Source organism: Halyomorpha halys, unplaced genomic scaffold (assembly GCF_000696795.3).
Source record: "Halyomorpha halys isolate HHAL.00 unplaced genomic scaffold, Hhal_1.1 Scaffold1714.1, whole genome shotgun sequence".
In the NCBI taxonomy this organism is placed as follows: Eukaryota; Metazoa; Arthropoda; class Insecta; order Hemiptera; family Pentatomidae; genus Halyomorpha; species Halyomorpha halys.
This window is the reverse complement of record NW_027110497.1, coordinates 7,407-79,495: the sequence shown is the minus strand read 5'-3', so window position 1 is coordinate 79,495 and position 72,089 is coordinate 7,407. Positions and strand designations below refer to the sequence as shown.

The following is a 72,089-nucleotide window of genomic DNA, read 5'->3' as shown; positions in this document are numbered from 1 at the left end:
ATCGTCTCTTGTTTCTTAGGTGATTATCATAATGGATTTCTTCGAAGACGAAAATAAAAGAAAACACTCAGACGAAACAGTCAGCATTAGTTTACATTATAGTGGTGCGATTGGGATAACGGTTTAGAAGCATCTTAGCAAAGACTTTTTTTTATCATAGGTGTATACATTCTTTGGATTAAATGATTAATTTATGATACAAGATGGTTAAAATTATTGCTATTTATTAATTTTTTTTTTGGTAATTCATAGTGAAGTCTGTCGAACTGACGGACCCCCTAAACCTAGAGTTAATACTCAGGAATATTACCCAAGGAATAGGGTGTACATTCATTCTAACACTCATCACAATTAAGTACTTAAAGAGTATCAAACATCTCTTTTCTTTAGTAAGAATCATAATTAGTTTATGATGTAGCAGCTTTAAATGTATTTGATAATATGAGAAGTAGCGTCCACAAAAATAATGTTTTCGAATCATCTTGCACGTATCTTGAATGTTGCACTTTTTTCAAATAATTTTATAAAATAATAAATATAATATAATATAAAAATAAATAAAATATATCATAATTTTTATTTAAAATACATTAACGTGTAAAAAACTGATATGGAAATTAAACATTGAAAAAATCTGACTTTAACTAAATTTAGATACCCCACTTACACCTATTATCTACTCGCTCTATCTTAATTGGTTAAAGAAGTAAATGACCATCAGTATTTTGAGTGCATATTCGTATTAATCAACCACATCCATGATGTTTCCTTAAATAATACATCATCAGGAGAGTTCCTGATGATCAAGAACATCATCTTGTTCTATCTGGGTCAGGCAGCCATCCCTCGTTCGTATCCTCCTCCACCACATCGGCCTAACGGTGCGGGAACGGCTTGGTTCCGGACTATTTGTTTCCGAGATCAATAAGCAGATATCTGTTCATATATCCCTCCGCCCTTCTCTCCCGCTACTGAACCTCCAAAAGTTCAGCTTCCATCGGCACCCGTTCGTGGCTTGTTCGTCGTGGCGCAGATAGCATTTAGAAGATACCCCTGCAATTTGTGGAGGCTCTAAGATGAACGCAGCTAATATCAGCTCTTCTATTGAAATCAGCTGTCTGGGGCTTCCAATATCTGATAAGGCTACGGGCCTGATTGAATGTGCTATCTTAATTAGCTGTGTTTCCTATTAAGATTTCATTTAATAACGGTTCAAATAGCGCGTACCTGTGATTGTTTAGTAAATAGGGAATACATTTTAATTAAACGCCAGTGTTAATAATCCCATGTTTTAGGAACCCTTACTAATTACCTTTAATATTAAATTTTAATCACCCATTTTGTCATCATATAAAGATATGTAACATAATCATCTCTGTACCTTTTTCCAAGATACGACTTTTCCTAATCATGAACGTTTCTTACACGCTCGTTTTCGTAATCATCGATACGAACGAAAGCGTAAATACATATTTATATCTTAAGCAAGAATATATATTTATATCCCGGACGCAATACCACTCTAGTTTCAGATTCTTAAGTAATTTACCTGCTACTAAAATGTATCAGTGAAATTAATTATTTTGCACGAGTTTTATTTAAAACGGTTCAATGACTGACGGTCATGATAATTGACATGTCATCATAATTGTTAATTATGCAATTTCTCATCGTGATATGATGATAATAATTTGATATGGTGAAAATGACAATTATGTTTGAGGAAAATACTATAAGAACCAAAATCAAAACGATAACAAATCTTCGGTATACACTTCAGTCAACGCTCAGTATTCTAGATAATTCATTTTTTTATCTTATGAAAGAATTTTAAACAATTGTTATTAGTTATCATTTTCTTGATATCCAAAATTTGTATTAGTCTTTATTGCCTTAATTTCCGAATTAAAATGTATAACTATTAAAAAATGTGAACTTATGGCGAGATTTTATAGTAAAGTTTTGAGTGATACAGAAATTCAAAAAGTTTATTCACAGCCTTTTTTTTATTCTGTAAAACTAAATGGAGATCTGCTGGCAATTCATACATAGATTTAAGGGAGTCGCATGCTTGGCATTTAGTTAAGATGTGTTTTACGGTAAGTCGTGTTTCGCGAGTCAGGCATACAGGTGGAACATCACGGGCCATAAGGTAACCGTGGGTCAGGCGCGTATGACCTATTGGAAGGCGCGTCAAAATCACCTCCTCTCTGCACACATTTCTAGTGTATGGTATCCAAAGGGAAACATCACTTCTAATTTCCCGTAATTTTTGTTAGTAACATTTGCCAACATTTAATGCCATTTCAATTTAATTCTCTGCTTAATGAGGGCAATGAAGTCATCGACAGGCCCTCCGCTATATGGAATTCCTTCAGAAATCGCCACCTTTGCTGCCCGATCAGCCAGTTCGTTACCGGATATTCCGCAGTGCCCAGGGGCCCAAGGAAATAACACAAAATACCGTTTCTGTTGGCGTACTTTAATGAATAATTGATCTTTTGATTTAGCGGGTTTGTTAAGAAAATATTTTTTTAACTGAGTAGGGCTCACAATAAATCTGTAGAGATGACCATTTTTTTTTGTAGGATGAAAAAAATTTAAGCTCTTGTAGATTGCAACCATTTCAGCTATATAGCTGTAATAGCTATATAGCTACTACATATCGGCGACAGAGAGAATATTGTCGATCATTGCACACAGTTGAGGCACCAACACGTAGATTTCTTGGAGCCGTCAGTATAAATGAATTCAGCGTCACCAAATTTGTCTTGCATCCTGAGAAATTCATATTTATACTGATACGGCGGGGTTTTACTTTTAAGTAGCCTTGAAAGTGAAAGACAAAGTTTGGGGGAGGTAAGCATATGAATAATAGTAAGCGATGGACATTTTGAGTGTTTACGTACAGGGATAGTATACTGATATTGTTCGTATAAATACCACTCATCCCAAGCCCATCTAGTAGAAAAGTAGGGAGAGGTTAATAAATAGTGGTACTTTTTAGTAGAAATAGGAAAATGGTGGAATTCTTCTGGTAGAAGATGGCGGAACCCTTGCATTATGATTTGTTAAAATAAAGTGATTTGTCTTTACAGCAAAAGTTTAAAAATACTAGGACATCTAAACAACAACACCTTTACAATGATTGAAATTACTGAATTGAATGCGAATTTCAAATCTGCATTGAGTTGACGTGGAATGACCCATTAATTATTTCGAAGAACCCCTGTTGGAAACTACTCTATTAGTATAATCATGTTATGGTTATGATTTCAACATTTTTAGACGCATTCAATAACTGTATCGGTACTTAAAACTATTACGAACTGGATGATTTAAAGGTATTCAAAAGCAACGAATAATTTGTATTTCAATATAAATTAAATAATGCATATTTTTTCTTCTTGTCCAATCATTATATTACCTCATTCATTTAATTGTTAATAATAATAAAACAAAATTTGAAAAGATCATTGAGAAACTCCTTGATCCCGCTGGCCCTACTCAATAAATGTCCGACACCACTGTTTGGATACAGTTGCATAGAACGCATCCAGTTATTTTAATGATAGCCTGGAATAGAGGATCCAGGAGATGGTTATATATTATCTTGCCACTGTACATCCGAACCGCAATCAATGGCTTCGACCTTCCGCTCCTGAGGAATTGCCTTCTGCTCTGCTTGTGTATTTTCAAACTCTATATCCAGAAGGCCTGCAATTTACAATGAACAAGACGAACCACCCAGATACTTACATATACTTTACATACATTTATATATAAATATATATATCAATATTTTTTATTATTATATATTATATTATTTATTAGTACATTCGACTACATATGCTTATGAAATACTAACACTTTCTTTCTTTCAGGGGCATTCCAGTAAATAACTGGTGCTCAAGCTAAATATATAATGTATTACTGGGGTGTATAACAAGTGGTAAAAACTACGGGTCTCAGTCCAGGGCCTAAGGGGAGAGATATCGAATTTTCTAATTAATGTTTGCTGCATTTATTTTTTTTTATTGATTATGGTGCTCCAATCCACCATGGTGGTGGCCTGGCTCAGTGGACAACGCGCTGTGTTACTAACTTCTATTACCTGAGTTCAAATCTAGACTTGTTAGATAATTTATTCTGTTAATACCCAACACTAGCCGTGAGTTAACCCTGTGGTTTCGGGAGTCCTCCGGGGTCCACCCAGCCTTAATGGAAGAATGATCTGTCAGTAGAACGTGATCTTAAACAAATCACCAGTTTCTGTAATCGACTTTCAAAAATAGTGTAAAAAAAAGTACTCTTCCAAATACTGAACTCTTTACTCCATGAGTTGAAGCTGTTCAGACTATAGATTACCGGTAATTGGAGTATAAAACTAGATCAATTTATTTTACTATAACTTTAAATAGTAGACGAAATAATTAAAATTGAGTATTTTTATGATTCAAGTTTTCTAGGAAAAATTGTAGAAATCTCAAAAGAAATATTCAAGATGTGCGTATAAATTAAATAAATTTGGAAACTTTGAATTATAGAACCTTTCAATATATTATTATTCAGTAGAAGTTTAATGCATTTAATTAGAATAATGTAATTGTATTATCCTGAAGATTATATAAATCCCTAAAACGTCGAAGTGTCGAATTTATTTTGATTAATATTAAAAAAATATTATACGGTTATTGCAACTAAATAACTTATAATATAATAATAAGTTAAGGTGTGCATATAAATAAATTAAATGTCTTGTAATGTTATTTGATTTAATTGATCAATGAATATTGTTATGCAGTTTAATAATTATATTTTTCAAGAATTAATAGATAGTGTAATAAAGCTTATTTTTCATTCAATATTCGGTTATAATCCACTGAAGATATTCATAGATTTCAACGTGCTTACATATTTCATAAATTGTTCATATATTGTGTCAATATTCCAGTTCAAACCCAAGAGATATCCATCGCGTAAATCAAATTTTATTATTTTAATGTAGATTATGACTATATATGTTCGAAAAAATATCTCAAAATTCAACTCTATCTCTTCTGTGTACAGTGCCAAGATAAATTAAGTGACCCAAATTAAATAAATTGTTTTTAGATTAATTTTTATTAATATGTTCTTGTTTGAGAGTGGTTTAGTTTATTTAAAAACAAATGTATTCCTTTTTTCTCAACTTTATTCTTTTCAAAACCTTCCAACGTTTCGACCCTCAAGTCATTTTCAAGGATACCTTTACTTTGTTGTCATTTTCTCTTTTAAAATTCTTAAAAATGCCGGCTAATTGCCTTTGTCCTATCTATAACTTCTTCTATATAACTCTTTCTTAATTTTAAAACTTGTATTAACCACTTCTCTTGTTTCTTTCATTTACATTTGCAAACTTTAAACAGAAATTGTTGAAGGTAGGTATCCTTGAAAATGACCTGAGGGTCGAAACGTTGGAAGGTTTCGAACAGAATAAAGTTGAGAAAAAAGAATCAAATTTTTTTAAAAATAAATTGTTTTTGTCAATTAATGATTGAAATTCCAATTAATAATAACGAAGTAAAATTAAAAATAAAGAGATTAGCAGGTACAAGGAATACATATATGAATGTTTGTACATATAAATTTTTTTTTTCATTCTATCATAACATCAGCGTATTCCTAGAATTTTATATGTAGTATACTGTATATTTTAAACTATTTAATATTGGCTTTTAATTGAGTATTCCCTACAAGAAATGATTTCTTCAAATTTTTTTTTGTCTGTTAATTTGCAGATTACCTTCTAGAAGAATACTGCAAAAAGGAAAATAAGTAAAAAGGAAAATAAATAAAAATAGTCGACACGTTTCGATTAATCGAGGTGAGGATAATCGACGTGATATATAAAAATATTCATTAGTAATTTACTAGAAGAAGCGGGAGCAGGCTGTGAAATAGTGATATAATTGGTGTAGGGGGCGGGCCCTCTACGTGAGTCTATTTAGCTTCGACTGGTTCCTGGGCAGGGTATTACCAAGGAGTAGCTGCCTGTGCTCCAACACTTCAGGGCACCTCCGTCGGGGGAACCAGCTACCAGATCGTGATGTCGGGGGATGGAGGTGAAGATGATCTCAACTTAATGAAAGGGTAATAGAGTATAGTCTTGGATTAACTTTTGACAAAAGAATGATGAGGAACCAAAACGTCAAGTTGAAAATGAATATTCATCATCAGAAATAAAGTTTAATATACTTATTCTCAATAGATGTTATGATCATACGCAAAATTTTTTTTTTTAAATTTCGCTAATTAAAGCGAGTTAAAGTGGCTATATTCTTCCTTTAAATGTAACTATTTTCTAGCGATACTTACAATTCAATTATCGTACAAGTCAAAAGTAAATGCGGTCTCACTGTTTTTGGCCAATATATTAGACAGCGAACAACAGAAAAATTGTCTTTGCTCTGACAGAGAAACAGATGTACAAGTAGTACATACTATATACGTTATTTTGGCCAAGGAGCAATGTAACGCATAGATCCGTTGAAAAAAGCAAATCGAAAATACAATGATAGAACAATACTTCCCTTGCCTGGACTGTTGCGTGTAAACGGGTACAACGGAGAGAAGGTTCCTCACAATTGATTCCTAATGAAATATATTACAATTTCAGAGATATGTATTCGTATATAAGAGTGAAAACTGAAGATGGTTATCAGGGAGATGAAAGTAGCATTCTCTTTAGGGCTACATCTACCTTTCTGTGCGCTCCCTTCAAGTGAATGTTAATTAATTAAGTGTCGCAAACGAACTTTGGAGGAACACTGGCTTGCAGAACTGTGTTGAACATGGATATAGTAGTGGAAGTATGTAGCTGCTGTACTTGTACGTTCGTCTGTTACTTGTATCGGTGAAATGGTATCATGTTGTCTTCTGCCCCATTGAGCTCTACTTCCCCGGGCTCAAATCCATTCAGTTACTCTTCGGATCCCATTGGGTACTCCCATTGCGGGGTCATTGACGCCCGTCTTAAACGCCTTTCGTTTAGCAGCTGATGGTGAGATCACGAATCGCCTGTAGGTGTAGCCCGGCCTAATAGTTATACTTTATAGCAGGCCCAATAGCTGTTCTTATTATTGGCTGCATCTCCATTATCCGTAGGCGGTACTGCTCACCATTTTTTTATTAACTGCTATTATAGTTTGTTCAATTGATATCTAGTAAGTTCACTGGCCTGAATCAGATCTGGGATCAGTTCGACTGATACGTTCCAGTTATACTATCGTTCCTTCTGGTTTCGATGAGGAAAACCGAGGTAGTGAATATAATAAGGAACTAATGCTAAATTTTTTTTATATATATATCTTTATTGAAATTTACAACTATACTTAATAATACATTCAGTAAATTAGATGTAAGTTTATAGTGAAGTGATCCAGGTGTGTAGAGAAACTACTAATTGGTAGCACTCTAATACGTTTTTGCATTAGCATGTCTTGTGGCCATCTTCTTTTCAGGCACCTTTGAGGATTTTCAGGAATGGAAGAAGAAGCAAGATTAGAAACTAGTGAGTTTGAGTGGTTAGGAAGTTTATAATGGAAGGATTGATATCTGGTTCAAGCTAGATTGGTTCCTTATGGAACATTAAGGTATATAATTTTATTTGTGACATAGTAAGGAGAATTGAAGATTTTACGAAGGATTTTGGATTATAATGATTGGATACAAGAGGAATTTGAAGGTTTGGTGGAGCTCCAAAGCTTAACTCCGTGTATTCAGATTGGTCTTATTACAGTCTATGTTGATCAGTCTTTTGTAATAAATTGGATGTTTAAGCCGTTTGCCTAGTAAGTGCTGTGATAGTCTAAATCCACGTGCAGTTTCCAGTCTTTTCAGTCTTGTATGAGGATTCCAGATTAGTCGTTTGTCTAGATGTAATCCAAAGTATTGCTGAGAAATAAAAACTAATTCTTAAAATAATTTCCTACATTAAAATAATTTTCATCTGATATATCTAGATTGTCACCATTATGTGAAAAAAAAGAAGATATTTTCACACAAAACGTTCAAAATGTATAGTGGATGCTTTTATCAACACTTGTAAGTGGAGGCTCGACGACTGGCTTAAGTATTTAACAAAAGGTTTGGTACTGAATTCTTCAAATAAAAAGATAATTTAACTTTCTTTTAAAAGAAATTATTTAGATATATTGTTGGATAAAATTTCGACAGAACTGTGAATACTAAAGGCAATTTTAGCAGGTAATTATATCAGATGAATTAAGGGAACTGCACTCGGTAAATATAATTCAAGTTATTGCATTACGGTGTATAAAATCGGCGTGTAAGGTTATAGGGCTGAGTAACGATCGGGTCCCTAAAATTTTAATAAACACTGAACCGATTGCGTTAAAAATGATTTAGCAGAATTGGAGTTGGAGAGGCATCACTGGAAGGATTTATGTAGAGAGTGATTGCCGAAGATATCGGCATCGAATCTTCGGGTTCATTAGACCTTTATTATTATTATTATTATTATTATTATTATTATTATTATTATTAATTATATCATCCATGAGGGAAACGGTTAAGTCCTAATCAGAATTGTTTCAAAAAGTTCAGATTTAAATATTTTCCAGTTATATTTAACTTAGTTTGGGAATACGTTATTAGAAAATGTGCGAAGATATCAAACAATGTGACAAACCCACTCTTGGTTGTATTGATGGCTTGCTATGGTTAGCCGATCATAATATTAAATACATATATGATTATTCGGTGTTATTGATAGCTTGATAAGATAGCTCTGTATAAAAGCAGACATGAATAGACGCAGTTATTGCAAGAATGTTCCCTGCATTAAAAAAAAATTGTAAAGTTTCACTTCTTTGAATATTTATTATCAATATTCGAAAATATTTCCATTGTTTTCTAAAAAACACTTTTTTTCAGATAATGATAATTAATGTAAACTATAAAAAAAAGTCACAATTTAAAAGGCCAAACGTTTAACAAACGCTTTATAACATGTGCTTTAAACATTTAAAAAATATAGCATAAAATAATCAGTAGAGTAAACAAAGTGAATTAATATAAAATAATTGCTATGTTTATAAATTTTATACAGAAAATTTATTTCTTCGTTTATGTTGCACAAGCTTTGGCTATCTTCACGTCTATGTTATTACTCATAGTTCCGGAAATCTGTTCTTGAGAAAAGTATTTTTATATTTAGTAATTATCTGATTCTATCGTACTTTATATTTATGCATTTTTAATTACTGCTAAAGGGTGGTTGAGTATTCCAAATCAACAAAAATTAAAGGTTCTCCAGTGAAAGCTTTTCTGATGACTCGGCATTTAAACTCTTTTAGCCCATTTCAATAAGGTTAAATGACGAATAATAACTACCTACACAAAATAGGCATAACTGAAACTTTTTAATGCGATATTTTTAGCGATAAAAAGACCCTTAAACATATTATACTTGAATTTCTGGCATAAAAAAAACAACGAAAAATGTTGTTTAAAGAATAATATACGAATAGTAACAGACTATGCAAAAATATGTTACATTAATAAATATTTTAAATCTATACAAAAAATACCTAATAGATACAGATATGGTAATCATTAATTTAAAATTAAATCATTAATTTTATGAATAATATCAGTAACATTTCGTAAAAATGTTGTACAGAATGTACTAAAAGATCAGTAGTTATTTTGAGGAATCCATATCTTCCAACCATCCATATAATATATAACCATTCAACGTCCGTTTAATTTCCTTTATTTTGAGTGCTGACAGACGTATGTACGTCATATGGTTCCTGAGATACGTTTTTTCATAATCAAACATATTATCTGAACAACGAGGAATTAACAATTTGTGATTTTTTTTTAATCAAAAATCATTAAAACAATAACCCTTACGTAGATAAAGGTGATCTTTGATTTGATTTGATTAGATCTTTGATTTGAGTGCTAATTGGCATCTATACGTCACTTAGTTTCTGAGATATACATTTCCCAAAATAAATTCACTAACTACTAATCTTTCAGTATATTTTTATTAAATGTTGCTTTTTAAAAAAGCTATATCTCGAGGACCATAGAACGTAAATAGATCTATTAAGGCTGATATTACATCAAATTTACTCTAATTTAAACAATGTTCCCTTAGATTTTCGGTAGCAGCGTGGCAACGCGCCTCTACCACCCAAAGGTTGTGAGTTCGTGCCCGGCCCTACCCGAGATTCTTTCAAGCATAAAACTAAACAAAACTCACTCACAACCCCACCGGGCAATTGTGAGGCCCGTTAGCCAATGGGGTACTTACAAAAAATAGGCGTGGAAGTGACGAACCCACCCTACAAAAAAACCACGTCAGGAAACGCAAGGACTTAGACCTCCACGGTTTGTCGCTCAATAATAATAATAATTTATCATTTAACTGAATGTTTTAACTTTTTTTGTATTACATTCTATTCTGAGTTCAATAAATAGTTTTATTATTTCCAAGCTCAATGTTTCTAATCAACATTTTTATTTTCTATATTTTCCGAAAAAGATAGAAGCATTAATACATGTAAATTGCCTATTAAAATTAACTTTCAGGGGGCTACGTATTATTTTTCCTGAAAAGGGGGCGACAGGACAAAAAAGTTTGGGAACCACTGGGTTATAGTTTAAGAGAAAACGTTCCTTTTGAATATTAGGAAGAGATATAAAACGTGTCATAGTGAAACAGGGTATTTATTTTTACATCAGATTGGCCTGGTGAGCCTTACATGGTTGATATAACTTATATTATATATATATTTTTAACAGTTGATTATGATGGGGTATAGTCATACAAATGACACCCCTAACTATATAAAATGTTCTTATTAATAGAACAAAAATAAATAGATAAGAATAATGCTTCTTAATAAAAGAGGAATGTAAAATTAATAGCAACAAATAATCATATTGGTACACTTAAATAAAACTAACAATTGCCTTCTAATAGTAAAAAGAAACAAGTAAATTTGAAAAAGGGAAGAGAGAAAATAATAAAAATAAATAAAAATAATAATAATAAGTAAATAGAGGTAGTGTGACTATGAATTAATTTTATATTTATTAAAAATTTGAAATAGGGTAATGCAACGTGTTTCGGATGTCTCCTAATATCCTTTTGCCAAGAATCACATTTATCCGTAGTTGCTGAGCTTTGAAGTCAATCAGTTTACTTGGATAATATAAGAAGAAAGAGTCTATATTATATAATCGACTGCGACGAGCCGGAATGAAATTTCGTGTTTTGGAATACATCTTGAGAAAGAATGCTTTCTTTCTTTCATTTCCCAAATTGGTTGATTAGCATCCATTTGGTTGCGTTGAAGATTAATGATACTTTGTATGCTCGCAATACCTTGCAAGGCAGTCTGAAATCAAACCTGCTTTGATCATAACATAACGGTCCACTGATGTCTTGTCGACCCAAGATATTCTTTGGTCTTTTATTTCAGCAATTGATCCGGTTTTTCGATAGCGCGAATTTTTACCTGTTCCTTCGAATGGATTCTTTGAGTTTTAAATTCCTAGATAAGACAAATTATGATCTAAGACAAATCAGAGAATTTTCGTTTGGTTTTGCAAGCTTCATCACTGGGATCATCGTCACTGCAAGAGGTATAGATATAGATTTATGAAAGCGAGTGTAATAGGGCAGTTTCCTTAATCAATTACTGTGTAATCTCGGTATTCTGAATAATCTTGATTAAAGAGAGTATTAAGAAAAATGGTGTAAAAAAAATTCAATAATATAAATGTACATAACTAGTTTAATTTTTTTTTACATAATTTAAAAAAAATCTATCTTTTTAAAAAAAAATTTTGTCAGGCACTATGAGTCTTATAACATAGCTGGTCACAAGCTGTATTTTTAGCGGTCACACTTTTGGTTTCTTCAACATCCCCTAATAATGTAAATTGAGGATTTAAGTAGTTAAAATTATAAGATTGTTTATTTCGTGTGAAAAAGTTATTAAGAGTAAATTAAAAGTTAAATTATAAAGTGAAAAAATGTAAAAAATCTTAGTATGGATTTAACTAAAACGTGTTAAATAAAAAAAATGGTCATTGTTACAGTTACAATACAAAATTTGTATTATATATATTTCTACTATTAATTAAGTTAGTTTTATAGAATCGAATAAATATACATTTCTAATTCCAATAAAATATATGATGAAAAACTTAATAGGAATGATATTACTTGATATCGAAACTGAGTAGATATTTCCAATGAGGTGTAGATAGTTGACCGTAGATTAATGCTTGGAGAAGTTTGTCGGGGGGTGCGGTCAGCAAAGAACAACATAAATAAACAAAACCATATTTATATATTTTATGCCGACGTTTCGACCTGAGTAACATACAATTGAAAAGAAATAGTATACAAACAAATTTAGAATTATACAAAATATTGAATTAAATCATAAATGATAAAAAATTGATAACTGATAATTGAATAGTACAAAATTTTAATTGATTGATATTTGTGGAATTGTATGGTAGTAAATTGAAAACAGTGACAGATGAAATATAATATCATGTAGGTAAGAAGATATTGTAAGATGATGACATCAAATATTCAATTATCAGTTATCAATGTTTTATCATTTATGATTTAATTCAATATTTTGTATAATTCTAAATTTGTTTGTATACTATTCCTTTTCAATTGTATGTTACTCTAAATGTTGCTGTTATCTCTTTTGTTCTATAGCCCTGATGAAGACCTGAAACTCAGGTCGAAACGTCGGCATAAAATAAATAAATATGGTTTTGTTTATTTATGTTGTTCTTTGCTGACCGCACACCCCGACAAACTTCTCCTAGATATTCCCACTTTCGATTTTCACGGCGATAGAGGCATTCAAATGGATTGCTGGCCAGCCATATGTCCCGCCCATTTTAATCTCCTTACCTTCATATCATGAGTTATGGACTGACCAGTCCCTGCAAGCAGTTCACTGTTAGTTCTCCATGTGTTAAGGCTCTGATCCCAGATCGTTCTTGTAATTGAATGACATTCCTTTTAAATCTCTTGATTTGTAGGGGCAAACCATTGTATCATGGTATTGTACACCTTAGCTTACGATTTTTAGAAATTTTTCGAGATTTCAGTATTTTTGACAGGGAGAAGAAGGTCTATCTCGGTCCGTAGATCGTTTATGATTTTCTTCTAATAACTTTTTCAAGGGCTTAGAAAATATGTATTATGTTAATTTAATACAATCAAATGTTTATTTTACATGTTAATCTGATATGAAGTTAGTGGTTCTTGTGTCAATGGAGGCTGCCTTGCATTTCGCCTACTATTGATCAGAAGGTGTTTTAATGTGTTGAATTTTAGGAAGTGGTTCAATTAATTTTTTTATTGTAATCCACACCTATCCGACCCTTTAACACTTATAAACTTTAACTCATATAATAGAAACTAAGTAAAATACAGATTTCAAAACAAAGTAAACTAAAGTTTTTTTTTTTTACTTATATTCTAGCTTATGTAGAATTTTAGAATTTTCTGGTTTTTGTAAGTGGATCGAAAACACACAGAAAAAACATAATCAGGAGCAAATAATGGTTCTCAGAGAGTAATATTATTTTGATATTGAATGCTGGTTGATGATTAGATAGTTTCCAAGGATCCTCAGAACGTCATGGCATCGTAATTGAGAACGAATATCCTTTAGCAGCCTCCACTTCTTGGCAATCCTTCGGGTACCCTAGATGGCTAACCCCGCTCTGCTAATTATCGCCCGTCAGTTGGCCGCTGACAATGCTGAGTAACTGAGCCTGGGAAATGCCAACCCCTTAGTGCTTCCGAACTAGGATAGATATATATAATATATAAGGAACCTGTTATTAGAGGAGGATTCCATTAGTAATTCTTTTTTGAACGCGCCATCTGCAGATGGTTGCTGCCTTAAGAGGAGAGTAACAATTAAATGTTGAAGGAGGTATGGAAGATTGTTTCGGGGCTATGATTCTTTATGAGTTCGAGATGTAGATGGTACAGAATGGGTTGAAAATTGAGGTTTAATCATTTTAGAAATAATGATCATATTGTTTAAGTTTGGTTCAAAATTCAAATTACAAGTTTAGTTGACCTTAAAGTAATAATAATTTATCAACACGTATAACTATTTAAATATCAGAAGTAACGAAGATTAGGTTTCATGGTACATGAGGCGTGATTTTTTAATAAGTGAATATGTAATTTTAATCAATAAATGTATTATTGTAGGTTTCCAGTGATTCTGCAAAATATTCCTTATTATAAACATTTGTTTTTCGTGGTAAAACACAAGGATTTTGTTGGGGCTACTAAAAAAAGGTTATTTTATTCTATTCTAACTTCCAATAATATTCTGATTATGGGTTACGATGGGGTTGATGGTTGGTGCTAATTAATTCATTCTCACCTTCAAAATTAATTGATGCTAAAGAACTTTTTTGATTAAAAATGGTTTAGGGAAAAAAACCAGAAGTCTTGAGGAGCGGATTAGTAATTAAATATTAAAAAAAAAAGAATTATTTTATCAGTAAATTTTCTTAAGATTATTTTTTCAAAATATGGGATTCATTTTTTTAATTATTAATAATATGTCAAAAGTTTCCACAGGTTTTCTATGACAGCTTCCAAGTACCTGCTATCCAAGCAAATGTCTCATTGTTGTGCTATTGCTAGAAATACAAAATACAACTGAAAAGGATCTTCAAAAATGATTTCAGTATAAAAAAACATTATTATTCATTTTTTTTTTAATGATTATATTTTGTCTTTAATATTTCAATATATTGACATCACATTCTTTATAATTCTTTTTTAAGAATGACGAAGAAGCCGAAAAAGAAAACCGTATGTGAATATAATTTATTAAATTTCTATTCATTTGCTTATAGCGATTAAGAGCATATATGAATTCAAAACAATAAATTTGATTTTTAAATATGTTTAGTTGGGCTTTAATTAATTTAGAGTTAGACAGTTTTTTGTTTGAATACAATATATTTTATCGTAATTATTAATAAAAATAAACTTTATTAATTTTAGTTAAATGTATTTACTTATATATGCTTTATTTTATCAAATGTTTGGAGGTTAAGGACTCTATAATAATTGTTAAAAATTATGAAATAACAACGATTAGGTTTGATGGCTCATGAAGGGTGATTTTTGGATAGTTGAATCGGTCATAGAATCAACTAAAATGCACAGACGAAAGGGGTAAATGATCAATTCAAAATTAAGTTATTTTCATAATGTTTCCAGTAACTTTCTTGAAGCAAATTTTTTGTTCTTTGGTGAGGTTCAACCTTGACGAAAAAGTTGAAAAAGCTTTTTGGTAATTAATAGATTTTCAATCCGCATTAAAATAATCCAACTATCCTGAAACGAAACTATCCTCTTTCAAAAGAAAAATTTTTATATCTAAGCGATCAGAAACACGTTATTTTTCCTACATCCTAAATGGCTCTTTCTTTTCAAAAAACGGAAAATTAATTGACGGACTGAAAAAAAAAAAATTGGAACAAGGTATAAAAGAAAAAAAAAGTATAAAATCACCTTATGTAAATAAAACTGGATTGTTTTGCGACATATTTTGCCCATTGATGACTGTGAGAGCATTGAGTTGCCGTTTTTATAATTTACTCTCAGAACAAGTCGGAGCTCTAGAAAGTGTGAGAAAGAGGCCAGGATGGAGGGACAAGAGTGGAACTAGCCCGATCCGGAGTACTTCCTTCTCTTGTGGATATGGGCTGTCCAAGTCCTCCAATCCTCCCGTGTCAATTAACTCCAACACCTCTTCTTTACATGGTCAGCTCCCATCGGAATATTCTCGTCCATTAAAGCTAATTTATTTGCAGCCTTGACCGCAATGTTTGATAAAATCGAATAATCAGAATTTTTAAAAGTAATCATCTCAAGAGGGAGTGAGTGTTCTAGTACCAAGGCACTATGCTACTAACTCCATGGACACGGCTTATGGTTTACGGTTTACTGAGAGGAATGGTTCAAATCCAGCTTTGGCTGACAATTATTTTCGGTTTCACTGCCGTGAATCAGCCCAGTGGGTTCGGAAGCACCGTGGTCCACTCAGCCTCTTAAAATAGATATCCTTGATTTGGTAAAAATTCGACGATCGAGCAAGATCAAAGCACCTCCTTGCACAACCGTTGGTCTAGTAACAATATACTTCCTTCCAAAGTACTACGTCTGTACTAATGTAGATGTACCATGACCATAAAGAGTTAGTATGCAGCGGTATAGATTTTTTTTTTTTTCGTTTTATGAATCAATTACGATGGTGAAGTATATACACGGTATATACACTGTATACACGCGGAAGTTGGCAGTTGGCCACGGTACTTCGCGAAGAACCATCTTACCTTACTTTTTTCTAAATAATACTTGATAAGAGTATCGTAATATCTATATCTACTTCTGTAATATCTACATCAATAATACTAGCTGATGTCTAAGATTGGGAAGAATCTAATATACAAATAAGATGGTGATGGACTGGTGGAAGTGGCATAACAAAGAGTGCTAGTGTAAAAGTGCGCAGCGAAATCTTAGGACCCCATCCTAACGTTTCATTAAAGGAAGGTTATAAAGCACAATTTTTTTTAATATCTGAAATTTCACAAGTCTATCTTCCTCAAATAAATACCATACAATAAATCCTAATTAATAATCTTTAAATTATGGTATTTTAATATTTAAATAGCGGTCCTAAAAATACTAGTATTTAAATTTAAAAAAAAAAAGAATACTAGAGGAGTATCTAATACATGAGTAAAAGAAAAAGTTGACCAATAGATTTATTTCACAATATAATAAATATATAATTAAAATTTTTATTCTTTGAATACCTATGGGGAAAATTGTTCACAAAACATGGTGTGTGGTAAGACGAAGTTTACTGCCAATTCGCTACGTTGCATTTCAGCCAAATCGAATTTTTTTTGTGGTATTAAAAGTAGTAAATTTTTGTTTTGCTTTTTTTTTTCAAGTCCGATGTGTTTTCAACAAGTTCAAGCAGAATCTCTTCTTACACGTAATTTGGTATGCCCTGTTTAAATTAAAATAATACATGGTGTGTTGAGGAAGTCCTATTCAGAATAACGAACAAGTATGTAGCTTGGATGAAAATAATATTCTGTACCACAGATCAGTAATCATGGGTATATATGTATATTAAAAAAATGTAAATAATTTTTTTTTTTAATGCACTTATTTTATTAAATAAGAAATACATTTCGAAAGAGCGAAATATATGTGGATAAGAAATATGTCTTTATACATTTTCTTATTTCAGAATTTCACTAGGTTGGAAAAATATATTTTCCGGAAATCAACATCAATCTTATAGCGGATAGTAATGTTAAAGGGAATCGATGAAACATTTTTTGAACAACTTTTGTGGCTTAGTCATAAATATAGTTATTCACAGTAATTTGTGAATGTTCAAAAATATTTTCAATAAATAAATAGATAAATAAAAAAAGAATAAGCTTAATGACTCTGAGCAATTTACTCTTTTCACCTTCGTTGCAACGCCCTTACCCAGTGTGTAACTTAACATTGAACAGTGCATCTAGAATTTCCTACTAATGTTTGTTGGCCAAGAGTTAAACCTACAACCCAATTATGATAAAATATGAGTGAGATTTGATTTTAAACTCTTTTGATTGTTTTGACTACGAGCGGTGAGTAAGGTTATAATTGCCCCTAATGAAAAACTGAAGCACTATTCAATGGTTCCCCATTCACTCCACTTTCCAACTCACAACTCACTTACTTATCAACCATCTAATTCGCTTAAATATACAGATTCTCCCACCACCTAACCCTTACTCACAGCTCCTAGTCAAAACAATCAAAACAGTTTTGAGAATAAAAAATCAAACCTCACGTATATTTCATGATAAATGGGTTGTAGAGTAACTCATGCCCATCAAACAGAGCTCTTTAAAATTGCTATAGGATCACCCTGAACCATTTCCAATCCGTTTTTCGAAATAACTTGGTTTTAAACATTCAGGCTTGCCTGGAAAAGTTTACTATTTTTGCATAACATATTTATGCAATTAAGGGCCAAAAAAAGGAACTGCTGCAGCCAACCAACAATGATAAATTTAAAAAAATATTATTTTGTTATAAACAAAAGCCGTATAAAAAAACATGTTTTTAATCTATAGATCTGTTTTTTTATGTTACTACGCTAAGTATAGAGCACTCCAAACCCCTTAGGCTCTTTGGAACTACAACTGAGACTTATGGATGAGTCAAACCTCTCTCAAGAACATCCACCTGAACTAGTTACCACAACCGCACCGCAACGCTGAAGCTTTACTACTCATAGACAGTTCTAGAGAGGGTGGAAAGTTGTCGTTATGGTTCCACAGATGATTATCAATCGAGACAATTGCTAAACATACTCTTAGTACCATTCAGTTAGAGTTTCAAGTTACTTCATTCTGTTGACTCCTCTCTCAAGTATGTTACATTCAAGTGATGTTCCTACAATATTATGTTTACAATTACCAGATGAACGATACTATCGATACTTAATACTTCATTTAATGGATTAATTTCAATTCGATGGCGGAGAATATAGTAAAGTGAAAAGGTAACCCTTTGCAGGTTATGACAGTGCATTAACTTCCCCGTGTTCAAACTGTTGTTAACCTGCCTCAACGGCGTGTTCTTTGTTTATGTACATTGTTTTATGTTACTGTGTATTAAATATGTTCCTAATCAATCAGCTGTATACTAATTAAAGTTACTTTAATACAAAATATTATGCCATATTCACCAGAGTTTTTCTGAACATGGAAGAATGGACCACTAGAAATGACCGAAGTACTCTATCACTCTTCCTCTACCACGTCTCTCCGCCAGGTTAGGTAGGCCCTGATGAAAAATGTATTGTTTTTTTAGCTCCTATTTTCTCTAAAAATTATTTCTTTAATGGCTACCTTTTTAGCTACTGTTTAAGCGTCAAAAGAAGTTCATACGACAATACAAGATTCGTGACAAAGCCAATTTTGTTTTCTTTTTAAGTGGTATCAAGTACCATTCTGTTTTTTTAGTTATTATAACTATTTTTTTCACATCTTAAAATAAAAACTTTTTTTTCAAAATTTTCATGATTTTTTCTGATCATTTAGCCACATTCTGACATAATTAAAAAATAAATAATTTGATTTTGATATTTTCTTTTTAGTATTACATTGAGAAATTCTATTCAGAATTTATTCCACAAAATAAATATTTTATTCCCTGTCGTATCTTGACTGTAATGAAATATTTTTTATTGTGCACGTTTTATTTTTCTTTATTCATTGTAATACCCTTTTAGCCTTTTTTTGCCATATCTCTGCTGTTATGATCTCCTATTGGGATTTTGTAAACTTTATATAACAATGATCAATTTCTATATCAAATATTTTTTAATAATAACAACTGGTTTGGTCTTTAGTTTTCGTGCTTCTAGTAATATTATTTATTAAGTTGGTAATTTTTTACAATCTGACATCTACTCAAAAAGCATTTATGTTACGGTAGGGTTAGTTTATATAGTATCATACAATCTAGTGGCAGGACCATATGGAAGATGTCTTATCTAACCTTATTTCTGAATTCTTTACAGACTTCTAAATTAATAGTTAATTATTTAAGCCGAAATAATCTACCCTGTGCAGAATATTAAATCTTCATGAACCAGAAACAAAGTTGAAGACAGATTTAAAATAAATAATCTCTTGTTTAAAGAAAATGGGCAGCCCTTGGGTAATGTTATTTATCATTAATTTAAATGTTTTAAATATTTATTCAATCGTACGTTTGCAAAGGTTGTTGCTAACTTCAAGCATTCTTGAGAGGTTTTAGCTACCTTTAGAGGATTTTAATTTTTTAGTTTTTAAGGTTTTTAAGTAAAATCTAATCTTTGTCTAACAGTCGTCCGAACAAATACATATTTGGCGTTTCCTCCAACGGTGGCTACACAGGTTCTGGCATACATTTTCGTGCTATTTTATATACATGGGTATCATTTAATTAGGTGAATTCAAACGATACATTGATAAACATCAGAATTCCTAAAATAATTGAAATTTTTTATTGTAGAAAAAATATACATATGTTATTTCTGCATGTTAAAGATTTTCCCTTACCATTTTCTTCCATTATTATAAACTGAAAATTCTGATTGATTTAAAAAAGGTTAGAAAACCAAAGTTTGACATGCCGTTGGATTGTTAGAACAAAGTTTTTACTAACGAATTGTTTTTAAGAAGTCATTTAGAAATTCCAACAAAGCTCTTAATCTTCAAAATAATTTGTAGTGCTATCCGTTGATAGATTAAGGAACTAGTTTTCTGATATAGTTCTATATGGTAAAATCTTTTAATAGTAAATAGTAATTTAGAAGCTCTATTTTTCAAAATTATTTATAACTTTGTCCAACCAAGGTCATGTACTTTATTTTTAAAATAATTCAAAAAAATTTCTTATTGAGCGTTGTCTGACCTGCCACCTTTTTTTTCCAGGAAGATGTGGAGATAGCCATCATCCACCCTTTTCTCTCAGTATTCTTGTTCCTCTTAATCTGGGTGTACGTTATCTCAAAAATGTGCAAATGCATCATCGGCCTATCGGACAAAATGATAAACCAGCTGGTCCTTACTGGGGCCTACTTGGCAGCACTCCAGAGGACGACACCTTACGATGGAGCATTTATTCCTACACCGCATTCTACAGAAATGGTTCTTCTCTTCTCGGCCTCTTACTATCTGAAGACAGCATTCTGTTCGGACAGCAAGACGGACATTTCCTATAATCTGATGATTTTCATTACAATTTTGGATATAGTTTCCTTCAAGAAGGGAGGTGATACGACCCTGTATTTATTGTCTCTTCTTGAAGCACCCGATAGCATTGGTGCCTGGGTATCTCCATTTTTGAGAACCGAAGCATGTTTCGACGTCATCTACACGGTGCTGTATTTAGCCTTCAAGATTTTCCTCCTTGGTCACATCATTTATAATATAATCATGAATAGTAAAATCTCCGAAGACATAAAAATGAACGTGTTTATCGTATACCTCTACTCCGTTGTCTGTTTACCTGCGATGTTGATAAGCTGCTACCAATTCTGTACAGGGGATCTAGACTATTCTTGTATCTGTTTGCCTCAGATTAGCAGAAAAAAATTGGAAGTTCCACGTGGTAAGCCGTGTAGACGTCGAAGTTATTCTCGAGCCAGACGTCGTTGAAAATATTTTAATAAAATATTTATACTATCTGTCGTTTTAATGTAAACTTAATGATAAACAATTATTTTTTTTAAAATTTCATTTATACTTATTTTATATGTAGATTGAAATTACACTTGTTTATCACAACACATATATTTTTTTTTTTTTACTGAAATACTAATTCAGCCAATAACAGAGACAGTATATATTTGATCAACTAAACTATTAATATTTTTATGAAAATTATCTCAAAACGAATAAATTAAAAAGAAAGTTCACTTATATTTAAGTTTTTTTTATTAGACTTAACTAGCACAGACATTAAATACAAAAAATACTAAAGAAACAAAACATAATGTAGTTATATAAAACAATCTTTAATTTAGAGTTTTGTTCTGATATTCCTAATTTGTAGGAGCAGGGAGGGTATACCATAATTCTGCAACAAGTGAATTTCTATAATTAATTAAACATGAATCTAAGTCACCTATTTAATGGATACATTTTTTAAGCTTTTGATTTTATTAAACCGACTTTTTCTGCAAAACCATAACTTTTACAGGCATCCAAACAGATTGCTGTCAGCAACCATGATCTTAACAATTCCATTAGGGGCAAAACGTTAGTGCGTGCGTGTGTGTGTGTGTTTTTCCTTTATTTATTTATTTTTTTACGAGGGTGGGTGGATTCTTCAAAAGACACGGATAGGCTCGTACCTAAATTTTACACACTAAAACCACCGCCCTACACCTGTTCATTCCTCTCCACGGGTCCGCTGCTAGGCATTACTTCATGGAGGGAAATGGCTGATTGCCACCTCGCTTTCTTCGCATGGTTTTCACGTTTCTATGTCTGTTAGCCCTCTCTTTCTCTCTCAACATTTTGAGGACGACTCTAGTGAATCTCTTCACTGCGCTCCAATGCGCTGGTCCAAGCGAAGCATATAACTCACCACGTTTCCTGGCGTGAGGCGTCCTCCACGCACTCTCTGCAATTCGCTCTCCTGAGCAAACCGAATACAAGCAAAACACGTACGCCGTGGTTTCCTCAACAGTCTGACATCCAGGACAATCTACGGTGTTGTCCAGTTTGAAGCGGTACTGGTAGGCTCTAAAGCATCCATGTAACAATTGGGTTATATAAAATCCACCTCACCATGGCGGCCATACAACGTGTCCACACCGGGTATTAACCTGCGAGTCCATCTCCCGGAATCTGCAGCCTCCCAACGGTGCTGCCACTGGTCGATAGTTGTTTTTCGCTCTTCTCTGGAAACGTGTAAGCGTCGTCCATAGTGCCTGCTTCATTCTTCAACAAGGAGTTCCACAGGCGGCATTTGGGCTATCACGTACACCGCTTCGTAGGAAACACGAAGTTAGTTCGAAAAGCACTTACTGTCCTTAAACAAAATCTGCGATAAACTGAAACCATCTGTCTCCTGTATGATTTGGTAACCATCGCTTCTTTCCAAATCGGGGCTGTATATAACATAATGGAACGGACAACAGTAGCAAGAAGCCTTCGGCTACTTTCTTTGGGACCTCCAATGGTTGCCATAAGGCGTGACAAAAAGGATGCTACTTTAGCAGATTTGGGGCTGATATACACCGTGTGAACATTAAAGCGGAAACGTGCATCGATTATGATTCCTAGATATTTTAAGCAAGACAGGGAATGAATAACGTGCCTAGCAACCGTGACAGTGATGGACTCAGTTTGCTTTCTGCAAGTTACAAGAAGAACCTCGGTCTTGTGATCTGCAAGTTGTAGTCCTACCGAAGACAGCCAACCTCGGACCGTTGTAACAGCCAGGTTAGCGATGAAATTAACTTGTTCCAAGTACTTCGCCGCCACTTCAACTGCAACATCATTTGCGAATACCACAAATGTCGCTCCCTCCGGTAATGTCAATTTGAAGATTGCGTCGTACATGACGTTCCAGACAAGAGGCCCCAATACCTTCGTCTGTGGGAAACAACCAGTATCTTGGTATCTTGTATCTCCTTTGGCTAATGTCTGAAAAATAAAATAGAATGCTCTATCTTTGAAGCACCTCTCCTCCACCTTGCTCCTACAATTGCTGTGCGGGCCATCTCGACTACCAATCAAACGTCGGTGTGTGTGAGAGAGATGGGTAACGGCATCGATTCTTTAATAATGGACAGCTGAAACATTTGGCAAGTACTAAAAGAATTTAAATATTCATGAGATCAGACAGAGTGTCAGATCAGTAAGTAGCCCAGCTTGAAAGCCCTTGTGATGTAGACGTGTGATAGGTTAGGTTCTCTCGTGTGGGTTATTTCTAGATAAAAGTGGTTATTATTGGAAACCTGTGTGATCTATCAGTACTGATAGATACTTGATAGAGTTCTAGTGATTATTACTTAATTTTAACAAGGGATTAAGGAGATAATAGCGTGTTTAACGGCGATCACGTATATCAAAACACGACGTTCTGGGTTCTGTTTCATAATGAAAAATAATCAGTATTAGTAGTTCAAAATACAAGTATAGAAACAACGTGGTGATTACACTAATACTTTTTTTTCATAATAAGGACGACTATTTGTGATATTACAGGAGTTAAAAAGTACTAAAGTACTAGTTACTTTTGTACAAGTCAGTGTAATTGTATTAAGTTAAACTGACAAGACTAATAGTATTAGTTTGTATTTTATTATGAAGCAGGGCCCTGGTGGCTTCGTGTGTCGTCGGATGAGTTCGGGTCCTCTCGTACTGGGGATACCCGAAGGTAACCGAGTACCTATGGTAATTCGTAGACTGATCTAGTGGTGAAAATAAGATTGTGTGTGATTGTGAGTAACTGGTTGAATCCCGAGGGACTTCGGTTGCGAGTTGGATCTCCCACGACACAGGAGTGGGTAACTAATTTATAAATAAACATTAGTGATTTTAAATTATAGAAACAAGTATTTTTATTTATATACATAAGTTTGTTGCTCTGTTTCTTATTTTATATGTTTTTAATTTTATTTTGCTCTAGTTTTTAGTTTTTAACTGTCATTTATTTATTTTCAATATAGTTATTTTATGTTTATAGTTTTGGAACAAATTTAGGTTAGGTATCTCAGTGATTAAATTAAAGTGAGTGGATTAGTTCCTATACTTGGTGTTGTGAAAGTTATTAGGACCTTAAAAAAGCACTATGGTAACTGAAAGTGTGGTCAAAATGGAAACAGAGAAGCAATCGAAGGAAATACAATCCACAGCTAAAAGGACTCACCCGTTAATGGAAAATCTGAGATGGATAAAGCTAGTAGTTTACTGAACGATGTTAAATATATTCAGGACAACCTTCGGGCTCACATGCAACGTAATGAAAAGAAAAACATCTTGAGCGATCGCGACCATTTTAACATGAAGATACAATCAATTGTAGATCTGATGGCAACTTTACTTCACGGGATTAATGAAGACAGCAGTAGTGGTATCTCTGCTATTGTGGAGAAGGCGATTTGTGAAACATTTTCATCACAACGATTTCATAACCTGCTCGCAGACGTTATAATTGAAACTTCTATACCAAAAGCTTTGACGTCCACACGAGCGGGCGATACAACGCCTCAATGCCTAGAACCTAATGCTGGGGCTTATAGGGAGACGCAACTAGCGTGTATAGGCATGGAAATAGCTGGACCTTCAGCCTGAGCCGTTGCTTTTGAGATATTCACTAGCAAAAGAAGCAGGAAAAAGGCCAAGGCGGCGAGTAAAAAGTCGCTAATAAATATAGACAATAAAATGGAGCCAAAACTGGTACGTGATGAAAAGAAATAAGTGAGAACAAAGGCTGAGATAGTTAAATCCCTACCAAGATAGCCGACACAGACTCCGCAATCAACATATGTCACCATTAGTGGTTCTAGCAAGAACCCAATGGATGTTATCATCAAGCTGCCCTCCCCTGAAGGTTTTAAGGCTACTATAGTCCGTGTAACCAAGACGGGGTCCGTTTTAGTTCGCATAGACATTGGTGATGCCAGCAAGTGATTGGTTGACAGGGACTACACACTCAAGGCTTACCAGCGAGGCTAGTTCTGAGGAAGAAGCCAAGGCTAAAGGTGCAGAGAGTTACTCACTCATGGACTTCAGCGGAACAGGAGATTTTTACCCGAGAAGGCAGACTCTATTCCACTGATCATCGATAACCTTCGGCCAATTTTATCCTCAGTGGCCATAAATGGGTTGAGCAAGAATTGGGTGTTAGAAGTGCACCCAACCGTTCGATTCCTGCTCTTTGAAATGGAAAGTATAAACGGAGGATGGTGGAACATGTCCTTTAAAGACTACCTTGACGCCCCTCAATGCAGTAGATACCAGGTCTACGTCCACGCTAAGGCCACATGCACAGTAGATGCTGTTGGCTGCATCTGGTGTGCTGCGAGTGACCACACGATGAAGGAATGTCCAAAGAGAAAAGAACTGGCTGGTCCGCTGTGCATTAACTGTGAACGAGCGAACTCTCCTATTAGCCAAGCTTCCCGACCCATTGCAACGGGCGATGATCCGTGTGAACCTGGAACTGCCTTCCGAAAACGTCCGTAGTGATTGTGAATTGTTCTTGAAAATCTGGAAACGCAAGGACCATTATTTAAGTTATTTGAACGCTAGTTATTTATTTCTAATATTGGTAATAATATTTATATCCTAATAATAGATATAAGGTTTCAAAGTAATAAAGTCAGTAAATGCTTGCCACTTCCAGATTATATTCTTAAAATTCATACTATTTAGACTTTATTAAATGGAACTCAGTGACAAGGCAGGATTTCACTAAGGTGGAAGCAGACCTTAGCCCGTTACATACACACATACATGCATACAGTGATCGAAAAAAGTATTTGGACACTACTTTTTTTTTTATTTAATTATGAATTTTTGCAATAAAAAATCCTATTACTTCAAAAATAAAAAGTATATTTATAACTACTAATAAAATTCAAATGAAAAATTTCTTTCATGAAAAAAACAAAAAAAAAACATCAAACTTACAAAAAATACTGACAAAAAGTATTCACACATATTTCGTTTTATTATTTTTTTTTAAATTTAATATTTTGTATGAAGTCCATTGCATCTATTACCACTTGTAAACGTCTCGGCATTGAGTGGACGAGGTTCTTAATTATATCCCTGATAATTTGTTCCCATTCTAGTTGTAAAAGATCCTTAAGGTGGTATCTTCCGGTTATTTGGTGTTTTCAAACATATTTATCTAAAATATGCCACTAATTTTGAATTATTTTTAAGTCAGGAGCCTGTGGAGGGATATGAAGTTGTTGGTGAATATTAAATATTACCCAATCTTTGGTTATGTTTACTGTATTTTTTTGATCATCATGCATAAAAATATACCGATCCTGAATTCCTAATCTGACTGCACCTTCTGCATTTAAAAAGCCTTCAATAGGCACAAGATTCCCTACACCATTATAATCCACGCATCCCCAAACCATTACACTCCCACCTTCATGTTTTAAAGCAACTAAGACATTTTGCTTCCTGAATTCTTCACTATTCCTTCGCCATATCGTCTTACTGCCGTCAGATCCAAACAAATTAAATTTACTCTCATCAGAAAATAATACATTTTCCCCAAAACTGATGGGCTTGTTGATGTAATCTCAAGCAAATAAGAGCCTTTTTTGCGATTGGTTTCACTGATATAAGGTTTCTTTCACGTTTCAGAAGCCGATTCCACCATGTTAGCTAGGACACCTGCATTAACTCCTGAATTTGTATCAATTCAATTTTGATTTTTCATTTGATCCTCTAATTTACTTTTTGCAGTTGTACCTCTTTTTTCAAATCTCTCAATTACATATCTGACGGTAGAAAAATTAATACCTAACAAATCTCCTATTTCGCGATACGATTTTCTTTGATTTCGAAATAATATAACTTTTTCGCGAGTAGCGGCACTTAGTTCACTTGTGTTTGGTTAAATTATAAAGAACTTAATAGATTGAAATATTTTATAATACTGATAGAAAATAACAGGATTATAATCAAGCATACAAACAAGAGCAAGTTAACAAATATGGTGCGCGAATACTTTTTTCCTTGTGTTTATATTATGATCATTATTTTTAATTGATTATGATCATATTTACTGTTTTTAACGTTTATAAAGTTTTAATTGTACTTTTTACTAAGGAACCTCAGACTATTTTATTATTATTAAATTCATTGTATGAAGAAAAGATAAGGTGTGCAAATAGTTTCTTCGGTCACTGCATATATGTTGTCTTCTTTGATTTATTTTCAACAAACATTCTGAGATTATTAAAATAGCAAACTTGAAGTTATAATAGTAAGAATGGAATTTAAAAAAAGTTCTTTTTTATTCGTTTTCCCCATTATCAGATAAGTATATGAAGAAAAAATTGTGCTCATTTAATCTAACCTTTTTTACCAAAGATGTATATCCATCTAATTATAGCATGTTTTCAGGAAGAAATCGTCTATAAAATATGTTCACTATTTTTTTTTTTCTTCAGGTTTCATTTTCTTCAGGCCCCAAAAATCTAGAGGATTTTTGACCGCGCCTATCCCCGCTCCCATCTGCTCGGTGACTATCAACTATAATATAAATTATATAAACTGTATAAGATAGGTGATTCCTGAAAGTTTGAAGAATTATCTCGTAATTTGGACCTGAGGCGACTACAATTTAGCTCATTTCTTCGCAATATGTACGGGATCCATCATACCTACATAAATATATTAGTTAAAAAAATATGCGAGATACCTCGAAGGCAAAAATACAAAATCGTTTTAGTTATTTCTTAGCAGGGGCAGTCAACGAGTTAAAATCATGCCTTTCGTAGTTAAGCGGTGGAATAGGCTTCTGTTTGCCAGCCACTGCAACTTTAAGTGTTAAAATTACATAAGTAAGCAAGTTGAACATCTGTAAGAGAATAATTGTAAACATGTACTTTTCTAATGTACAATTGTATTTATAGGCAAAATAAAAATTATTTTGTTACAATCAATTTATCGCTTGAGAAAAATAAAACCCTACTTCTATATTTTCAAAATAAATCGATTAATTACTTCGTTTCAACATGTGATATATAAAAAAAAATGAAACACTTGTTTTGTTTTACTTCATACCACAAAATTAATTCTGTAACTGTTCCTCAAAATATGTAAATTATACCAGTTTTTTTTCCAAATTTTTGTTATCAGGCTTCCAACAAAAACTCCAATATAATCTTTTTTGAAAAATGTTCTGAGAAAATTTAATCACGTCGCTGTCACTTGTCGTCACACTGAATATGGATATTGTAAGTAGATTGTTGATGAATGAGAGTAAGAAACCATCGTTTGCAGTAAGTAATAAATAAAATAAAAATACATCAAATCTGTAAGGCCAATCGTGATCATAGAAATACAAGTTCCATGTTCTTGAAGGACTTGAAGTACCTAGGATTTCTTTGTAAGCATAACTTTTGATACACAAATTTTTGAGTGGATTTGATTAGTGATAAGATAAGCACGAGTATTGTCAAGGCAGGTTACATTAATGATAAATACAAAGCGATAGACTAAGGATTATCAGGAATAGACGGTATCTCTTTAAGGTACTAACATATTTCAATTGGATCTCCCGAACTATACTTCTGTTCTTGCGAATCATAATCTGACACCATAAAGTATGTCTCATTTATTCTGGTTCAGACAAAAATTCAACTGAAAAGGATCGAATTTAAGTCTCAAAATACTCTTTATTTCTTTATAAGTCCAACGTTTCGGGCAATTCGGCCATCCTCAAGGACAATCTATCACAAAACCATTAATCATAAGTTGATTTTTAACAAATAACATCATTAATTATAAAATAGCATACCTTAAATACAAATTTACACTCATATCAATAAATTTAAAAACTTTGGCGGGCTATTCTTCTTTGGCCCAGGTCACCAATTACAATCAAAATTACCTATGATACAATAAAACATCAGCGAATCATATTAATTTATAAATAAGCTATCCTTATTAGCTCATCTCTAATTACCCATTTTGTCACTCTTCACATTAATATTAAAACTTTTAATTACAATCAGCTTAACACTATTATACTTTGCTTTCGTAACAGTATTTGTAGCCTTCCTTTGGTAACCTGCCTAACTCAGGTCAGGCATATTTTATTTATTTAAACTGTTTGGTTAAAATTCTTATTTATTTTATTATTAAAATTTATATTAAAGTTAAATGTAAATATTACCATAAGAGGTTACCCATATTTTTCATAAATTAATTTTGCTTAAAATTTCTGCTGAGTTGGTTCAGATTTCCTGTGTCTTTTTTAGTATTCAGCCAATAATAAAAGGACTCACCATTCTTCAGGAGGGAAGGGGTTGTCTACATTAAAATATAAAAATTCTAAAATTACAATAATGGTTAAAAATTTATTAAAATCATAAAATTCAAAAGATAAATAAATAAAAAGTTTTTGATATAATTAATTTTCTATAATCTGTCCGAATTTAAATTAGGATTTCTAAAGTGTTTCAATGCTTTGTTGAATATCACGCCGATGAATGAGAAAAGCTAAAAAAATAAAAGAGAAAAAAAATTCCTATTGTTGTAATCTGAACTTTTCAAAGTAAATTAAAAATAATTAAAACAATAAAAAAGGCAATTATTATTGAGAAAAACTGTTGCTAAACATAAAATTAATTACATCAATTATGAACTTGTGAACAAATTAAAACCCTCTATTTATTCTTTAATTTTTTAATATATTGGACAAATAAAATGATTCATAATTCACAATTAAAACACTATTCTAAAATACAATGAAAGAGCAACACATGTTTTATCACATTAAAACATTTTAATTGTAGGTAAAACATTTTCTACATTGCATTGTTCCAGTTTTTAGTTTATAAAGTCACCAAAATCATTCATAATACTGAACATGTAAAACTTATAATTTAAAATTCACTACATGAACCAAATTTACTTACCGTTAAGATATTTATCTCCTACAAAGGCTGAATATACATTGCTGTACTTAAGTCTGTTGTGACAAATGGGATTTGCAACTTATTATTATAGCTTACTATTATTAGTTTTTAAGTCTATTAACATTTTAATAAAACAAACTATTTATATTTTCACTTTCTCATATATAGTATTTCGATCGTCGAAAATTTCGAATTTTAGTTTTCCACGGTTTTCAGTTGCACATCATGAAGCGCACTGCGTCCAAATAATAAAATCTCTCCAAATGGTCTGTACGTGTGTGTAAAGATGAAAGGTCGTACGAAACTGAAAATTACATATAAAAAGTGTATATTTAACAACAACGTTATTGATAAAATCGACTGACCGGAAGTGCCGTTTTTAAATAATCGATTTTTCCGAATAATTCGAACTTGTCGATCTGTGATCTGTCAATGTACAATTAATTACCTACATATATACCTTATTTTAATGTAATAGATGGTGACAATTACATTACATATATATATTTACATATATATATACCTACATCCCATTACCGAGAATGGACCTCAATCCAAAGATTTCGCCAGTCGATACGATTAGCTGCAGCAGCTCTCCAATTTTGGACTCCCAGTAGAGCCCGTGCGTCCGATGTCACCGAGTCCTCCCATCTTATATTTGGTCTGCCAACCTTTCTATGTCCATGCATCTTTCCGGACAGCATCTTCCTGGGTATCGCCAAATCATACGTGCAATGTGCCCGGCACATCAAAGTCAACTCAAAGGCCAGCGAGTTCGGCATTTCTCCTTCTTCTCCCAATTCCACTCTCTCTAACAGGACCAAATATCCTTCTCAAAATTGATCTTTCAAAGATCAAAAGTGTGTTTTCATCTTGGTTCTTAAAGGCCCATGCTTCTGATCCATAAGTTAAAACAGGGCGGACCAAGGTTTTGTAGAGAGTGATCTTGCTCCTGTTAGAGACGAATCTGCTTCTAAGGTGTTTCTCAAGGTCAAAATAGCACCGGCTCACCGTTTCTATCCTCCTGTTGACTTCTCGAGATATATCGTTTTCACAAAAAAAAATTCACCCGAGAGACCAGAGATTAAAAACATTTTTTAAAAGGCGGCAAAGCAAAAATGGCAAAGAATTTACTGGACAGCGAGGTAGCAAAAGCAACGGTAATTTGTAGAGTAAAAAAGAATATATTGAATCTGATTCAAGAAGATTAGGAGACGCCATGGAACGTTATGAATTAGTGACTAAAAAAGCATTTGGAGGGGGAAGGTGGTCCCCAGAAGAGGATATATTTCAAATGCTCAAGTAACAAAAACGCAGTCATTAGTTTTTATTGAAATGACAGCAAATAAAGTGCGCTCCAGCACCTCATATATTTAATTATGTCAACACAAAAATATATTGTATCAATCATTTCTTAGAATGGAGCACTGCTCCAGTAAAAAAAAAATTAGAAAAACAATTGAGTAAAATGTATATTGTTTTTATTTTAATTGCATTATTTTCTATAGGGGCTATGAAAAAGAAAAAAAAACCAAAGCAGTCTAGCAGACGGTACGGTGGTGTTATCCTGGCACAATTCAATAGAATGATGGAGAAATATAGAGAAATGTTGAATGTGGAAAAAGTGCGTGGCCATATGAGATTTTTGGCAAAAATAAATAAAGGTCCAACTAACAAGGCGAAGAAGATAGGCAAAAGTGAACGCTCATTTATACAATGCCCGCACGAATTAATTAATGCCAGTGCCAGAGAGGAAGAGTCCCGTATGGAAATAGAAGAAACAGGATGGACGAGAGTTGCTTACCGAAGACTAATCCAGTTTAATGAAGAAGAAATGAATACCGATATATCGGGAAGGAAAGAGTTTCAGCAACCTCTAAAGGAGACAGATAAAACCATGAAGCAGCACGCCCCATGAGGACAAAAAATTCCATGATTGCGGGAAAGTAGAGATACTTAATAGCCCAATGTCCACGCACCAGGTGGTTTGCATGAGGGGTACATATCCAAAAAATGTCCATACATGTACCGAATAAAATAATGTAGGTAGGGGCGAACCAATGGAAATCAACGCTCAACAGATGCGAAGTAGCAACCGGATGTCGAGTAGACCATCAGGTAAATCAACGAATGCATCGGGAAAGTCGAAGATTAAAAAAGAAGCTGAGGAGCCGCGGAACCAAGGTAGTCAAGGGGATAGAGTGGAAACAGATCGATGGAAACAAGGGAACAGAGCCGGATGGAGGCGAGAAACAGAAGAAAAGAAGACGGTAGACATCTGAAGGGGATGTTGGCAGAGGGGTGACAACACACTGCTGAATTATAATGTAAGGCGGTCTGCCTATAATAGAAGTAGTAGAAGTGAGGTGTCTGGTGGACACCGGCAGTTCCAATGTCATCATATACCGAGAAGCAGAAGAAAAGTTGTTCAGTGGAGATGGAAGACACCATATTCAGGAACGCCAGTTACTGGGTTTTCACAATTTGAGATTCTCTTTGGGTTCCGAGGACTGGCCTAACCAAAATCGAGACGATCGTGTATAGTGAGGGTCAAGAAAAGGCGTAAAGAGATACCTCGATTCAGGGTGATAATTATTACGAAACACAATAATATTACAGTAGAAAGTATCAGAAATCTAAGAACTTTCTATGTTGTAGAGATAAATCTTCCGGCAATGACTAATTAAACTGGAGTGTTCTCATATTGCCAGCCACCACTATATTACGGAAAAATTAGTTATTTATTATATTTATTGTTTGATAATTGTTTATGTTTTTTTTCATTTTAACTTTTCCATGTATTGGATAAAGAGTTTTTTATTTTATTCTTTGGTGTAAATGATGTATAAAGTGTTTACTGTTTTTTTTTTTAGAAATTAAATTAGAAATAGAAATTTATTTTTCTTGTAAATAGTTTTTCTTTATTATTTTTGTCTTCTATTTTATTAGATAAAATTAGTTTACAAGGATTGTTCATAAACTGGTAAGTGGGAGTTACGGCCTGAGTCAGCATAACTTCGATGTCAGCTAACTAAGGAGATCAGAGAAACTAAAAAGAGGAGAACTGTCCATATTGAACAGTTAAAATATCCCGAAATGACAATATAAAAACTATTGTCACAACTAGATTATATAATAATCTTATATTATTATTTATTCCATTTGTTATTTTTGTTTTAAGTTTGTTTGTGACTTTTGTAAATATATATATATACATTTTTTTCATTTTAACTTGTTTGTGTTATTATGCCAAGTGATTACCCTTTTTTATTTTATTCCAAGGGTTATAGTATGTATATAGCGTTTGCTTCGGCGAGATTATGAGTTTTTTTTTTACAATGATAATTATAAATGACTTTATTTTTATTGCAAATAGTTTTTCTTTGTTGTCTGTGTTGTTATTATACTGAATAGTTAACGAGGATTGTTCGTAAACTAGTGGAGGGGAGTTAAGGGGTGAGTCAACCCTGGAAGAGTGCAACGATCGAAAGTTTATTTTAATTTAATATTTTTTTAAAATTTAATTTTTTTTTTATTCCGTTCGTCTTTCGCCTTCTTCTCACTTATTTGCTATTCAGTGTCATATTAAACAACAAGCATTTCAAGATGACGTTTAGTGTAGAGCATGCGAACCATTTTCTCAAAGGAGACTACCGACCTATAGCAAGAATTGAACCAAATTCAGGCTGATGAAGACCACCACCAAATGGACCACCATGGCCCATAATCAAAGATAGACTGAAGAAAGCTTTCTTTTATTACCTAAGTTATATACATAATCTTTAAAATATTAAATTTAAAAAAAATACTTTTTTTTTTAAATTGGTACTGGAAATAATAAACCATTTCTTTTTAGAACTTTAATTTTTATAAAAAATTATATATTACATTAGAGAATAAAGAAACTCAAATAATATCACTCTTGATTAGACTAAACCAAAAGAAATTAACACTTTCATTTACAGCTGAAGATTATAAAGGTTTGAATCTGTTGACTTTCAAGAGGAGGTTGTCTAACTTTTTAAGGGGCCAGCCGCTCCCCTTCATTTTCCATCTCATTTGTCATCTTCCATATTGGTCACTGTACCAAATAATATCACTCTCCAGGACAAACAAGCCATTAAAGCTATTAAATATGTATTTTGTCACAATCTCTGGAAAGTGATCAAAACACCAAAAATAGATTGATGTGGTTATCTTCATGATAACGACCTATTACATATTGATATAAGCCACGACAGTTTTCCGAAGACCACGTGAACGTCTCAGGATACTACTACTTGTTGTTTAATAGTTAGCAGTTATCAGTTTTATAGTTAGCAATTAAAGATGAATATTAGATATTTTAAATACAAATATATATTTTAAGTAGATCGGCAAATTTATTATAGTTCTGAATTTGGTAAAATTTAGGAATAAATTATTGTAAAAACGTGCTGCATTTGTTTCTGACTTTAATGTATGTACTAGTTTGATAATTATATTTGATATTAGATTCAGAAAGCTCTAAACATGCAGAACACCAAGGTGCGCCGAAAAAAGGCGTAAGCAACTGAATATGTTAAAGGACAATATGTATTCCATGTTGATTATGTATTTTCTACCAGGACGTAAGGTCAGGAAAAAAAGGAACAAAGGAAGCACTGCATTCGAAATATGACATCCTTAAAGAAAAAGCGTTTATGGCCGAAGGAGTTGAGGCATAGGTCATAACAACCTCGGAACTGCAACGTCGCCAATTCGAATCAGCCAGGGGGGGGGGTTGACTTTATTATCGTGGAGGTCCCACTCAATAAAAATTTGGCGCCCTCACACTGTTAGAATAGGGTGGATCCTGTTGTATAGTCACTCAGTTGCTTTATTGCTTACTTAAGAGATACACGGGTTTGTGTGTGTACCTGTGATGTGTTTCCGTAATTAATGTACGGAACAATAAATAGTATTGATCTTTGAACCAACAAAATACTCTCTTGCCAATTACGTCAACATTAGAACAATTGTAAACTTAACTTTTAAAAATCATTTCACAGGGGCATCACTACTCTCCTCTTTATTATAGTTGAATAACATTAAAAAATATATACCTTATTTATAATTCAATCTTTATTTGGTGCTTTGTATACTTGCAAGTGTTGCAACAAAACTACTGCTAGATCATCGAAGTTGTTCAAGTGCTTCTACAATTGTTATTTATTTTCCTATAGAAAAAAATTGATAATGTTTAATTTCATTAGAGTAAAGATGGAAACTATTTTTATTTGACGGTTGTTGAATTGTCCTGCAATGAATAAGATTAAACTTAAGTTTTACTCTTATGCTCTCATAATGCTGCACCGCGATCGTATTTGTAAAAAACATTAGCCATCAATGTGTAATTATGCTATAAAATAAAATAGCTTAGAGCCTGTTTAGGTTTAGTTTAAACTTAACCACAAACCCCTTATCATTATCAGCTCATATCAACCGGAAATAAGCAATTTTGACTAAGTTTCAAAACATTTTTTTTTAATCATTTATTTATTGTTATTTACAGCTGTATAATATATATGCAACAAGTAAATTTGCTGTAGGTGAGATAGTGACATGATACAAACATATGGAGAATCTACCCATTGATAGAACTCCAATAACATTTCTAGAGGAGAAGATCCCGAGGCCATATTCTTTTCAGACACCTAGGAGGATTATTAGGTAATGAAGGAGAAGCCAGGTTAGAAACAAGTGGATTTGGGTGGTTGGGAAGGTATCCATGGAAAGAATGGTATCTGGTTTTGGCCAATTCGGCAACATATGGGACATTGAGTTCAAGATAGATGACTCTGATGAAGATTTGTGGCAATGTAAGGAGTGTTAAGGATTTCACGAAGGATTTTGGACTGTAAGGATTGGATTCAGGAGGAATTTGATGGTTTAGTGGAGCCCCAAAGCTCAACTCCGTATGTTCAGATAGGCCTTATAATAGTCATGTAGATCAGTCTTTTGTAATGGATTGGCAATTTAGACCGTTTGTCTAGTAAATGTTGTAATAGTCGAAATCGACGAGCAGTTTCCTGTCTTTTCAGTCTTGTATGAGGAGTCCAGGTTTATCGTTTGTCCAAATAAAGTCCCAGGTACCGGATCTGTTCGTCTGGGGTAAGAGTAACATTATTAAGTGAAACTGTAACGCAGTCGGTAGGTTTACGACGAAGGGTAAAGGTTATTTGATGGAATTTGTTGGAATTTATCTTAATCCTCCAATTTTGGCACCATTCTTCAAGGGTGGTGAAATGGGATTGGAGGGTTTGGGATACAATGTAAGGATCATTGTTCACTGACAATAGACATGTATCATCGGCATACTGGGTGAGAATCAGACCAATTTGGACATATGGAATTGAGCTCTGGGGCTCCACCAAACCATCAAATTCTTCCCGCATCCAATCGTTACAATCCAAAATCCTACGTAAAATCCTTGATGCTCCTTATTACGTCACAAATAAACTCATTCATAAAGACCTTAACATTCCATTCGTTGCAGATTTGACCCAAACCAGATATGCGTCTTTTTATTCGAAACTCCTTAACCATCCTAATTCATTAATTCTTAATCTTTCATCCTTAACAATCCCTGATAATCCTCCGAGGCGTCTGAAAAGAAGATGGCCACGAGATCTTCTAGTTTAAATTAATGTTTGAAGTACCACCAATGGGTGGTTCCTTCCCAAGATTTTCAAGTGTATATGAAACATACTACATATTTACTTATTGTATTATTTTGTACCGTTGTAAATTACAATAAATAAATAATTAAAAAAAAAAAAAAATGGTGAGGATAGTGTTAGGATGGGTTGGGAAGGATCAGTCAGCTGTGAAAACTGTATAAAGGATAGGGACCAAGGATACTACCCTGAGGTACACCAGCAGACTGACGGAATAGGGAGGAATAAGCGCCGTTGTAATTTACTTTAAATAATATGTCGGATTGATAATGAGGAAGTATGTAGGGGAAAAGAATTTACGGATCTTGTATAGCAGTCATTGGTGCCAGACTCCATCAAAAGCCTGTTCTACATCAAAAAAGATTTCCGAGCAGTACATTCCGTATACTGAACAGAGTGGAGTAGGTTTTTTATCCCTACATAATATTCTTGATACATAGGGAACTTCGAACTGTTTTGATTCTAACTCGACCTTTAATTCATCTTCGGTAATACTGTAGGGAACCATCACTGGTGGTATTACCTGTTATTGTGAAGAGATTTTGGCTCGCAGGAGAAGTACGAAGTGCCGATACAACACTTCTAGATGTTTTGCTTGACTCAGCCAGCCGTATCACCCTTGATTTAGATAAAATACGGCATGCCTAATAAAACGAGGTATATATGTATGTAGGAAAAAAAAAATCTATGTCTAGAATAAATACAGACCGGACCTCACCGACGTTGGAGTCATACTGAAATGCACGTTAGCAAATGTGGATTTTTACGTACAGGTATGCTCCATTAAAAATAGGAATAGTACATCAATAATAATAAGTCATTAACCCGGGTGGTTGTGTAATCTTGGGCATTTTGCTCATATTGGAATATAAACGTTTGCATTATCCTAGTATTTTATTTGTTTTGTTTATTCTTTTGTCTAGCTTCCCTTAATCCTTTGAAGTTATTACCCTTTTTTATGTTATTTTCCCTCTTAACTCCCCACCTATAGTTCATTCGGTTTTGCTCTGGCCTCAAAAAGGATGGGACTGAGCGTTTCGCTCACCTGGACACCTCATGACCCGAGGCAACATGTTAGTTCTTTTACGAAATATGGATTATTGAGCCTCTGCTGAAAGGGCTAAATGTAAGGTTGAAGTTACTACTAAGGTTTTATCTATGCTCAATATTTTTTTTATAAATTCTAAATGGTTTTCTGTAATAAATAAAAAATAATAAAATAAAATAAAATGATAATAATAATAATGCACTATTATTGCCAACATTTGGCGGAGATAATAAAATTGATGAGCACTCCAGTGAATACTTCAAGCCAGAAATTATTACTTTCTCTAATCTAACGAAAGATAGGAAGAATGTTATCAATACAATACACAGAACAGACTACAAAGACGACAATTTTAAAAAAAAACTGCTACATCTGCTTTTCAAGCCACATCTTTCGAGCTACAACAAAGTTATCACTCGATTAGAAACTTTTAATAAGAAAAACCTATAGATTATTAGAAATTGGTCAGGATTATACGGAAGAAAAAGTCAATACAAACATTTTTTATTTGTGCCCCAGAAAAAAAAACTAACAAAAAATCCAAAAAGACATGTGTAGATCGTTATAAAAGCGCTTTACAAGTATTCTATTGCAATACATTTATATATATATTTTTTAAACCTGATTATGTTTTAATATTGAAAATTTCATAAAATAAAATCATTTTTCGACTTTAACCAGGTGCATCGGAATTACATCGAAACTAATCATAAACACTTTTGTCATCAACCCATACAAGTAGGTACAGAAATAGTACAAATCGTATAGCATGAGATTAATGCTTACGGGACACCTCTTAGGGGACAAAAAGTAGAACGCTCCTGCCGGGTTTAAAAGAGTGAGAAAAAATGTTTTGTTTATTCTCGTTATTGTTTTTCTGAAGTATGTAGATATTTTTTATTATTATGAATATGTCTTCATAATGGTAGGTTCATTGAAAGGAACTTGCAGAAATGAAATGGAAAATGTCCTTCCATATATGACGTGGCCGAGAACCTTCAATTTTTTACTTGCACCTGCCTTTCTTTCCAAATTCACGGTGCCAATAACAATAATTATTGTAAAAGTTATTTAAATGCGCAAAAAATTTTAAGTGGTTTCGTTTTTTCCTCATGTCATGAAAATCCTTTATTACCTAAAAAAAATCATGAACCTGTACTACATTAAACAAGAGTAAATCGACTATATTTGGTAATCCCAAAAGTCAAATAGAAACCAGGAAAGATTTTCGGTGATATTCTTTGCAGAAATTTTGATGAAAATTGGTTATTGGTGTTTTTTACAGTACTAGTAACGGATTTTAATTTCGCTAAAACAATTTTTATTATTTTGCTGTTTGTAGCGAGAAATTCTAAATTATGCCACAGTAGCCCTGTGTAAACATTTTTTTTATGACTCCCTTCCTGATCATTTTTGACATACGGGGGAGGGGGCTATTACCTGTTATCTATAGGTTACCACCTTATTCTAACGATTGGGAAGAGGGGGGGGGGTCAAATTATCATTTCATGGGACCACCACAGAAATAATGGTCGACGCACCAGGCCGGATTTGAACTGGCTCATGCATTTGAAGTTCGCGCTTTAACCAACTTGGCTACGAAGGGCCCCGAAACGTTTTAGGACCTGAAAAGGACCATACATGTCCTGAAAATTGGTTAAAATATAACCAAGGTGGAAAAATTTCGTATTTGTTGAAAAAATCAAAGTGCAATAATAGGATTCTTCTTATATCTGTGAAGTTGGCGATCAATGTTACATATCATTTATTCATGGATAAATTTATTTATCCTACAAAATTATTATTCAGCTATTAACTACCAAGCGAAAAAATATATCAAAATGCCGCATTATCCTTCTAAGAGTGCATAATTAAGTTAAATGTAAATGCTAAAATGCACTTTATATTTACTATACTTTTTTCAAATAGTGAGGAAGTGCATTCACTTACTGTATCACTAGAATAGGCGTGGAACACCCAAGAGTGCCACGGCATCCACTTTGAGAACCGCCGGTTTAGTACTATCAGGACATAACACCGCTCATTGCCTATATTTGTGATCGTATAAATATTTTTTAAATAGTACTTTTTTAAAAGAAACTTTTTTCTATAAAAATGCGTCTAGAAAAGTGTTTAAGGTGCCTTCAAAGACTTCTTTACAAAATATTGCTTACTATTCAAGAGTGCGCAGAGTTTTAGATCCAGTGGAGCCAATGTCAGCAGAGTATTCGGACCACGTGACCTCAAAAAACCTTATTGAACCTTTGGTCAAGAATTTACTATTTTATTTTAGTCATTGTCATCAAATAACGTTTTCGACTTCCTGAATGATATTGCTAAGTGAACCTTGCTTCTTTTGTAACTAATATAAGCTATAATTAATATATTTTAGAGATATTTTAAACTTAGATTTTATTAAAATAATAACTGTTACAATACAATGAAATAGACATTGGTCTAAGCAAGAAAAGAGAATAATAATAAAATATGATAGTGTCATAGTAAAGTAAAATAGAATCATTTTTAACCTATTTAAATGTGTAAATATAATAAAAAGAGAGTATTGTAGTAGTATTTTAGTATTGTAGTATAGAATGGTATCATAAATATTATAAATTGTCCTATAATTTAAAGGTAATATTTATTGAGAATTTATAAATAATTTCTATTATTCTAGATATTTATTTACTTTTAAGTGTATATTTTTGAATGAAATTTAAAATTATGAAAATTTGAAACCGTATTTTAGTCATTGTAGGGCATGGTTATGCAAACTATAAAGTTGCGAAACGTTGGCAAAAGATGTTTTATTACAAAGCTGTATTATTAACTGATCCTCAAGGTCCACAAAAAAAAAAAATATATATATACACACACACACACACATATATAATACATGTATTATACCTTTATAAACGTATTAAATATATATTTTTTTTCCTTTAGGATTCACTGCGGGAGAATCCTGCTTATGCTCCAGTTGGAATTATATTGGGGGCTTTTGCGTGGTTTGCATTGAAGAAAGTCTCAGAAAGCATACCGTGCGTGGATGCAGCCCAACTAAGGAAAACATTACTGGCATTGATATTTTCAGGTACTTCTGAGAGTTTCGCAGCCAACAAACGAGCATATATATGTTTATTTCGTAATATTATAAATAAGTTTATGTTAAAAAAAAGGAAAAGGGAATCCGGTAGATGAATCTGGGAGAAGTGATTTATTAACAATGGGAATAATTTTTAAAAATTTTGTCAAACATATTCGACAAACGTAAGGCATATTCTAGGGAACTTTGATTCTGAAGTAACTTTTCATTTGTAACAAAAGAACTATAGGCATTTCCTTCAATAATTAAAAAAAAAATACCAACCCTTTTGTTGGAAAAAAATCCTCACAATTTGCCACGAATTGTTTCAATATTGTATGCATATTCCAAAGAGAGGTGATTTGCAATTTGGATATTGCATTGTGAGGTGGTAATAAAATAATTGTCGATTTTATTTATTTTTCAATTATTCGTTTCTGATGTCTAAAAAAGTACTGTTCGAATTTAAATAACGAATTGAAAAATATTTTTGTTACTATTTAATATTTTTTAACAAAACAGACAGTACAATATTTTGTGGAATTTCCAAAAAAAATTATATCAGAGTTTTATAGTGTACTAAAAACGAAACATATTTACTTTTTCCAGAGATGTCTTTATGTTATTCGTTACTTACAGTAATTTCACTTTCTAGCAGTGAGTGCCTTTTAGATTTCTTTTTTTTTTCAATTTAAAAAAAAATCGATTGGTATAAATGTACATCTTTTAACAACAAAATATAGATTAGACCTTTAGAGGAGGAAACCACGGTCATGGGAACACCGATTTAAATGAAACTATTTTTGGTGATACTAGGTCGAAAATAAGTGCTGTAAAGAACCAAAAAATTGCAATATCGTGCAATAAAAACTCCAAAGGTGCATAAACCACACTAATCCTGTAATATAAACTCTATTATTTAATTTTTAATATTACGATTAGTATATTAGGTTTTTTTTTAGGTTGGGTTAAACTTTTATATGTTAATCAATACATTTCACAATCTTAAACTATAAATTAAATAAGGAAAACATAATGAAATGAATGAATATTAGCATAAATACACCTAAAAGTGTATAATATGAGAAATTTAGCTCAAGAATCAAATTTTATGAAACAAAAATTGAAACTTTTGAGTAAAATGTGCAATTTTGTGCACAAAACATGAAGAATTGAGGGGAAATCCCCTAATATGCAATTTTATGCGATATAAAATTAGTGTTATTTGAATATCTTGAATTAAATTTCCGCAGAGGTTTGGCAGAATTTAAAGCTGGGGAAGAAGAGAAAAAATAAGCTGGAGAAGAAAAATAAAATTCCGGATAGGACCGGATTTTATTTTTTTCCTTCTCCAGCAAAATTCGTTTATCGGGGCCAACATGAAATAAATTTTACACGGGTGGGATTCGGACCCAAAACTTAAGCTAAGCGCTCTAGGACCCTCGCCTTAGACCGCTAAACTATTTTTCATGGTATTTCGTAAAATTTTTAGAAAATTAGTTTTCTTAAGACAATAATGTTTATATTAAGTTACGGTAAGTGATTACTGGTTGAAGGTAAAACATTGTGAATTAACAAACAATTTAACATGGTAAATCTTTACATTTTTTGAAAACTGAATGCCCCAAATATCATTAGTTTAAAATACACATATATTACCTTCTATAACATATTTTATATATAAATTTTTCAATATCAGAGATCTATGTTACTAACTTCATGTGTCCAATCTATATAATTTTATTTTGTAGAACCAAAAAATAAAAAAAAAATTAAATATAAGGGAAACACTACCTTAATTTGTTGCACTGAAAGGATAAAAGGAAACTTCTTCTTAATCCTTTTCTATTTTTCCGTGTGTTTCACTTATTGATCAGCTATCGTTTTGTTTTACTATTTTACCTTTTCTAAATAATTTAGTAAACATTTTTTTATGTATAGATGAGTAAAATGTACACTGTTCTTTTAAAAAATATATTTTCATTTTTTAAAAATTAATTCTATGTATAATTTCTTTTATAATATCTGAATAATTTGCTTTGGCTTTTTGATGGAGGAGTACTCCGAAACGATGGTTTATTACTTTAAAAAAAAAAAAAAAAAGAAGAAAAATGTGGAGTTTATGTCAATAGTAAAACAAAACTTACGAAAAGTAGAAAATAATAAAGATTTACGTTACACAAAGTAAACCTTTCCGATTTAGGAGTGTTATTACTAGCATGTGGTATATATTTTTATTGCAGCTATGATTTTATTAAAAACATTGATTTTTTATTTAAATCAATTATCAATTATTGAATACAAAATATTGAATATGCAGTTCTGATTAATTTGTGTTTATTGATAATTTTTTTTCATTACTGAGTAATCTCGGAAGCCAATGAGTACGAAGGCCTGACTAGATTCTTAGCTAAGTAACCATCCATTAATCCCTCCGATCGCTCCTGAAGGCTCCAGGACAAGAACATTGAGGTCGCTGAAGAGTTAACGATGTAATCGCTGGTTGGACAAGTGGTCTGCGCGGCTCGACGTCCATCAGCTGTCCGGTAGACACTGCTGGGGAATGCGGGCGTAACAACTGCGAAGCCTGGCCGCAATGCGCAGTCTGGTTTAAGTCGGGAGCGTCCTGCGGGGTTAGGACCACATCAATTTCTTTTTAAGCGTGTAAGAATTTCAGCTTACAATTTTTAAAAAATGAAAACTGAATAAGACGTTACAGAAAAACTATTGAATATTTCTTTTATAGAAAATATTCGTTCAAAAAATTAGAACTGCAATATTCATGGAAAACAGTTTAGTATTAATATTTATAATTGTCCTTATATAAGCTTGACACTTCAAATGTTTAAAAATGATCTAATTTTTTCTAAGCCGGTCACAGAAAATCAACAAATAAACTACTTTTGTAATATATAAATATTTTTTTAAAATATCTTTATAGTCTTCGTAAAATCCTCAATGCTCCTTACTTTTTCACAAATAAAATCATCCTATCATCTTCCCTATGTAACCGATCTAGCCCGAACCAGATATCACTCCTTCCATTATAAACTCTTTAACCACTCAAACTCCCTAGTTTCTAATCTTGCAACCTCTTCCATTCCTGACAATCCTCCGAGGCACCTGAAAAGAAGATGGCCACGAGACCAGTAATATATATATATATCTTTATTGAAATTTACAAATGTATATTATATAATAGATTCAGTAAATTTGATCTTAGTTAAAATGGAGTGTTACAGGCGTGTAGAGCAACTCATTGGTAGCACTCTAATGACATTTTACATTAGCAGGTCTCGTGGCCATCTTCTTTTTAGGCGCCTCGAAGGATTGTCAGGAATAGAAGAGGATGCAAGGTTAGAAACTAGGGGGTTTAAGTGGTTGGGGAGTTTGTAATGGAAGGAGTGATTTCTGGTTCGGGCTAAATCGGTTATTTGTGACAAAGTAAGGAGCATTCAGGATTTTACGAAGGATTTTGGATTGTAAGAATTGGATACGAGAGGAATTCGAAGGTTTAGTGGAACCCCAAAGCTCAACTCCATATATCCAGATTGGCCTCATTACAGTCATGTAGATCAGTCTTGGAAGTTTTGACCGTTTTTCTAGTTATGTAATAGTCGAAATCCACGTAGTTCAACAGTTTCCTGTCTTTTCAGTCTTGTGTGAGAAATTCAGGTTTATCATTTGTCCAAATAAAGTCCTAGGGAGCGGATCTGTTCCACAGGGGTAAGAGTAGCATTATTAAATGAAACTGTAGGGCAGTCGGTAGGTTTACGTCGAAGGGTAAAGGTTATTTGATGGGATTTGTTGGATTTTATCTTAATCCTCCAACTACGACACCATTCTTCGAGGGCTGTGATATGGTATTGGAGAGTTTGGGATACAACTAATGGGTTATTATTAACTGCGAGCACACATGTGTCATCGGCTTACGAGGTGAGGATAGTATTAGGATTGGTTGGAGTGTCAACTGTAGACGGTGTGCAGTGCATGGGACCAAGGATACTACCTTGAGGAACACTAGTGGACTGAGAATAGAGTGATGAATAGTAACCATTGTGGATTACTTGGAATAATCTATCAATGAGAAAGGAATGAATGATGAGAAAGTATGTAGGAGGTAGGAATTTACGGAGTTTGTAAAGCAGGCCCGGGTGCCAGACCAGATCAAAAGCATGTTCTACATCGAAAAAGACTCCCGCGCAGTACATTCCGCGCTCCAAAGAAGACGAGACTACGTCCACCACACGATGACATTGGTGGATAGTAGAGTGGGATGTTCGGAATCCACACTGGTGATCAGGGATTATATGATTGAAATCCAGGATGGGGTATAGGCGTTTCAAAATGAGTGTTCAGGGTCCATGATCGGTAATACAGAGATAAGGCGATAGGATGATGGCTATTTGGAAGGCTTTTGGGGTTTGGGGATCATTTTAACTATAGATAATTTCCAGGGGTCAGGAAAATATGTGGAACGGAGTACGGCGTTATATATGTAGGTGTGGAATAGGATGGCTTTCCGTGGAAGAACTTTTAGAATGTGGGATGTTAATAGGTCGTATTCAGGAGCTTTGCGGGTAATATTAAATGTAAATTTATTGTTTGAAAGAGGGTAAATAAATTATAACAGAAATATCTTTTGACCGTTTACTCTCAACTTCATTTATATGTATCCAATGTATGGTTTCGCAGGTCATTATTAAGGAGACACTAAAATATTCGTATTATTTACTGACAATTCACTTAACACATAATACAATGTTACATAATACATACTAACATACCTGACAATTAGTTTGGCCGTGTCGGAAATTATCAATAAATATACATAAAATATTAAATTCAAATATTAATAAAATCGTAAAAAAAAAGAAATGAATAGAAAATAAAAATACTAGAAATGAGATGAATCTTGGTTTCAATTTCTTAATTTATACAATATATCTCTAAATAAAAATATTTTTTTAAATTATGACATTTTAGAAATAAAAAATAGAGAATTATTAATTATTGATAACGAAATCCTAACGTGTGGAAGGTAGGTTTTATGATAATAGTGTGACAGTGAATTGTATTTGTAAGAAACTTGTTAAAAATTTGATATTGATGCACTAAGAATATAAACATAAATTTGTAGATAACTATTTTTAGTAAATTATTAAAATATACTGTGTGATATTACTAAATATATTTGGGGCAATCAGCCTGCCATGAAGTTTTTCTAGAAGGCCTGAGCTCAACAGGAGGTTGAGAAATCTATTGTCAAGTGGATTTTATAAAAAATAAAGTGAATTTTTGGATTTTGATCCGAAATAGCCTAAGCAATTTCGTAATCAATTTCAGCAATTCGTTGTAAGCTACTTACAACTAGTTTATTTAAGCCAAGCCATATTTCTTAAAGTTAATTTTATATATTTTTCGAGAGTGGAGTTGGGAATTCATTACCTTGAATATTTTTTCTTTAAATTTTTTGTCGCTAAATGAGATGATCTCTGCCCCCCTTGCTTATGGTCTGGCCCCCTTGCTTATGGTCTGCCCCCTTGCTTATGGTCTGGCCCCCTTGCTTATGGCCTGCCGGTCTTGATGCGCTCTGTGTTCGCAAATAAACAATTTAAACGAGACTAGCATAAAGTCTTAAAAAACTGTTTATTTTTGCTATGAATAAAATATTTAATTTATATTATTGATATAAATAATATAAGTTAAAAAATAGGTCAAATCACATCAGCTTTACCAGGCGATTCCAACAGTTTGGAAAAAGGCAGTTAAAACATTTAGACCCAGAACGCCCTCTTATAGATAAAATTTAACGGCACACCAGACGGGTGTTACGGTTGTCATGGGAAAAACAAAACACGACCGAAATGTTAAGATGGTTGGGTTTTGTTTTTGTGAAGGCGACAGTTTTATTTTGGAACACGTATGTTCAGACGAGTGGTTTTGGTTTTGTGAAGGTGACAGTTTGATTTTGGAACACGGTACGATTGTTCAATGTGAAGTGGTAATAGCTTAAAGGCCCTCTGTGTTTACTATTACTGTAAACCGAAATAGCACCATATGAGAAATGTCACGTGTTTTGTTTTTTTCAAAATTATGGTGTTCTACTTCAATGGACGGTGATTAACACTAGTAGTGGGGATTTAGTGCAGTGACGTTTCTTCAGCACGTCCTGGATAAGAGAGTTTTAGCAGGTGCCATTCCAAAACTTCTGGGGAAGGTGAGGCGGAAAGGAAATATCGGACAACCTTATGTTCGGCCAGGAGTGGAGCCAAGGACTACGTGGGGTTTGAACTAAATTTTATTTTGTTTTTATTTTATATTCAGTTTTGTACTCTTTTCGATAATAATGTAAATATAGTTATTAAGGTTAAGCATTTAAGTTAAGGTTAAGTCAACCTATAAGTTTTAATTGTTTTATTAATTGATAAGAATTCTTTTTTTTCCCTTTTTCATTCTGTTTACGTATATTTATTCTTATTATTAAACTTTTGTATATATAGTTCTGCTGTTCTTTCTCTGCTTTCATTCGTTAATTTACTTTTTTTGTTGTTGTTGTTCACGGAATATTACGATAATTGAGCAGGTGGGTAGATAACACCCCTAGGGTTCCTGTTATCTACATGTAAAGGTATTCCAGTGGTCATAATTCAACAATTGTTTATATAGGGTATGGGTATATTATAGTTATATTGTGTGCATAATGCTTCGGAGTTTTCGTTATTTAAAAGAAAAAATAACGTGGCGCCTAAGGAGTAATTTATTCTTTATTGTTGTCTTTTTCCCCCTTTTACGACGATATTTACTTTTTTAAATTATTTTCCTTTAACTCACCCCCTTCTCCGCTAAGCGTGGGCATGTATAAACGATAAATGTATAAGGATAAGTCAAAATTTGCGGTTATAACCTCTAATGTTTCGTTAGTGGAACATTACGGAGCGATTAATAAAATTTAGAATTACTTAGAATTAATTTAGAATTAATGTAAAAACGTGATTCAATACTACATTTTTGTGATATTATATTATATATATAATATTATATTGTTATATTATAACAATTTAGGGGAATTGAGTTGACATTATGATAATAAATAACAGCTTACTATTGATTAAAACTAATCAGTTAACATCAAACCCTTCTACAATTATTAAAAATAATTTATTTGAGGTTAAAAAGCTCAGTCATTAATTAATAATTCATCATGAAAACAGTGTGATGACAACTTGAGCACTTTTGCTTTCAATATGATTTTATATTGAAGTTGTTTATGTAGACATATATAGAAGAGAGGATGGTAAAGCCCTACTCTCCTATATATCAAAAGTAGAGCCAAAATGGTCACGCTCACAGAGGCTAGGCTTACGTCGAGATTAACGAAAATGTCCGCTGTTCTCTTGTACTCTTTCTCTGCTCTTCTGCTAAGCTCCATGATAAGGTCCACCTTTTTTGCTTCACTTTTCCTACTAGATTATCTCTTTCCTCCAAGATGTATAGGACCTATGTTTTCACTTGACTCATAGTTTTATCTAAGAATTTATGCCGTATAGTATAACTATTTTGATATTTATGATATTTTTTTTAGCATAATGCGTGGTAAAGAGCAATATAGAAATTTATATTTTCTCTTATTTTCCATAGATCTATTGATTTAGTGGCAAGAAATTAAAATTACGTGATTATTACACAATTTGGTTTTTGAATAGGTTCATACGCATACACATGGCTCCAATATTATAATCCCCATGACGCCTTAATAATAGATAACACCAAAGAGGAGGAACTTCTACTTTTCTTGGTTGGGGGCTACTACCTCGTTCACATGTGGCCTCAGAAATATCCAAGCATCTCGATTCATCATTTTTTAAGTGTTATTGCCATCTGGTGTGTCGTCAATTACCGAAAAGGAGCTACAGTTGCCACTACTTTTGGCTTCCTCGTTGAAGCTCCCAATGCCTTCCTTGCCCTTAGGGAAGTCATCGTTAAGCTAGAGCGCGAACTCGAAACTACATTCACTGTTATATACCTAATACTATTCTTTTTGGCCAAAGTGTTAGCTCTTGGTTATCACACATTTCGTATCTTGGACCAAAAAGTGCCACTACATCTGAAAGTTTTAACGGCCATCCTGGCATTGTTTTCCATTGGCTTCCTCATCGAACTTGCTGCCTTGGCCTGTCTGAGCAATCCAGAACCCAGTATGAGAAGATCCAGATCTATGTCTAGATCCAAGTCACGATCAAGATCCAAATCACCATCAAGATCCAAAACACGATCAAGATCCAAAACACGATCAAGATCCAGGTGCCAACGTTCAAGATATTCCACACGATAATTAAATTCTTAACTAATTGGTGGTGATTTAATGTTATTTTAGTAGACCCTACCTATAGACTTTCTGCTGATGCATGAGACGCAGAGGATTAAGGAGGTATCGTCGACTCAATTTTCCATAGATACCTACAAAAAATAACTCAATTCCTAGTACTGTCCCAGAGTTCTGCATGTTTTTTTTAATTTAAAATTTAATTCTTTTTTTTAATTTCATACGAAAATTTAATAGCAAGGAATACAAACGTGACAAAAATGTTGTATTTTAATGTAGATTTCAAAAATAAATATTTTAATTTAATTTCAGGCAATTTTATTTCCGGTTGCATAATCTTCGGATATGCAGCAGTATTTCGGCCATGCATAGATTCATTAGAATTGATTTATGTATAATGGTAATTTAAACTATATCTGTTGAATTTGGAATTCGAAACCCTTAAGGATTATGTGGGACTGTATCGATTGATAAATCCCTTTAGCAGGTATCTAATGTAGATTGAACCATGAGATCCTCTGCGTATCAAGTCTCAGAGGAAAGACTACAAGCCATTCTTGAAAAAACAAAATGACATTGAATATCGACATTGTTCAAGATTTGAATTCAATTCATAATTGGAAACCATTTAAATTCAATGGAATTCAGAGACAATGGTTAGGAAATCGCTTTTTGATAATCAGCACCCTATTTTCGGATATATTAATCTTTTAACTTTAAACGATGGAATCATTTATTAGTTTGACTGAACTAATGGAATTTGATCCTAGGTCAATAGGTCAAGGTTTCGTACTATTCATCTCTTATATTATAAAATCCTGGTTTTATGTATCAAGGTCCTTCGTTTTTCGTAAAAATAATTTGAAATGATACAATAAAACGCGATGTGTAGAATAAAAGAAAAATAATTCAATAAATATTTTTTCTATTAGACTAAACCTGAGAGCTGAGTATTTTACTGCAGGCTTCTCATAATTTATAGTGACTCAAGATAAATCTTTGATTTGCCTTTGAAAAAACAAAAGATTAATACAGTTAATCGGCCCGTTAGATATCTGAATTAGGGAGGCACATCTTACTCTTAATCTCCTCCAGTACCAAGCCCCTGGTCCATCAAAAGGCCCGCCTTTTTGGCTTCATTTTCCCCTCCATTATACTCCTTTCTCCAAAATTTGAATTGGTTCATGCTAGGTTAGCTGTTACTTTTTTAATAAAAAATGTGATTTTACTTTGATGAAACAATTATTTTTAGTAAAACACCATAAGAAGGTTGGTAAAAAGTAGTGTTTCACAAAGTGCCAGTGGTATGGAAAGATTTTGATAAAGAAACGAAATGAAACAGGGTTTGGATTGGTCTTAGTAAAACGAGATTTCACAATCTGATTACAAATAAAAAAAATTTTGCCTGTATACGTAGCCCTTCCTTTTCCGGACGTAGTGATTCTATCCATTTGGATCACTGGTTGAATTTTGGAACTTCTAAAATAAATTATAGTAATAATTATTATACATTTTGCTATAAATGAATTTTCATTTTCATTTATCATTGTTATATTTGTGATAAAATTGAAAAAAAAAATGTATATATTTTAATATTATTAAAGTAAAAGGTTTTTTTCTTACGGAGGGGTGCGAATATTTATGTCAAAAGTTAGGAAAATACTGCACTAAAGTCATCACAGCCCAGCAGGTTCTTTTATTTTTTATAAATGTTTACTGAACTGGATTGATGCCCTCCTAGCATGAACCAATAAATGATAAACCAATTAATAAAAAGTAATGTAAAACCGGATATACAAATGATTAATAAAAATAAAAAGAGGCGTACATATGAATGACTTACTCAGTCCAACTTTGTTCTCCCGAGCTCCTTGTAGGGTTTTAAAAAATAAGAGTAGCTTGAAATATGATAACAGGGCTTGTAATATCCAATATAATGTATATTTATTAACAAAAAAAATAATAATAGTAAAAACTTACGGACTTGTATTTACTATTAAAATTATTAGGTGCATTAGGCCATGATGTTGATATGAAGGTTTCATCGGTATAATGAACTGTAGACTTCACCAAACCATTACCTAATACCTCTTAGCATTCTAATCCGAAAAATACAAGATGCAATGAATTTAAAAAGCTTAAAGTATTTTAAAATTAAATTAAAAAAATAAATAGAAAAAATCAAATACTCAAAACATATCTTTCTGAAGGCAATTTTAAGATCAATTTAAATAAATGGATTCTTCCGGAAATTATTTGATAAATTATTCTTTTGCAATACACTTCGATCGTTATTAATAATTAGCGTAGAGGATTTTCCCAATTTTCCCCACTTTCTTGCCACTCTTCCACATGGTTCCTGTGTCTTGGTTCTCCACTCCTCGAAAGCTTGGAATTTCTAAGAACAGAAAATTAGTCTACTGGTCCCAATGATCTTCAATGAACACTCCATGATCTTCGTCATCTAGGCGACCTTCTTCTCCTCCCTCGTATTCTCTTTGCTCGCAATCTTTTTTTTTTTTCTCGCATGATTTCGTTCTTCTATCTGTCTTGTTTCATTTAGCTTTCAGCACCCTATAATAGAGGAGGTATTTATACAGACTTGGAGATATGAAGCATCACTTTTGTGCTCAATACTCGCTTCTCAATCATATCTAATTGTAGACTATAATCTGGTTTTGGTTAACTAATGTGAGGTTTAATAAATTAATTATAATTTAATTTCACATGATTTAATGTAAATAGCCAACATATGATTTATTATAAATATCTAACATATGATTTAATTGCAACAAATCCCTTATTTAATATAGAAATAATTGAAGGGCTTAGATTAAGAATTTATAAAGAATGAACAAAATTAATATTTTGAGCAAAATTCTTTTTTGCTCTGTAATTATATTTATTAATCTTCTCTAATCTAATATATTTAATACATTTAATCTAACGATAATATTAAGAATGTTATTCAAAAGATAAAACTGAACTATTGAATCTTTTGGTTTCCCCGAGTTTATAAAAATTCTTTTTAATATAGATTCAGAAGTCATCAATAGTTACTAGTCCAAATTGAGCCAAACATAGTTTGGGAGAATAAAAAACGGCAGTTGTTCCATATCTTATTCATATAACTATATTTATATGATAACTATATTCATATAACTAGATCTAAATAGTTGTCTATATAATTATACTTAGGCGGCGTTTCGCAATTTCACTAATTGCATAGTCATATAATGAACATTGTTTTTAAACAAATGATTTCTTTAACTAATTATTATAAAACTACATGTACTTAGTACTTTAAGATTAATAACTATTTCAGTTGAACCATTACTTACAACTGTCTATTACAGTTTGCTCTACATTATTGTGATCTACGTTATTATAGAGGTACAACTATATTTTTGTTGATATACCATTCTTTTGAGAATTACCAAAATAGGATTTCCCACAGTTTTCTTCACAGGAAATTTCAGAAACTATATTATATTGTATTATATTCAAATTTCAAGGTTAATTAATACTGTTCTAACTCACATATGCACAACAAGAAACATGTGTTTTAAATGTTTATTGAAATACAATTAGTTTTACTTAAACTAATTGTAAATTAAAAAGAACAATCTTAACAAACAAAGGCCTATCCTATCTTATTCTAATTATATACCTAAATATATATCTATGTACTTATTACTAACTTATAATCTAACTTACAATTAAAATACATACAATTGTTATCTATGTCCAAAAGTAAACAATAACGCGTACGTACTTGCACTCTGCTGGTCGTGGCAGAGAGAGAGAGAAAGATCACTTCTTAATACACTGTTTTTCAACTTAACTTAACTAAAAGAAAAACCAAAAATACACTAGACTTTACATCAATGTCCATTCATTAAAAACATCTAACAACAGAACATATGATTTTTCTCTCCCTCTCTGCCCGATACCTCCCGCGCATGCGCTGCCATCACCAATTCTTCTGTCTCGACTATTACAATATTGTAGCTATTTTTTGTCTTTGTCTTTCTTATGGGTGTAAAGTTTGGATGTGATACTCTGATGAAATTTATTTATTACTATTATTTATTTCGTTTAAAGAATAACCCTTAGTGAAGACCGTTTATTTTCTACATGTCTCTTGAATTGAAGTATATTATATGCATGTAACATATATATTTATTTTAATAGACTTTTACTTGTAAAATGAAATTTCTGATATAATTATTCTTCCAGGATTTCGATTTTATTTTTTTGTAACATATGTGTTTCAATAGGATTTTAATGAGTTCATTTGACTTTCCTTTATTAAAAAACAAAACAATTCTAACTCTAAAAAAATAGGAAAAAAAATACACGAACCTTATCTACTACGAATACGATGACATGGTACTATCCTTAGGAAACATAATAATAGATCATTCATAGTCGTGTGTTTTCATCAGACCTATAAAACGGGAATTTCTAACAGATTATTTTTATTTTGGATCAATTTTGAATTATTAATATTGTTAAAAATTTCTGATAAATACATAGATCAGAATAACTTCCTCACTGTATCGACTATCTTATTATTATTTTTTTCTGAATAATAATAATAAAATAACCGAGCGGGACCGGCCCGTAAGGTTTTTGTATAATGATATTATTCTTATTTAGATTTATCTTACAGATTTCAGGTCTGTAGCCGAGTCATCATGCACATAATAATGTTCCATAACATCCTGATCATCTTTATTATTCTTTATCTTACTAGAGATTATATATAATAGCCTCAATCTTGACAGGAATAAACTAACCAGATTGACAAATCATATAAGAATGTAAGCATGGTAAGAAAATAAGTTATTCCTGAACAGAAAAAAATAATCTTATGAAACTTTGGGACCAAACTCGTTTCATGACACATGATCAACTTTATAAGGAAAAATAAACGGCACCCACAGCTTGAGAGTATTGTAGGCTTGTTAATATTCTGTGGTTAGCACCCAGCTTTTGGTACCTAGTAATCCTGAAAGTAGGATGTAATTGTTTCGAATAAATGTTGGAATAGAAAGGGAAAACGTGATTCACAGTAGTACAAGAATTTGAAAGTTTTAAAACTCATTGCAATCATGATGGAATATATAAAAATTTGAAATTACTTAATTTTTTTTCCTGTAGAATAATTTTAATATATTGTATTACAGGACATTTTTGCATCTAAAATTTTAGCACAGAGCGATTTAAAATTAGGACCTTTTCCAAAGACCTCACAACAATCAATAATGCACCTTGCCGTACTTGTCTCCTTATTCATTAGTTATATATATCATATATGTTAATAAATTAATATGAATGCTAAATATATTTGTATAAGCGAAATATAATATTTTAAAACTAGCTTACTACCCAGTTATCGAATTATAATTCTGCTAACCATCATTAACAAAGTTTTTGAACAGGAGCTTACATTTACATATGGATCCAAGGATCGAACCCTCACGACGCTGAAATCAAAGACAGCACGCTGGCAGATGAAATTCCTCTTCTTCTGGCCGGAGGCTACTACGTCCTTCACATCTACCCTCAGAGATTTCTTAGCACTTCAGCCCATCACTTTGTCTGCATTATTGCCATCATATGCGTTATCATCGAGCAGAAAGGAGCTTCATGCGCCAATACTTTTGGCTTTCTCGACGAAGCTCCTAATGTATTCTTCGCCCTCAGAGGATGCATCGCTAAGCTGGAAGTTTGTGCACTCGATTTCATACTAAACGTTATCTACCCACTGGTGTTTATCCTCGCCAAGTTCGTAGCTCTTGGCTACCATACGTATCTCATCCTAAACCAGGATGCTGCAATACATCTTCAAGTTATGGCGGTCATATTGGCGTTGTTTTCACTCGCTTTTGTTTTGGAAATTGGTTACCTGGCATATAAAGGTGATGAGGAGAACAAAAAAGTAAGATCGAAGTCAAAATCGAAATCAAAATCAAGGTCGAGATCAAGATCCAAGTCGAAGAGCCGAAAATCAAGATGCTGCAGACGCTAATTATGTAAAATGATAATCAAGTATCAAGCTGTGTGATGTATTAATATAAAAATAAATATTATTTTTGTGCTTTTGATGTTAAATTAAAAAAAAAAAATTCTGTAACGATTATGTGAAACCCTTTGTCACTACTTTGGATTATGCGGCATCTGATGGACAAAATGCTATTTGGTTAGTTTAATTTTGTTATAATCTAATAATAATTGGCTCATTGTTCAACTTCAAAGTTATCAAATTTTTGTACAAAATATTTACATTTCCATCTAAATAAAGACTCATATCTAAAGAATGAAGTTCAGTTTTTAGTGAAAAATAAGCTTCAAATCTCTAAATCGATTAAAAAAAGCAATATGGACTACAAGATTTCAAATGTATTTCTAGTCTAAAATAATCAACATTTTTGTGTAGAATTAATTTTTTCAGAAAATGGAATCGCGGTTTTCTTGAATGTTTAAGCGTTTGCCCAGTATTCGATGTAGCCATACTTTAAATATTATTTTTATAATATTATTGTATTATATTTCTAGTAATATCTCTAGCTTTAAATTTACGCTTGAATTATCTTTCTCGTTCCTCCAAAATAATTATAAGATTTAATTATAACTTAGTTGGTCAACATGAGGTTTCTTATCTTTTCGGTTAAGCCCGTCGACCATTTTTTTATAATGCATCGATGCATTCCCACAAAACCGGTCACTTTCCAAAACGTATGCCTTTCAGTAAATAAAATTATGGCAGTCATCTAGGAATGATCCTGTGACTTTCAAGTTTAGTCGTTACTTTATACAACTACATAACTACACTTTTTGTACTTGATAAAAAATAAAGATAAAAAGATACAAGTAAAAGAATGAGCCCATTTAATAATAGTTTCTTGAGCAATAGCAATTTGAGCAAATAGTGAAAAATGAAATTATGTGGATCAATAAACTTTAGCTAACAATTTTCAGGAAATAAAACATTTATCTTAAAAAAAAATAGTTATAATTTACATGATTTTATATTTTAATTTATTATAATAAAAGGTTATTGTATAAAAATATATAGGTAATAATAAAGAGTCTAATACCTACTACTCACCTTTATCATCATTCCCTCATCAACTTGTTGGTTGATATGGAATGACAACTACAATTTTCTTTAAATCTTTTGTTGCCCTTTCTAATATGAGCATCGCCCCCCTTACCCTTATTACTTACCCTCCTTTGAATTTACGTTAATCTCCACTCGTTTAAATATATATGTATATATTCACTGTTCCAAATACTCTTTCAGTTGACACATTGACCGTTTCCAATTTTATTACTTTTCTTTTTAAAATTATGGCACAAATACACAAATAACAGTTTTATAACATTAAAATCTTTTATTCAATGCTAAATTATTTGGAAATCGATATTTAGGATACTGAAAAAGATTTATGCTGTAAATCATCCTGTCAACTGAAAGACACTTCAGTTAGTTGCAATATAGGTTAATTGATATTAAATATCGGTTAATTTACAATGTAGGGTTATTGATATTAAAAATGCAACTATGGAGACATATAAAAAGTAATTAACTTTGCGAAAAGGAAAACAACACAATGCGTGTGCCTGCCAGTCAACACTAAACTAGTGTTAGATCTTTTATTCATGCGTTTTTCATCATTCTCCACTACCTTCTTATCTTTTTTTAAAAACTTTGGCTATTCGGTATACAATACGTCAAGATTACTACTCTTATTCATATAAATTTATTTTCATCTTAGCAAAATATTTTTTTTTTTTTAATTTTCTTAAGTGACTGGTCATTTCATGTAAACCACAACAGCGCTTATTCATCACTATTCCGTCAGTCTGCTGGTGTACCTCAGGGTAGTATTCTTGCTCCTATCCTTTATACAGTTTTTACAGCTGACATCCCAACCCATGCTAACACTATTCTCACCACGTATGCCGATGACATATGCCAATTGTCAGTGAATAATGATCCTTCCACTGTATCCCAATCCCTCCAATCCCACATCATCACCCTCGAAGAATGGTGCCAAAACTGGAGGATTAAAATAAATTCCAATAAATCCCACCAAATCAGATTTACCCTTCGTCGTTAAGCTTCGTCTTGCCCTACAGTATCTTTTAATAATACCTCACTTATTCCTGTCAAACAGATCCGTTACTTAAGACTACATCTCGACAAACGGCTGACATGGAATCCTCATACAAGACTGAAAAGACAGGAAACTGCTCGTCGATTCCGAATATTTATTACAACATTTACTAGACAAACGGTCCAAACTTCCAATCCACTACAAAAGACTGATCTACATGACTATTATAAGACCTATTTGGACATACGGAGTTGAGCTATGGGCTCCACTAAACCATCTAATTCCTCTCGAATCCAATCCTTACAGTCTAAAATCCTTAATGCTCCTTACTTTGTCACAAATCAAATCATCCATCAGGACCTCAATGTCCCTTATGTTGCCGATTTGGCCAGAACCAGATACCAATCCTTCCATAATAAACTTTCCAACCACCCAAACCAACTCGTTTCTAACCTGGCTTCTCCTTCACTATCTAATAATCCTCCTAGGCGTCTGAAAAGAAGATGGCCTCGAGATCTTCTCCTTTAGAAATGTTTTTCGAGTTCTTTCAATGAGTAGATTCTCCACATGTTTTTATCATGTCATAATATCACTTACAGCAAATTTACTTGATGTGTATATATGTATACAGTTAAATAGTATACAGTAAATATCAATAAATAAATTATTAAAAAAAAAAAATTCTTAAGTCTTTCGACAGTCTTCTCCGTTATTTGTCTCATTGCAAAGATGAGATCTTGAGTGCTTCTTTGTGCTCTGAAACCGTATTGTTCCTCTTGAATCAATGTTCTTATTCTTGACTCTAATACTCCACACTTACTGGGAACACTAAGAAGTGAAATTCCACGGTGGTTACCACACTCTCGATTGTCCCCTTTCTTGTAAATATGAACGATCACTGCAACTTCCCAGACCTTTCCAAATCAGATTCAAAAGATGGAGGAACATCTCTTGGCCTTTACTACCCTTATATTTGATAATTTCGGGAGTGATTTCGTCAAGACCTGCTGCTTTGCCTAGTTTGACCGTGTTAATGGTTTCTTGAAATTCTTATTAATGTAGTCGTCTTCGAGCCAAACCTCCTCTGCATCCCTCTGAGTCTCACCGAACTCTACATCTCTTCCCTCTAGCAGATCTTGGAAATACTCTCACCATCTTTCTATGATGAAGTTCATCATGCCAGATAATATCTCCATTTCAATCCTCAATTCCTTTCAGCGAAGTCGGTCGTTCCTCTCTCATTCCTTTGAGAACCTAATAGAAGACCTTCTGGTTCCGATCTCAAATCCTCTTTTTATTCTGGCATCCTTTATTTCTCGTACTTCCTCTCTTTTAACTAGAATATAATATATAATAGATTACTCGTTTCTTTCTTGCTCCTCTCTAGTACATTCATGACATACTTTATTCGGCATGAGTGTATTTGTTATAATCAGGTAGTTTGATAGGCAGAAGTTTAAATTCTTCCCTATTGTCTTTGAGACAATTAAAACTCTTCTCTATATCTTCCTGAGGTTCCAGGCCATCTCCTGTAGCAACATCATACCCGGCCATTCAGATCCCCTAAGACTATGGGCATGCCTTCACAGCCTTGCACTTCTCTCTGAAGGTCATTGAAGAATAAAGAAGTTTCAATTTGGTTTGTGGACCTTCAAAAGGCTTTCAACAAGGTGAGGCATTGTCAGATAGAAGATAGAACGAGTCTATATAATAAAACCACGAATGGGGTTAGAACTAGGAACCATTATTATTATTTTATGGGGAACAGACCATAGAGGCCTAAGTCCTCACACGATCTATTAGTAAATACATCGTATTTCAACGCGATGCATTTACTGATACATTGCGTGTTTCTTGACGTGTTTTTTTCGAAGGGTGGGTTCGCCACTCCCACGCCTATTTTTTGTGAGTGCCACCTATTGGCCAACGGGCCTCACAAATGCCCGGGGGGAGGTTGTCTGTGAGTTTTGCATTATTCTATGCTTGAAAAAAGCCCAGGTGCGACCGGGGATTCGATCTGACAACCTATCGGTTGGTAGACTGGCGCGTTACCACGCTGCTACAAGGAACCATATATCACATATATGGAGACACAATCAGGCTTTCGTCAAGGATGTTACTTGAGCCTACTGTTCTCCATAGCAATCGTCAATACAGCGATAAATAAAGCTAAACTGAGAATGAGACAGTTTCAGTTGGGACAGAAGAACTTACAACCTATAATATTTTCTATATTAGTTTTCGCGGCTGACCTGGTCTTGCTGGCTTCCAACGACCGAGACCTCCAATACAACTTAAATGTCCTTCAAGAGGAATGGCCACGATAAACATGAAAATTAATCCGGAAAAGACCAAATGTATGAGGATAGGTAAGAAACCCCGGAGAATAATGAGGGTGATCAGAGCGAACGGAGGAAGGCTAGAGCAGGTCAAGAATTTTAAATATATAGCAACGAAACAGCTGAGGAAGTTTCTCAAAGAATCGGTGCAGCTGGAAGGTTATTTAGTTTGCTTCGAAGGGGTTTTCCAGGAATAAAATAAGAAACCTCGGAGTTAAACCGGCTTAAAGCATCCTAGAGCTAAGGTGGTTCGGACACCTCCTTCAGATGGACCAGGAACAAACTACCAACAGGAGATATGAGACTCGCGTGGAGGGAAGAAGTCCAAGAGGAAGCACATTTTCTGGGATGAGAGATAGTCCAAGACGAGACTTCTGGTCCAGATTCTACAAATTGTAACCCCTCACTGCGCAAGCGGTAAAGGGGATAAAATGATCATGATCATGATGATGGCTTTCTTAAGTTAATATCCAAATCCTTTCATAGTTGTTATTTATAAATTTTTCATTATAACAGTAAAAATGTGAAATGGTAAGTTATATCCAGCAGATAAAATTAAAGATGCTTTAGAGAAAGCCAAGAACTCGGTATTTTTGTCCTGTCGAACAACTTCAATGACGATAAGATCTGGCTGGCATTAAAGACGACTTAATTGTACATCATTATCTCGAGTTCAATCAACCTTGTTTAAGCTATTTTTTAATTAATCTAAAAAAATGTGAAAAATCTACTGTATATAGTAGCACTTACTGCCATTCAATTTTATCGAGAAGGTTGCTGTCAGGTTCCGGTCATATACATGCCTTAAATTTGTGAATAAATCCCACCAAATCACATTTACCCTTCGTCGTAAACCTGACTGACATCTTGCCTCACAGCATCCTTTAATAATACCACGCTTATTCCTCTCGAACAGATCTTACTTTGGACTACATCTGGACAAACAACTGACTTGGAAACTTCATACAAGACTGCTCGTCGATTCCGACTATTACAACATTTACTAGACAAACGGTCTAAATTGCCAATCCATTACAAACGACTGATTTACATGACTATTATAAAGCCTATCTGGACATACGGGGTTGAGCTTTGGGGCTCCACCAAACTATCAAATTCCTCCCGAATGCAATCCTAACAGATTAAAATCCTTCGTAAAATCCTTAATGCTCCGTATTAGTCACAAATAAAGTCATCCATCAGAACCTCAATGTCCCATATATTGCAGATTTGGCCTAAACCAGATACAATTCCTTCCATGAAAAACTTCCCCTCACTCAAATCCACTTGTTTCTAACCTGGCTTCTCCTTCATTATCTAATAATCCTCCTAGGAGTCTGAAAAGAAGATGGCTTCGAGATCATCTCCTCTAGAAATGTTATTGGAGTTCTATCAATGGGTAGATTTTCCACATGTTTGTCATCATGTCACTATGTCAGATACAGCAAATTTACTTGTTGTATATATTTTTGTACTGTTGTAAGTAAGAATAAATAAATTATAAAAAAAATTGTGATTTTTTTTATTTTTTATTTAAACACGGAATACATTTAGGAAGAATAGTAATCACAACTGGGCATTGATATGATTGATTTGTCGAAACTTCCAGGAGCTGTTATTTTTTAATAAATCCTAAATGACTTTTAAATGAGATAATAAGGAAACATATAGTATGAACATAATGTAATTATTGCGGAAAGATTGTCCGAATTGCGTTTAATTAGGGTACAAAATGGTAAATTAAAATATATATATTTGAGTAATGATAACAATGACCAACATTTCATCCCATTTTGCAGGGCTCCTCATCTTTCCTGCAATCTGTTACATACAGTCAACTATTATGCATCCAATAATGTACTTATATGTTTCAGATAAAATCGGTATGTAGTAGCAACATAGTAAAATGGTAAATAGGTAAGTATAGTTTTTTTTCAGGTCTCTGATGTGAAAACAAAATTGAAATGGTAAACGAATTAATAGAGTTTCAGAAGATTTAAACAATTGAAATCGTTCAAAATTCACAAAATGAAAAATAAAAAATAAAATATTTTTGTATATCCAATAACTTTAGTTGTGGCATGAACTGTTTTGCAAATAAAGAGTTGCTTTTCTTAGCCTTTATCTACAATAAAAATAGCATAAATAGGATAAATATTAATAGGTTTTTTAATGAAATGTGTAATAATATAAATACAGCTTCTCTAAAAAAAATAACACTTAGTTTAGTTAATTAAATTAATTAATTATTAAATTTATCAAATGTAAATTCATATAGTATTTAACTTTCAAACAATGGATTTTCTATTGTTTTATTTCCATTCTAAAACTAAATGTCCCTTGACAATATTAAGATTTTACAAACAGTAAATTGTATGCATTTTTTGTTGTATATATTTTAAAATAAATTTAAGAAAAAGGAAGGAAAGAAACAGATAAAATTTATTCCATAGTCAACTTCTGGGAGAATACCAGCAACTCTAATATAAGTATGAAAAATGAATATCCTGAAATATGAATCCTCTTCAAATAAAATATTTTTTTTTTTAATTTCAAGTTGGGAGTTTGTAAAAATATTTACAGACCTCTTTCATATTGCCAAGTGTTATTGTCTATATATTATCTAATTATTGTATGAAGAGAGTAATATTATGGTTATAAGAGATTCTTGGTATTTATTTTATTATGTCTGCATGATTTTTATTTGGGTTATTCATGATCTTTAGTTTAACATGTTAAAGCGTACTAAATGAAAAAACTCATGTTAAATGCAAAAAGATTTCATTATTTTATCATGTCCAAACGATATAACATCTAACATGGTTGAGAGTATGTTATTAGGTATGTTAAATGGAGAATGACATCATGCAACAGACTAGCTGAGCTCGTCACCATTTGTCTGTTTTCGTGTTATGTAACTTGCTCGTAGTTTGTGCTTTGATTGTGTTAGTATTGTTTTGGATGTTTTTATAACTAATAAAGCAATGGATGACAGTAATAATAATGTAATGACAGTTGTCAATTAGCTCATATTGATTCTCTTCTTTACCAGGTAGAAGAACAACAAGACACTCAATAGCCAAACTTTCAAACAGCTTCTACTTTTCAGTTACTTTAGGCATTCTGTGATAAATTACATTAATCAAAACTTAGAAGTAAACAATAACATAAAGTTTTGAAAGGAAAGGTTATAAAACAAGTTGCTCAAAAAATCCGCTAGGAGTTCTTCTGCATCTAAGAAGGTTTTAAATAGGTCTTTTCATAACCCTATACTTATAACCTTTTACATTTAACATGAATACCCCTATTGTAGGTTGATTTTTTGCTTACCAATACAAAAACACATCTCTTTTGCGCTATAACAAATTAAAACAACATTTGCAATCCTGGTGATTATATTTCCCTTTTTTGGGGGGGGGGGGCGGTGGGGAGTGAGGAAGCTGTAATCTTGGTCACAATTTTTTTGGAAAATATTTCTGTTTATGATCTATTAATATGTTGTTCGTAAGTTTTGTTTGATGTAGAATTCACGCCAGAACATTGACATGTCATTCTAAACAGAATATATAGAGCTAAAACACATTTAGTCGAACCACCTTCGTCAAATTATATTCTCTAATTTTCATGTACAAATACTTCAATTTTGATTTATAATAAGGATTAAGGGTACTTTAATAAGGGCTTTTTGATCTTTAACAATATTTTAAGGGTTTTACTGAATGAAATTTAATTAAATATTATTAAATATTAACAATAAAAGAAATATTATTTTTAAATTAACCCGACTTTTGAATACAAGTTATTTTTATAGTATTATTTTTTTTTTTTTTTTTATTTATATCTTCACAAGGTCAGTAGATATGTTTAAGTATCCACGTATACATTTTAGTCAAAGTAGTCATTATTTCATACTTCCTCAAATATTTTTTTATTTATATCTACACTTCTTCTCTGGCTTTTCTTACATCCTCATGTTAGCTGGTCCCTCATCCACGTTCTTTTTACTGTCCTTGCATAAGGACGTTTACTGTACTCTCAAATATGTATTTAGTGACCGTTGAAATTTTTAAGTCAGTGCTTTGGTGATAAGTCGTAGTGTTTTAGATTGGAAAGATTGTAATCGTTTGATGTGTGTTTATTTATTTATACTACTTAGATCTAGCCAGGCTTTAGCAAGCATGTATATGTATGTACTTATGTAATTTTTTCTTTTTCGTTTGAGTAGTGAGCGCAATAGATTCAGTTTCAGATTTAGTGGCCGAGGTTTTTTCTTATATTTTTAGATGTGGTCCCCATTAAAAAAAAATAAATAAAAAAAAAACGCCAGTTTTGGATACTTTTTTTTTTACTTACCATAAAAGAATTTTTTTTCAATTTATTATAGCAAAATAAATAGCCCCATTAAATCTATTTAAAATTTAATCATTTCATCTACTAGAACGAGATGACATGACAGTTAAAAACTGTTTTCCATGTATGACTGTTTGTTTATTTAGTGGCGCCAAACTTCTTTGGTCATCAACACCATTTATATTTTATTTAATTTTGCTTATATTCGTTTAATTTTATTTATTTTTTAATTTGATTATTTATTATTTTATTTTTTCATTATGCTATTTATTTATTTTATTATTATTGTTTTTTTGTCTTCCGTTCAATGTTATATTTATGCCAGTAAATGTTGTGATTTTAGAAACTAAAACACTAATTCCATTGTTTGATCATCGTCTTCGAGGGCTTTTGAAAGAACTGGGTATAGTCCCAAGCAATTGAGGTGTGGTGTGAAATATGGGAATTGTTGGAAAATATGGCTTATTGACAGATTATTGTTAATATTGTGCAATACTGGCATTTCGGAGGCGTTTCTTTAGAAATAAGATAGAAATAATATTTTCCATGTATGGTTTTGGATCTAAAAGTTACAAAAATACCTGGAGATAACTTTTTTTTTAACATTTTCTTTAGAAAATCACCCAGGTTGACATTATATAGGAAGGTGAAATAATGCATACACTTTATATACGTCATCTGTCATAACCTACACAACTACACCCAAAAATCAAAATTTATTTCGTTGAATAATTGGCCTAAAAAAAAAGATACACTATTCATTTTCTGTAATTCAGGAACATGTTATTCATACTGTATTAATAATGAAAATCCAAAATATGGACTCTATGTTACTTCAAGTGTGGATATTTTGAAGGTAGGTTTTAAAGTACCATATAGGTTAGATCACATAAAGCCTGTCTAGGAGAACAATGACGCAACTGTAAACTTAGTGAAATTGACTTTATTGTGTTGGTGGCTCAAAAATGTATTTTTCAGATGTTTGTAAGTCGATATAATAATACTAAAAAATTACACCAGGAAGGAATTTTGTAATACTAATTATGTCGATTTACAAACATTTATTATATCCATTTTTGAGACCGCCAACACAACAAAATCGATTTTACAGTTGTGTCATTATTTTTTTGGAACTATATTTTATTAAACCATTCATTTTCAGAAGTTAAAAAATAATCATAATTTTTGTGAATATACATACAGGTTCAAAAATATATGTTCGACTTTCACCCAAATCAGATATTTTGTTTACCTTTATTTTAAGAAGTTATTTATATCAGTGAAATTGGAATAAATACATGTTAAATTTACGAAGGATTAAGAAGTAGATATGTAAAATATATTTTATAAAAAACATGTATTCAATTTCTGTTTCCTTGGAAACAACATGCGTAGGTTACTTTTAAAGAAATCATAAGTCTTACACTCATTTAAAGTTTTATTGAAATTTACAAAGTCGTTCTGAAGAGCTTATGAAACATTATTTTTAATCATTGAATGAGAGACAAATGTAACAAGTTTCATTAAAAAATTTCTAATCCTGTGTAGTGTTTATCGATTTATTGATATCAATAATATTATCGATTATTTGATGATCATGATAAGGATGGCTGATTCAATTTTATTGTGTATATGAAAAGAGATAAATTGTATTCTATTACTTTGTTACCTTACAAAATATATTATTTTTTCCATTAGTATCAGTTTCTATCTACTTCATTATATTGTATAAATAAGTCATCAGAGCATGCAGAATTTATGCTACAGAAACTCCATCTCCCCCATAAGAAATAAGAGACATTTCTGACATTGAAAAAAAGTGTAAAATAAGCTACCGTTTAGCTCCTGAAAAAAATAAAATGAAAAAACCGGACAATATGAATAGGTATGCAAGACACATAGCAATTATGATTAGAAAGAAATAATAAAGATTTTCACCATGTTTTATCAGTAAAAATATTGGTTATAGAGTACTAAAATGAGATAGACCCTTTTTCTTTCTGTTTTTCTTAGAATACTAGGAATCTACTAGGTATGTAGAACAGATCGTTTAAAATAGAGACATCTGGGAAAAGTTTATGGATATTTTAACTGGGAGAGAAAACGAATAATAACATAATTAGAAATCAAAAACATAACTACCCCAGGTGGGAGTCGAACCCACTTGTTCTGAACTGGGCGCTCTGGAACATACGCCCCCATTCCCACTTTTTTTTTTTTTTTTTTTTTTTTTTTAATATCCCCCTCCCTTGCCATCTCTGGCATACGGGGTGCGGGAGCAGTGGGGCAGTGCGCTGGGGCTTGCGCATGCCACTACTCCCTAGGATCACCAATTTTTTTTTATTTTTTGCTTTTTTTTTTTTTTTTTTTTTATTTTTAACTGTGGTGCAGCCCAGCGCTACGTCTGATGGAGTTGCACCTTGTCCACTGCATCCCTCCGGGTGCCTCCTGCAGTTTCCAGGCTGGTCCTGCCCTCCTGGTCTCAATCCGGGTTAGCTTCCTCATCTTCTGGTGGCTCGCCGATGTTGGGCGGTCAAGTCCTTCCCATCGTGTAATGAGTGGGGCCCACCACCTCCTTCCACCCGTAAATGAACTCCTTGAAGAAGGGATAATTCTCTTCTTCTATCAAACTGGGAAGGTCCGACTCGGCGAGGGCGTAAATCCCGGTCTTTCTCGACAGCCTGGCTCGGTGTCCTTCCATGGCAGAGCAATCTATTATTATGTGTTCCGCTGTTTCAGGAATTCCCACTGTTCGCCCCCATTCCCACTGTTCACGTCCTCAAGGAACTAAGTATTTTTCATGTTTATCCAAAAATATTGGTTAATAGTACGGTAGGACCAAATTGCAGGAGTCTCTTGCTCTCTAAGATAAAGTCACATTAAGAATTTTGGTAATATTTTAATCAATCAAAGTGTAAATTCAACTAAATTGTTTTTATACATAAACACCATTTTTTTTTACAAAACTTTACAATTTAATTGATTGTATGATCATTAATTTATTTATTTATGATCATTAATTTTATACAAACTATCATTAGTCATTAAATAATTAGTTATTTTAATTTTCTTTTGTCTACTTTAGGTCTACAGCTCTTAGGTCATTGCTGAACCAAATATTTACAAAAATGATTAAGTGATAAAGGATGGAGGCAATTAAAAATGCTGTGGTAAGTTGAGAGGTGTCTACTCTAAACTCATAACTGATTATTATTATATTAATTTCATTATCATTAATTATTTTCTGTTTAGTTTTCCCCTCATTTGTGAGTTTAGAACTCAGGTGGGGGAAAACTCTATCAATTTATAGATGTAAATTTATAGATCTTTTCAATAATATATATTCTGATGTATTAGCCTCACTACTCTTTACTATTATAGTTTTTTTTCAATATTTAAATGATTGATTGGTAAATATTACAATCTGCCACAACGTTGTTGGGCAATAAGTAATAGGTATAATTAATCATATTCATACTAAATTCAAAAAATAAAAAATGAAAATAACAATAACTATTATTAAATAAATGAAAAAGTAATTTACATTAAAATAAATAAAATCTATTTCTAAATATATTTAAGCAGAGGGATAAATAAAATGAACTTACCAACTGTTTTGATTTAGGCGATTTTTGTTTAGATCTTTAGGAAATTTAATGATCGTTTTTGTATATATTTTTATTTTATTTTAAATATGCTATTTTATTTAATCATATAACATGTTATTATGCATTTTCTCTATTCTATGTAATTGCAATGTGCACTTGTCCAACTTTATAATTTCTGAGGTATGTATATATAAAATACTGTTTTATTCTTAACTTTCGTTTCCTGCTTTCTCTACAGGATTTATTTAATATAGAAAAATTTAAGAAAAGCTTAAAGAAAAACTTCAATCAAACCTTATGAGGTATTAATCAATGTAAAAGCTTCTTACTTTGTTTTTTTTATTATTCTCAGTGAGGTAGAATTCCCTCTTTATATAAAGATGGCAAAAATATTGAGTAACATGAAACTTATTCTACTTGTTCAAACTATGTTCTAACGTATCCTTGAATAAAAATAAGAAGATTTATTAATTATTTTATTAAATAAAAAAAAATAGTTGTAAATCAATAGATCTAACTTATTATTCTGTTATCTAGGAACCCTGGCGGGAATACACTGTGTACGCACCGATTGGGATAATATTGTGTGCCATTCCATGGTTGATTTTGATGAAAATCACAGAAAAAATCCCTTATATTGATGCGGCACATCTCAGGAAAACACTCCTGGCCTTACTATTTACGGGTATTTTGAGGTGTCTCTATTGCTACTAACGTATTCTTATATTTGTAATATGAAAATATTATAAGTCTAATATTAACAATATAGTAATAATTAGTAACCAATACAAGTAGTAGTTATCTAAGAGTGCAAGACATTACTTCTAGGCATATGAGAAGTTAGTAAATTCTTGAAGGGAAATGTTCTTGTACTTATAGTACAAGAGGCTAAGAGGAGAAAAAAGGAAGTTATTTTACCCCAATTTTTGATTACTTAATTGAAAACGAGGTATAACTACTAGTCAAAATTGATAAGTCTGCCAAGTATAGGTAGAGGGAATAAAAAATGACGGCTGTTTCAAACCGTTAAAAATAATTAATATTTTATTCGCAGCTCTATATCTTTACAACTACCAACAACAATAGAAAATCTAAGAGAGCATCATTTAAAGTAGAATAAATTTTCTAAAATGTAAGCCCTCATAGAGCTATTAATGTTCAATAGTTCTCGAGATATAGCTTTTCAAAAAGCAACATTTAACAAAAATGGTATATGGAAAGTACTGAAATGAAATATTAGTAGTCAGTTAATTTATTTTGAGAAATCTATCTCAGGAACTATGTGACGTACAGATGTCTACTAAAACTCAAATTAAAGCTAGTTTAATGAACTATAAAGCAGTTTATGATATTTATTTTCTTAGGAGTAGTAGTTTTCTTGAAATTCGCTAAAATAAATTGATATATAGTTGTTCGGACAAATTTATGGGCTAATATTTCAGCAAATTTACTCTACTTTAAATAATGTTTTTTTTTGTATTTTTATTGTTGTTAGTAGTTTATATTTATAAGATATAGAGCTTCCAAAGAAAAATTAATGTTTTTTTAAAGTTTTGAAACAGACGCTATTTTTTATTTCTCCTACCTATACTTGGTAGACTCATCAATTTTGAGTATTAATTATACATATTCTTGATTAAAGTAATAAAAAATCGGGGTGAGATAAATGCCTTTTTTTTCTTCCCGGCTCTTGTACTATTATACGTACTTGACTTAAAAATTCCACTAAAAACAAAAGAACAGTTCGACTCTGCTATCGAAATACTTTCTAGATCGATAGGAACTACTATCACTAACAATACTTCACCAATGAATAACTTACTTCGTCACATACAAGCAGTATTAACAGAAAAACGCCGGGCAAGAGTGAGGTGGCACAGAACAAGATATCCCTCGGACAAAACTCATTACAATACATTGACTAACAGACTGAAAGCAGAAATTATAAAACACAGAATACAAAATTTCCAGAACTTAACAGAAAACTTAAATACCACTGACAAATCATTATGGAGAACTAATAAAATACAAATCCTTCAACCATCCACTTCTCACTGAAAATAAGACTTGGACACTATCAGATGAAGAAAAAACTCAAATGTTCGGCGAACACCTCTTCAAAACTTTTAACCCCCATCCTGATATCCTTAATCCAACCCATCTTGAACATGTTGAAGCAGAAATTAAAATTCCACTCCAAATGACCCTTCCTCCTAATGCCTTTCATCCCTCAGAAATAATGAACATCATCCACCAATTACCTTCTAAAAAAGCTCCTGGCCACGACCTTATCACAGCACACATTCTGAAACAGCTCCCTCGTAAAGTCATTCTATTCCTTACCTATATCTACAATGCTACACTCCGATCCACCTATTTCCCGGACCCTTGGAAAATGTCTATAGTAAAAATGTTTCCCAAACCCTCCAAGCCATTTGAATATCCATCTTCCTACCGTCCTATTTCACTCATGCCCATTATGGGGAAAATCCTAGAAAAACGGAATCCTCTCGTATCCAATCTTTACAATCCAAAATCCTTCGTAAAACCATCCATAAAGACCTAAATGTTCCTTATGTAACCGATCTAGCCCGAACCCGATATTATTCCTTCCATAATAAACTCTAACCACCCAAACCCACTAGTTTCTAACCTTGCTTCCTCTTCCATTCCTGGCAATCCTCCGAGGCGCCTGAAAAGAAGATGGCCTCGTGACCTTATATTGTAAACTGTTTTTAGAGTTCTACTACTGAGTAGTTTCTCTACATCCTGTATCATATCATTATGTCATTATGATCAAATTTACTGGTTGTATTTTTTATACAGTTGTAAATATCAATAAATAAATAAAAAAAAAAGGTTACGAATATGATGATACGGAAATCTAAATATTACCATTACCGTGATTTTAATACTGTAAAAAAACGACTGTTTCCAGTATTATTTTCCAGATTCTGAATCTCCAGATAACTGATGAAATTTTTTGATCCTTTTGAGATATTTGACATTAATAGTGAGCTTTTCGCACTTTTTTCGGGTTTTTGCTTATAATTTTAATGGATCTGTGGTAGGAAAGAGATTAATTTTACTTTTCTAACACGAAATTTGGCACGATTTGAGTTCAGTCCCAACTCTGTGTATTCGGATGTTTACAAGATACAAGGCACTACAAAAACTTGATATTTTTTCCGAAAAGTGAAATTCAGATTTCGGGTACTCCAGAAAATACTAAAAGTCGAAGTGAAGTTGTAGAAAATATTTTTTCTTCATCCAACGGCCCGAGAGAGGCTGTGAAAGAGGGGCTTTCTGTAATTTCTATTTTTGAGTTTATCCACTAATTATTATTTTCAAATCCAAAAATTTATTTTTTTTTCATACAAAATTGATCTAATGTAGAAAGAAATTGAAACTGATATGTCTAACTTGCTTTTCCTTCACTATATGATAATCCTCCTAGGTGTCTGAAAAAAGTAGCCCTCAAAATCTTCTCCTCTAGGAATATTATTGGGGTTTTATCAATGGGTAGATGCTCCACATACCTGTATCATTTCATTGCATAAGTAACATCAAATTTAATCATTGCATATAATTTTAATACAGTTCTAAATATCAATTAATAAATTTAAAAAAAAATGATGGGTATTGTACCTCTATTAACTCTTCAGAAAAAACAATTTGAAAATTAGTGTTCTATTGGTTGATTTATTGTGTCACATATTTTTTTGAAGATACCTAGTAATAGAATCTATTTGCCTTTATTAAATAGTTTTAACATATTCTCTAGCTACTGTCTTCTAAGATTTAATCAGACTTTTGAACAGGTGCTTACCTGTATATGTGGACGCAGGGATCAAACCCACACGATGCCGAAGTAAAGCAAAACACTTTCGCAGATGAGGTTTTTCTCCTCCTGGCAGGCGGATACTACATCGTCCACACCCAGGAGAGTTACCGGCGCATCACTCACGATTTCCTGTACGTCGTCTTTATCATTTTGGTTGTGATCCATCAGGAAGTTGGCGCACTAGCCATCATCTACGGGTTCCTGGTGGTGGCTCCGAACGTCTTCCTTATGCTGAGCCAGTTTGTCGAAAAGCTTAATTGCACGACTGTCACATGGTCACTTAAACATCTCAGTATCATAGTGTATTTCTTGAGTAACCTTGATATTTGTGAGATGGGGCATAATATTGTTCTCAATGAA

The 72,089-nt window shown here is 32.6% G+C and overlaps 1 protein-coding gene and 2 long non-coding RNA genes across 9 annotated transcripts in view; all 3 read left to right on the top strand.

Moving 5' to 3' along the window:
* Positions 1–18,301: 18,301 nt before the first annotated feature.
* LOC106690428 (uncharacterized) lies at positions 18,302–21,354 on the top strand. 5 transcript variants are annotated; one of them, XR_010843768.1, is made up of 3 exons: positions 18,302–18,547; positions 19,704–19,843; positions 20,602–21,354. It is a non-coding gene; the product is annotated as an uncharacterized lncRNA (long non-coding RNA). The 5 variants fall into 5 exon arrangements; XR_010843766.1 differs by lacking the exon at positions 18,302–18,547 and adding an exon at positions 18,557–18,952; XR_010843765.1 differs by lacking the exon at positions 18,302–18,547 and adding an exon at positions 18,558–18,957.
* Positions 21,355–28,399: 7,045 nt separating this feature from the next.
* Positions 28,400–55,567, top strand: LOC106690432 (uncharacterized). 2 transcript variants are annotated; one of them, XM_014435870.2, is made up of 3 exons: positions 28,400–28,616; positions 40,995–41,142; positions 48,840–49,485. In XM_014435870.2, exons 1-3 carry the CDS (start codon positions 28,608–28,610, stop codon positions 49,466–49,468), a joined length of 786 nt encoding a protein of 261 aa, XP_014291356.1. In that variant the 5' UTR covers positions 28,400–28,607; the 3' UTR covers positions 49,469–49,485. The 2 variants fall into 2 exon arrangements, with proteins under 2 accessions (XP_014291356.1, XP_014291357.1); XM_014435871.2 differs by lacking the exon at positions 48,840–49,485 and adding an exon at positions 54,907–55,567 and having other exon boundaries at positions 28,411–28,616.
* Positions 55,568–64,926: 9,359 nt separating this feature from the next.
* LOC106690429 (uncharacterized) overlaps positions 64,927–72,089 on the top strand; it is a 7,368-nt gene continuing 205 nt past the window's right edge. The window contains exons 1-4 of one of the 2 annotated variants that reach the window (XR_010843763.1): positions 64,927–65,133; positions 67,363–67,447; positions 68,423–68,570; positions 71,707–72,089. The exon at positions 71,707–72,089 is cut by the window's right edge and continues 205 nt beyond it. This is a non-coding gene — a long non-coding RNA (uncharacterized lncRNA). Of the gene's footprint in view, positions 65,134–67,362; positions 67,448–68,422; positions 68,581–71,706 lie in introns of both variants that reach the window. The other variant, XR_001344604.2, reaches the window with a different exon arrangement.

Coding starts and splice junctions, on each gene's coding strand:
- LOC106690432 (XM_014435870.2), top strand. Junction 41,143..48,839: donor ACTGGCATTGATATTTTCAG/GTACTTCTGAGA, acceptor GTTTTTGAATAG/GTTCATACGCATACACATGG.